General features: G+C 38.3%; 1 protein-coding gene across 2 annotated transcripts; it reads left to right on the top strand.

Annotated features, from left to right (window-relative positions):
• The first annotated feature begins 20,724 nt into the window (after positions 1 to 20,724).
• On the top strand, positions 20,725 to 70,013 carry SERPINB7 (serpin family B member 7). Of its 2 annotated transcripts, none has more exons than XM_003926011.3 (8): positions 20,725 to 20,810; positions 51,717 to 51,902; positions 57,849 to 57,899; positions 58,620 to 58,736; positions 61,457 to 61,574; positions 63,692 to 63,834; positions 65,963 to 66,109; positions 69,306 to 70,013. In XM_003926011.3, exons 2-8 carry the CDS (start codon positions 51,735 to 51,737, stop codon positions 69,702 to 69,704), a joined length of 1,143 nt encoding a protein of 380 aa, XP_003926060.1. In that variant the 5' UTR covers positions 20,725 to 20,810; positions 51,717 to 51,734; the 3' UTR covers positions 69,705 to 70,013. The 2 variants fall into 2 exon arrangements, with proteins under 2 accessions (XP_003926060.1, XP_003926059.1); XM_003926010.3 differs by lacking the exon at positions 20,725 to 20,810 and adding an exon at positions 47,173 to 47,217.
• The last annotated feature ends 2,076 nt before the right edge of the window (positions 70,014 to 72,089 follow it).

The raw sequence follows: 72,089 nt of genomic DNA, 5'->3' as shown, positions 1-72,089 counted from the left end.
GAAAATATTAACCAACAATGGCAAGAAATTCAGTAAACCTCAAGCAAGAGGAAGAGACCCTGCCAAAAAGGAAAGGGAACGTAATCATTAGGGTTGCGGGGTGTGTTACTGGGGCCAGCAGCTCAACAGCAGGAAGAGCACTGCCCATAGGTGGGAGCGGAGGGGCCCTCTGTCCAGGGAACCCACAACAGCTCCTACAGGCAAAATATCAGGTCCGTTCATGGAAGTTTCTCCACTCTAGCTGATCTCTCTGCTCTGTTAAAGGTCCACTCATGGAGGTCTCTCCACTTCAGCTGGTCAGAATCCCAAAGTCATTTCCCAGATCTTTGCAACATTTGGAACCTCCATTTGTCTCACAATCTCTCAGTGGCTGCCAGGTCTGGTGGAGCTTAACCCTGGATATGCAACTTAATATTTGGACAAAGACTCCAGGAAACCCACCCATGTGCAGCTTCCCAGCTCCTTCTTCATGCAGCTCCCTCCTTTCTAGTATCCTGCCTCAAAACTCCAGGTCACAGCCTTGAACTCTGACTTCCGGCCCTCTGCCCAAAGACCACAGCTGTTAGTGTGGGTTTCACTTCTAGAGAGCCAGGGGGATATAGAGCTTCCTGGGGTCTCCCAAAGATCATAGCATAGCTTTGTGCCGTCTGTCATCCAAAGGCTGAAACAATTGTCTCCTGCACTCTGTCCAGTTTTATATTTGTTTACCATAAGAGGGGATGTCTAAGATTTGTTACTCCATGAAGGCCAGGATCAGAAGTCCAGGGTCCCTTTATAGTGACCCCAGGCCAATATTCCTGCCAGATTCTGCATCTGGTCCTGAGGAGCCTTACCCCTTCGATGGCCCATAGAGATAAGTGCTGTTACTTCCAAGATAGAATAGCCCTCTGCTCTACTTTAGTTTCCTAAGCCAGAGTCTCCCAATAGTGGGCAACACACACCATGCCATTTTGGCAATCCTACTGAAGAGGCTCTAAAGACTTGGTGTAGGGGGGTCCTCACCAAGAAGAATGGGTATGCCTCTGGACATATCTCTCTTCTAATAAATATCCTCAAATCCCTCTTCTAATCTCCATTTCTTTGATCTTTTATATCTGAAATGTAAATAAGGGCATCCAAGAGCCTCAAAGTCTCAATTTTTTTTTCTTTTTTTTTGCATTACCTACATGTAGTCTAATACCTCATTTGGAAGGCAGCACCTAATTTATTTTGGTGCCTCACTTAGACTTAATTTGGCATCACGTTAGACTTGGCATTAGTTGCATAATGCTGTTTGCTTTTGTTGGCAGACATATCAAAATTGTCAGTAACAATATTATCTCATGCTGATTGGAATCTCTGACCAGAAGTTATAGATATGCTTGAAGAAGCAAATCTGTGAAACAAAGGCAGTTTTGTGGATAACATCTTACAAAATATGTAAGAAAAATGATAGAAACGGGGAAAATTAGGAAATCACTCGTGTATACATGCCACTGGCCTGAGTTCATGACAAGAGGAGTGGAGGACTGATAAAAGACACATCTAAATATCCTCAGTTGCATTATTGAGTTAAAAGGAAGTTGGGAAAAATTCAGAATAGCCCACACAATATTGAAGAAGAAGAATAAAGTCAGAGGGTGGCTACTTCCTGATTTCCAGACTTATATAAAGCCACAGTAATCGAGACAGTGTCATACTGTTGAAAAAATAAAAAATAAGTCAGTGGAATGAAGAAAGTGCCCAGAAAGAGACCCAAACAAATAAAATCAACTGGTCTTTGGTAAAGGTGTAAAGCCAATTCAATGGCGAAGGAATAAACTTTTCAACAAATGGTGGTAGAACAACTGGATATCCACATGTCAAAAAAAAATCTATAATCCAATTTTACATGCTTCACGAAAATTATCTCAAAATTGATCATTCACCTAGATGACATGGGAGAAAATCTAGGTGACCTTTGGTTTAGCAATGTCATTTTAGATACAACACCAAAGGTATAATCCGTGGAAAAAAAAACCCCGGATAATTTGGACTTAATTAAAATTAAAGACTTCTGCTCTGCAAAACACATGGTTAGAATAAAAACGCAAGCGACAGAGTGGAAAAAAATATTTACAAAACATATGTCTGATTAAAAAGACAAGCTAGTACCTAAGATATACAAAGAATTCTTAAAATTCAACAATAAGAGACCAGGTATTGTGGCTTATTTCTATAATCTCGGCACTTTGGGAGGCTAATGCAGGCAAATCGCTTGAGCCCAGAAATTTGAGACCAGCCAGGGCAAATGGTGAAACACTGTCTCCCATCCCTTGTTCCTCTCCAACAAAAAAATTAACCAGGCATGGTGGCACTTGCCTTAGTCCTAGCTACTTGGGGGCCTAAGGTGGGAGGCTAAGTTGAGCCTAGGAGGTGGGGGCTGCAATGAACTGTGATCACAGCACTGCACTCCAGCCCAGGAGACAAAGACTCTGCCCCACCACCACCAAACAAAAACAAAAATAACATTAAGAAAACAGCCTGTTAAAAATGGGCAAAATATATGGACACCATACCAGAGAAGATACACAGATGGCAAATAAACAAATGAAAATATGCTTGACATTATCTGTTGTTAGAAAATTGCAAATTAAAACCTATTAGGATGGCTAAAATCCAAAGCACTGACAGCATCAAATGCTGGTGAAGATGTGGAGCAACAGAAACTCTGTGGTTCATTGCTTACGGGAATAAAAAAATGGTATTTTGGAAGACAGCTTGTCAGTATCTTATAAAACTAAACATGTTGTTGCCATGCAATCCAATAGTTGCATCCATTGGTATTTACCCAAATGAGCTGAAAATTTATGGGTACACAAAAACCTGTACACAAATGTTTATAGCAGCTCTATTCATTATTGCCAAAAAATCGGAAGCAACCAAATGTCCTTCAATACATGAATGGATTAAAAACAGTGGTACATTTATGCAATGGAATATTATTCAGCAGTAAAAATAAATGGACTACCTAGCCATGAAAAGACATGGAGGAATTTAAATGCATATTACTAAGTAAAAGAAGCCAGTTGGAAAACTACATACTATATGATTCCAAATTAGAACATTCTGGGAAGGACAAAACTGTGGAGACAATATAAAGACTGGTGGTTGTGAGTGAACTGGGAAGAGGAAGGGAGGGATGAATAGGTGAGCACAGAGGATTTCTAGGGCAGTGAAACTATTTTCTATGATATTGTAATGGAAGATGCATGCCACTGTACATTTGTTAAAACCCATAGGATATACAACAGAAAGACTGAACTCTAATTTAAACTACAGAATTTAGTCAATAATACTATATTTAGTTAATAACTAAATTAATAATATTAGATCCATTATAACAAATGTATAACAATAATGCAAAATATTAAGTGTAGGAAAAATTGGGAAGGAGATACTAAGAGAGTATATAGGAACCTTATGCTTTCTGCTCTATTTTTCTGTAAACCTAAAACTTCTTCAAAAAAATTAAGAATATTAATTAATTTATTTTTGAGACAGAGACTCACTCTGTTGCCCAGGCCTGAGGCTTGATCTTGGCTTACTGCAATTTCTACCTCCTGGGTTCAAATAATTCTCATGCTTCAGCCTCCGAGCAGCTAGGATTACAGGCGTGTGCCACCATGCCTGGTTAATTTCTTTGTATTTTTAGTAGAGATGGGGTTTGACCATATTGGTCAGGCTGGTCCCAAACTCCTGACCTCAAATGATTCACCCACCTTGGCCTCCCAAAGAGCTGGGATTACAGGTGTGAGCAACTGTGCCTTGCCAAGAATATTAATTTTTAAAGAAGGAAATTGGTAGTTTGGGGTGAGCAGAGCAAGATGGCAGAATAGAAGCCTACCCCACTCATTTGCCCTGCTGAAACACCAAATTTTAGTAACTGTCTGCACATAGAAAAGCACAGTCACGGCTGGGCATGGTTGCTTATGCCTGTAATCCCAGCACTTTGGGAACCCGAGGCAGGTGGATCACCTGAGGTCAGGTGTTTGAGACCAGCCTGACCAACATGGTGAAACCCCATCTCTACTAAATATACACAAAATTATCTGGGTGTAGTGGTGGGCGCCTGTAATCCTAGCTACTCAGGAGGCTAAGGCAAGATAATTGCTTGAACCTGGGAGGTGGGGGTTGCAGTGAGCCAAGATCGTGCCATTGTACTCCAGCCTGGGTGACAAAAGCCAAACTTCATCTAAAAAAAAAAAAAAAAAAAAAGAAAAAAGAAAAGAAAAGAAAAGAAAAACACTGTCACAAGAACCACAAATCAGGTGAGCAATCATAGTACCTGGTTGTAACTTCATATCCTGGAAAGAGGAATTGAGAGGGGCAGGAGAGACAGTCTTGAATCACCAATGCCACCCTTTCCCCATCTCTTCTGCAGCAGCCATGCGACATGGAGAAAGAGTCCATGCCCTTGAGGGAAGGAGAGTGCAGTGACTTGGGGACTTTATATTGAAGTCAGTGATGCTCGTCACAGTAGAGAAGAAAGCTTAGCAGACTTAGCAGAGAACAAAGCTGTGCGGAGCTCAGCCAGCTCACCCTTGCAAGAAGGGAGAATTTGAACCAGTCCTAATCAGAGGAGACTCACCCATCCCAGTGACTGGAACTTGAGTTTCTTGGCAAAGCATTGCCATCACAGGCTAAAGCACTTTGGGGTTTTAAGTAAGCTTGAAAGACAGTCTAGGACACAACGACTGCAATTGCTAGGAAACTCCTAGTGCTAGGCTGGACTCAGATCCAGAGGACTAGGGTGGCATGTGACCTAGGGAAACACTCACTTCTAAGGGAATGCTTGTGTCACCCCTTCTCCAACACCAGGCAGTGCAGCTTACAACAATAAAAGTGACTCCTTCCTTCTATTTAACAAGAGAACAAAGAATAAAGAGGACTTTGTCTTGCATCTTAGATACCAGCTCAGTCATAGTAAGGTAGGGCACCAGGTGGAGTTGTGAGGCCTCCATATCCAGACTTGGCTCCTGGACATTTCTAGACAAAACCTGAGCCAAAAGGAAGTGTGTTACCTTGAAGGGAAGGACCCACTCCTGGCAGAATTAATCATCTGTTGACTCAAGAGTCCTTGGTTCCTGAATAACCAGCAGCAACACTCAGGTAGTACACTGTGGGCCTTGGGCTCTGAGATGTGCTGACTTCAGGTGAGACCCAGTACGTTCCCAACTATGGTGGCTATAGTGAAAGACTCCATCTGTTTGAGAAGCAGAGGGAAAAGGAAAGAGGACTTTGTCTTGCACCTTAGGTACCAGCTTGGCCACAGTAGAATAGAGCAACAAGTAGACTCTTGGGGTCCCCACGTCCAGGCCTAAGCTCTTGGTTACCATTTCTGGATCTACCCTAGGACAGAAGGGAGCTGACTGCCCTGAAAGGTGAGTCCCAGGTTTGGCAGTATTTATCATAATGAACAAATAAGCCCTTGGACTTTAAATGAGCATCAGCAGTGGCCTGGCAGAACCTGTGTGGATCAGTGCTGGTGGTGACCACAGGAAAAGCCTCCACTGCCTATGAGAAGGGGAGGGAAGAGTAAGAAAGTCCTTGTATTGCGATTTGAATGACAGCTTAGCTGCAGTAGAATATAACATCAAATAAATTGTTTTTTTATTCCAATCCCTGGCTCCTAGACAGCATCCATAGACATGCCTGGAGCTTGGAGAAACTTGTTGTCATGGAGGAAAGGGCCTTGGGCAATACCCAGTACTGTGTTGGCTTCAGGTGCTGACTCAGCACACTCCCAGTGGTGGTGGCCACAGGGATGTTTGCATCACCACACCCTCAGTTTAAGATGGCTCATTACAGAGAGAGAGAGAGAGAGACAGAGAGAGAGAGAGAGAGAGAGAGAGAGAGAGAGAGAGAGAGAGAGAGACTCTGCTTGTAAGAGAATGTAAGGCAAAAGGACAAGAGTCTCTGTCTGGTAATTCAGAGAATTCTGCCAGATCTTATCCAAGACCACCAGAGTGGCACCTCTATGAATCTGCAAAACTGACAGCATCATGGAGCTTCAGGTCCAATCCCTTTGAATACCTTGAAAGCCTTCCCAAAAAGGATAGCCACTAATAAGCTCAGACTGTAAAGACTACAATAAATACCTAGCTTTTCATTGCTTAGACACTGACAAATATCTATAAGCATCAAGAGCATCCAGGAAAGCATAACCTCACTAAATGAACTAAATAATGATTCAGGGACCAATTATGGAGAAAGAGACATATGCAAATTTTCAGAGAGGTAATTCAAAATAGTTGTTTTGAAGAAGCTCAAAGAAATTCAAGATAACCTAGAAAAGTAATTCAGAATTATCTCAAATAAATTTAACAAAGAGATTGAAATAATGAAAAATAAACAGAAATTCTAGAGTTGAAAAATGCAATTAACATCATGAAAAATGCATCAGAGTCTTTTAATTGATCAAACAGAAGAAAGAATTAGTGAGCTTGAAGACAGCTGCTTGAAAATACACAGTCAGAGGAGACCCTCCCCCCAAAAAAAGAATAAAAAGCAATGAAACATGCCAACAAAATCTAGAAAATAGCCTCAAGTGGGCAAATCTAAGAGTTATTGACTTTAAAGAAGAGGTAGAGAGAAAGAGATAGGGGTTTATTCAAAATGATAATATCAGAGAACTTCTCAAACCTACAGAAAGATGTCGACATTCAGCTACAAGGTTGTATAACACTAAGCAGATTTAACCCAAAAGAGACTACCTCAAGGCATTTAAAAATCAAACATCCATATGCCAAGGATAAAGGAAGAATCTTAAAAGCAGCAATTGAAAAGAAATAAATAACATACAATGACGTTCCAAATGTCTTATGGCAGCAGACTTTTCAATAAAAATGCTACAGGCCAGGAGAGAGTGGCATAACATATTTAAAGTGCTAAAGGAAAACAATCTTTTACCTTAGAATAATATACCCAATGAAAATGTCCTTCAAGCATGAAGGAAAAATAAAGACTTACCCAGACAAACAAAAGCTGAGGGATTTTATCAAGACTCAACCTGTCCTACAAGAAATACTAAAGGGAGTTCTTCATTCTGAAAGAAACAGATGTTAATGAGCAAGAAGAAATCATCTGAAGGCACAAAATTCACCGGCAATAGTAAGAACAAAGAAAAATAGAATAGTGCCAGGTGTGGTGGCTCATGACTGTAATCCCAGCACTTTTTGAGGCTGAGGCAGGTGGATTATGAGGTCAGGAGATTCAGATGATCCTGGTTAACATGATGAAAACCCATCTCTACTAAAAACACACACAAAAAAATAGCTGAATGTGGTGACACACACCTGTAGTCTCAGCTATTCAGGAGGCTGAGGCAGGAGAATCGCTTGAACCTGTGAGGTGGATGTTGCAGGGAGGTGAGATCGTGCCACTGCACTTCAACCTGGGTGACAGAGCAAGACTCTGTCTCAAAAAAAAAAAAAAAAAAGAAAGAAAGAAAAGGAAAAGAAAAACAGAGTAGGAAAGCACTGTAATTGTGGTGTGTATACCACTCTTGCCTTAAGTAGAAAGATCAAATGATTAACCAATAAAAAATAATAACTTTTCAAGACACAGCTGGTACAATAAGACATAAATAGATACAACAAAAAGCAAGAGGACAAAGTGAAGGTGTAGAGTTTTATTAGTTTTCTTTTTGGGCATTAGTTTAGGCAAGCCAGTGTTAACTTGTCATCAATTTAAAATAATGAGTTATAAGATAGTATTTGCAAGCCTCATGGTAATGTCAAAAAAAAAAAAAAAAAAAAAAGAAAAGAAAAAGAAAAGGAAAGAAAACCATACAACAAATACACAAAAAATAAAAACCAAGAAATTAAAGTACACCAAAAGAGAAAATCATCTTCACTAAAAGAAGACAGGAACAAAGGAAAGAAGGAAGAGAAGACCACAAAACAATGAGAAAACAAGTAACAAAATGGTGAGAATAAATCCCTACTTATCAATAATAACACTGAATGTAAATAAACCAAACTCGTCAATCAAAAGATATAGAGTGGATAAATGGATGCAAAACAAGACCCAATGATCTGTCACCTACAAGAAACACACTTCAAATATAAAGATATTTATAGACAAAATAAAGGGATGGATAAAGATATTCCATGCCAGTGAAAACCAAGAAACAGCAGGAGTAGCTGTACTTGTATCAGGCAAAATAGATTTCAAGGCAAAAACTGTAAGAAGAGATAAAGAAGCTTATTATATAATGGTAAAGGGGTCAATTCAGCAAGAAGATATAACAATTGTAAATATACATATTTTTTACATATATATTTTACATATATATGAATGCATATATGTTATATATATCCAACACTGGAATACCCAAATATATAAAGCTGAATAGAAAGATAGACTCCAATACAATAATAGCTGGAGATTTCAACACCCCACTTTCAGCAATGGATGGACTATCAGACAGAAAATCAACAAAGAAACATCAGACTTAATCTGCGCTACAGACCAAATGGACCTCATAAATATTTAGAGAACACTTTATCCAATGGCTTCAGGATGCACATGGATATTTTCAAGGACAGACCATACGTTATGTCACAAAACAAGTCATAAAACATTCAAAAAAGTTGAAATAATATCAACATCTTCTCTGACTACAATGGAATAAAACTAGAAATCAATAATAAGAGGAATTTTGGAAAAAACTCAAACACATGAAAATTAAACAACTTGTTCCTATGAAACTACTTCAAAAAACTTAAGGAAAATGTTCCAGGATTTTTGTCTAGGCAAAAATTTCTTGAGTAATACCCCACAACTACAGGCAACCAAAGCAAAAGTGGATAAATGGGATCATCTCAACTTAAAAAAAAGCTACTACACAGCAAGGGAAACAATCAACAAAGTGAAGAGATAACCCACAGAATGGGAGAAAATGTTTGCAAACTACCCACTTGGCAAAGGATTAGTGACCAGAATATATAAGAAGCTCCAACAGCTCTATAGGAAAAAAATATAATACCCTGTTTAAAAATGGGTAACAGAATTGACAGATATTTCTCAAAAGAAGACATACAAATGGCAAACAGGAGTATAAAAATGTGCTCAACATCACCGATCATCAGGGAATTGCAAATCAAATCTCATCCCAGTTAAAATTGCTTTTATTCAAAATTCAGGCAATAACAAATGCTGGCAAGGATATGGAGAAAAGGGAATCTTCATACATTGTTGGTGGGAATTAAATTAGTACTACAATGGAGAATAATTTGGAGGTTCCTCAAAAAAATAAAAATTGAGCTACCATATGACATGACAATTTCACTACTGGGTATTTACCCAAAAGAAATCAACATATCTCAGAGATATCTGCCCTCTCATGTTTGTTGCAGTACTATTTACAATAGCCAAGATTTGGAATCCACTTAAGCATTCACCAAGAGATGAACGGATAAAGAAAATGTGATACTTATACCCAATGGAGTACCATTCAGCTATAAAAAAGAATGAGATTCTGTCACTTGCAACAACATGAATGGAACTGGAGGTTACTACATTAAGTGAAGTAAGCCAGGCACAGAAAGACAAACATTGCATGTTCTCAATTATCTGTGAAATCTAAAGGCCAAAACAATTGTTCTTATGGAGACAGAGAATAGAAGGATGGTGACCCAAGGCTAGGAAGAGTAGTGAGGGGTTGGGGAGGAGGGGGAATGGTTAATACGTACAAAAATATATAGTTAGAAGGAACAAATAGGACCTAGTATTTGATAGCACAACAGGGAGCTGTAGTTAATAATAATTAAATTATACATTTTATAATAACTGGAAGAGTATAACTGGATTTTTTTTTTGTAATGCAAAGGATAATGTTTGAGGGGATAGATACCCAATTTTTCATGATGTGATTTTTTTTATGCATTGCATGCCTGTACCAAAATATCACATGTACACTGTAAATAATATGCCTACGGTGTGTCCACGTTTTTTTTCTAAGGAAAAAAAAGAATTTGGAGAAAAAGTGGAGAGAAGGTCTTCTTGACGTGGATTTCAAAAAACAAGAGACGAGTCTTTATTTTTTTTCCTCAGTTGTTTATGAATAGTATTTGTTTTTTATCTCTATTGCTCCTATTTCTTCTGATACCTAAAGCTTTTCTGAGTTTATTAATATGAATATGTTTTTTCCTTCTTATTGGACAAACACTGAGTCCCCAAATCCATGTTCGGTACCTATGATATCATAGTGACTCAGGAACATTGCTGCTTCCCTGTGACAGCACTCACACCCACACCTGTGATGGACAGGAAGCATGGTGTTACCCCACAGGAGTCAGCAGCATCAAACCGGATCCTTAGTCACAGGGCAGCAGTGGGGCATGGAAAGGGCAGAGTGCACACAAAAGGCAACTTTAGTGGGTGTCTCTGCTCTGTGGGTTCTCCAGGGTAACTTGATGTAAGTTTAAAAGACAAAGTGAAAAGAAGCCACCATTTGGGCAGTGACACAGGAAGAGATTTGTCCGTGTACTTACTGCTTGTGCTTTCCCTCTACTTCTTCTAGATTTGTCAACTTTGATTTTTCTCAGAAATTTTTAGGTGCAGAATGGGGGGAGAAGTGGGGACTTCATGGAGACCACTTTCTGGGGAAAAAAAAACCTCAGAAACTCCTACCTTTGAAAAATCTAGTTCTTTCCCCACATGCTGTTCCTTGAAATATCTGAATTAACAGGTGACTGCTTGCCTGGGATCCTTGCCTTGGTCCTGGTCTACTCCTGTTGTCATGGTGTAATGATCAATAGCTTCCCATTTTATTCTCAGAAGTGTCCTGATTTGGAGGATAAATGATATGGTCGCCTTTCCTAAATACCACTGGATATTATGCCACAGTCAGAGCCTGTTTTGTCTATTGGCCATTGATTATGAAAGGCAGCAAGGAAAAGGGCTGCTAGTATGAAGCCCTAGTTTTCTTGGCAAAAGCAATCCGCTGACACTCTGCTAGTCACCCCGCTCTGCACCAGTGTTTATAAGTAAGCTTTATAGTAAGTTTTGAAATCAGGTTGTGGGATCCTCTGACTTTGTTCTTCTTCAATATTGTTTTGGCTATTCTGAGTCTTTTCCAACTTCTTTTTAACTCAGTAACACAAGTGAGGATATTTAGGGTCTTTATTTTCCGTTTTCTACTTCATTTTGTCATAAGCTCAGGCTAGTGGCATATATACACATGAATGATTTTCTAATTTTTCTCCACTTCTATTATTTTATTCCATGTTTTTAAACACTTCATGTAAAAACTGATGTAGTTTTACAGATTTGCTGCCCATCACACTCTCTTGCCCTCTGTCTTCTTCCCGTGGTACCTTAGTTTTGTAGAGGAAGCTTCCCCTTTTATCCTACCCACTGATGGCACGTGTTCCTTCTTTGTGTCAACAGAGACAGCAGAGATCCATGAAGTACTCAGGTTGGCCTCAACAAGACCCAAAAAGGAACATATACCTCTAGCCAACAATAGATGTAATGCCCAAGAGTAAATGATTTTAAGAGTCTCATTTCAAAAATTCATTGACACCCTTATTCAATTTTATTTATTTTTTGAGACAAGATCTCACTATTTTGCCAAGGTGAGTCTTAAACCACTGGGCTCAAACTATCCTCCTGCTCCATTCTCCCAAGTAGCTGGGATTACAGGTATGCACCAGTGTACTCAGCAGATTAATTTCTTCAACAAACATTTCTTGAGCACCAATTATGGCCCAGATACCATGTTAAGTGACAGAGATATACAGTGAATAAAACAAAGCCTCAGTCCTTGTCTTCATGAGCATATATTTTGGCAGAGAAGACAGCTTTAGGATAGCAATGACAATTGTGTAATTGGTGTCATGAGAAAACTGTTATAGGCAGGGTCCTTTTAGTGGACTTAATTTCCAAGTGTGAGGGCTCTCTTCCTAAGATAGGAACTTGGTCAGATGTGTATTCTAGAAAGGTCATTTGGGCTTCCAGGTGGTCATACTTATAAAGAGAAAGGTGCATTATAAACTGCATGAAATAAATCAGAGGAGCATTTTCCATGCTAGTTCAGTCTGGCAGAACTAGAACATTTTGAAGGTGGGGATAAAATATCTGTTCACGGTTTATTTTGGTTATATATAGATAGCATCTCTGACAATTTGGGTGTCACAGTGACAGGCACTATTAGGTGTTTAACTGGATGATGGAATTGTCCAGTAATTTGGACATGAGTCATAGTAATTCACAATAACCATGACATGACCATGCCAAGAATTCCCCAGCACAGTCTCCAAGCGTCTTTGATCATCAATGTTGAAAAGTCTGTTTGTTAAGAGGTAATACGACTGTTGGGTGGGAATTTACCAGACTGGAATTTGGCAGGGTTTCCAGGTTCTTTCATTTTTAAAAATTTATTTTAGACTCAGGGTTTACAACAGTATATTGCAAATTGTTTGGAATTGGGCTTCTGGTGTACCCGTGACCCATATGGTGAACATTGTACCTGATAGGCAATTTTTCAATCCTTGCCCCCATACCCTACCCTCTTTCTGGAGTCCCCAGTGTCTATTATTTCCATCTTTACATTTATGTGGACCCATTGTCTAGCTCCCACTTATAAGAGAGAACATGCAGTATTTAGAGACTCCAGGTTCTATGTCTATATCTGAGTCACAGATTTGTTTTTGTAAATTTTGCTTTTATTAAATCTTTGTATCACTCTTATAGCTTGTGTCTTCCAGATGACAACAAGCTAATAGTCTGTTTCTGATTAGATCCCACTGTTAACTGTGTGTTCTGCTGAATCCTACTCCTCCTTCTCCTGGTTCCCTCAAACCTTCTCTGAGATTCACCATTCTTCCTGAACTCCTCATGCTTTACTCAGTTTTTAAAGTCTGCTCTCGTGTCCTGAGCTCACAGAACGATGGTGAAGCCTATGACTTAGCTGACAGGTACATGAAGGTCCGACCCCGCTGCTGTTGCCATGTCTAGAACTGCTTATGGTCAGGTGTCCCTGAGTTTCTGGAGCTGCGACTCCTGCTGACAGGGCTTAAGAATTTGATGTTGACAGGTATTTCTGTGCTCATTGTAGAAGCTGGAGTGAGAAGACTCTCACCACCTGTTGGCTGTATTCCCATTCTGTCATTCCAACCAGGGCTGCCTTGACCTCCCAGTCTTGTTCAGATGGTGCAGAAGCTCTTTGAACTGTTCCATGGTGCCTTTTCTTTCTGAAATTCAGACTGTGGTGGAGGTAGGAACATGACCTGAGCAGACTGGTGGGCTGCTTGCATAATCACCCTTCATCTTCCAGCCTCAGCCACTGTCCTTTGGTCATGGACATCATGACTCTGACTCTTCACGAGCATAAATTCTTTCCAGGATGTTTCTTGCTTCCTCATGCAAATAATCTCCATCAGGATCCCTCCTGAATTCCTGCGTAATCACAGCACACACTCAGTACACACTCTTAAGTTCCTCTTTGCTGTTTGACTTTTCTCATTAGCATTTACTTTCATCTCGACATACACTTTACTTATTTATCTTGTTTACCGACAATCTCTCCCCACTAGAATATAAGTTTCATGAGGGGAGGGGCTTTATCTTTTGTATTGTCTCAGCAACAATTCCAAAAGCATGGTAGATCTTCAATAAATATCAGTTGAATGAATGAGAGAATTCGTTCTTTAACTGTTTAATGCTTTTAGTGCCCATCGTGTTGTAGAGTTGCAAAGTGAAGAGCAATGGCCTGAGTGAGATATTCTGGGTGGGGTTAGTGCACTGAACTTGGCTTGTATTAGAGCTCCACTGACAATTCTAACAAGATTGTTCTATAAGCAAGTTAAGGCAGCTTCAGGCTGCAGTGTAGAGAAAAATGTTTTATTTCTACATACATGGTCTCTTCATAAAAAGGAGATGAAAAAGCTTGTGTACTACATATATCAGATGGTTTAAAACACAACTTGTGTTGAGCTGGGTTCCCAGAACATCTAAGCTACAGTTTAGAAAGGGGAAGTCCAGACTGTCTAACTGAATTCAAGGTGTTGAAAACAGAGAGCTTATCTGTTTAGTGGTTGCTGATTTGTTGGGATACGATTCAAATTACGTAAAATTATTAGGGATGATTGGCTGGGCGCGGTGGCTCACTCCTGTAATCTCAGCACTTTGGGAGGCTGAGGTGGGCAGATCATGAGGTCAGGAGATTGAGACCATCCTGGCCAAGATGGTGAAACTCGGTCTCTACTAAAAATGCAAATATTAGCCAGGTGTGGTTGCACATAACTGTAATCCCAGCTATTTGGGAGGCTGAGCAGGAGAATTGCTTGAACCCGGGAGGCAGAGGTTACATTGAGCCGAGCTCACGCCACTGCACGCCAGCCTGGGCAACGGAGTGAGACTCCTCCTCCTTCTCAAACAAAAATTGTTAGGAATGATCAAGAATCTTCTAACATTTCCAAAACAAAGTTTCCTAACATTAAATAAGGTAACCAGTTTTGCCAATTATTCAGTGAAATTTATTCAGCATTTACATTAAAGTTATAATCCTTTGCCACTAGTGTGTATTGAGCTCCTCCTTGTGGATGAGACTATAACATGGGATGAAGATAAGATACAATCTGTCCTTGTGGAATCTCACGATGACAACAGAAACAAGAGCTAACATTTATTGCAGCATTATAACTTCATGCCAGGCACCATTTTACATATTTTACCAATTTGGCCCCATAACTGTATGTGGCATGTATTATTGCTATTTCCAGTGCAAGATGAGAAGACAGAGACTTGGAGAATGTCAGTGGTTTGCCTAGATCACAGTGTGAGCTGTAGAGCCAAGATTTGAGCCTAGAAAGCCCTGGCTTCAGAATCCGTGTTCTGTCCTCTGTGCTATTGCTAAAGTAACACCCAGTACGTTTTGGGTGGGGTTAAATTTGCAGTTTAGAGACCTGAGTTCTAATTCTGATTTTCCATAGCTTCTCTTTCAAAACCATAACAAAGCCTTTGAGATGAACCACACTAGTTTAGATGGAGCGCTGCACTGCTCACTGAAGAAATCGGCTCCTCCCTGTGGCTAAGATTTTTCCTGTCTCGGGTCCTAGAACCTTTGACTTTTACAGACTTTCTCACCTACCATGAAGATGCATCTTCTCTCGTTGTTTCAGCTTTTGTGTCTGATAGTACTCCCCTAGCCTTTGTGCTGGGAGATCATCGTTGACTTAGTGCTGATCTCCTTTTTATTATTTTATTTTATTTTTGAGATGAAGTTTTGCTCATTGCCCAGGCTAGACTGTGGTGGTAAGATCTTGGATCACTGTAATATTTGCCTCCCACATTCAAGGAAGTCTCTCGTGCCTCAGTCTCTTGAATAGCTGGGATTACAGGCACCCACCACCAGGCCTGGCTAATTTTTGTATTTTTAGTAGAGATGGAGTTTCACCACGTTGGCCAGGCTGCTTTTAAGCTCCTGACCTCAAGTGATCCTCCTGCCCCGGCCTCCTAAAGTGCTGGGATTACAGGTATGAGCCACCGTGCCTTGTCCTGATCTCCTTATTTCACAAAGTTCACGGTCTGCATCCCAGCAAACATCCAGTTGCCTGTTGGATGTCAGTTTCTCCTAGTGGCAAGTACCTCCCTCTCTATGTGTGTTTTTCTTTCTCCTAAATCCAGCTTCCCTGCCTGTGGTATAAAGTATGGGGAATTTATCTCCTCTCCTTCACATGGAGAGAAGCAGCATCCCTTCCCCCTTTTCCTCCAATAAAACCCCCATTCTCTAATCTCCAGGGGAACATCTTTAGCATCCTCTCCAGTAACTTGAACGTGAGCCTTGAGATCAGGATCATCAGACCAGGCCCATGGCATCTTGGCCTATCTTGAGTGGCTGCTCTGGTGGCTCTGTTTACAGCATAATGCATGCTTATTACCTGCTAATATCTGCCTTGGGCCATGAGATACACTCAGAAATGAGAAAAGTCCCATTTAACATTATTACATCTGTATTTCATTATAGGATAAAGTTGGAACTGGAGTTTTCTGGGGTGGATCCGGGGAGGACTTAGTCTACAAGCAAGCCATGAATGGGATAGTGTTTAAATAGTCTCTGAGAAGGTGAGGAGCCTACAATGCACCCCAAAACCTGTTTGCTTAGCTATACCAAGACCTTCGAAGATTTTTATTTCCTCATTATGCAGACAGCTCCAGGGGAAAGGGGCCCAGGAGAGAGGACAGGCAAGGACACCATTGGTTGTGGCTTGGGCTGAGGAGAACAGCTATACCTCAGCTCCAGGGACAGCCTTCCTTAAAGAAATTCAGCCGCTCTGGCCCTTTTGTGCAGGCAGCTTCAGAGGTAGATACCTTGGAAATAAGCTCGCCAGAAGCAGGATAGAAAAGGTACAGTGAGATGCATCATGCTTAAGATTCCATTGCAACCATGCCAGGGATTCTCTCTAATGTAATCAAGGGAAGGTTGAATGAAACAAAGTGATTGATCATCCATAACTTGAAACCTATTTGTGTTTTGACATCAATTCTGTTAACCTTATTATGTCCTCATTTCTTAGAATCTTTGATATACAAATAAAATTTTCTTTGTATCTAAAAATAAAAGTTACAGTGAGGAAGTAATAGCAATTGCCAAAGACATGCACCTATTGCTCAGTAGCAGATCATAGCTGTATAATTTATAGTTGTCACTCAAGTTTTTGATTATTCCCTAGGCCAAATAAAGCAAGGAAAACATGGGTTCTCAAATATACTCAGGGCTACATTGAGAATCATAAAAAAATTATTATTAATAATAGTTGATCTTTATTGAGGTCTTACTCTGTGCTTTGCTTGTGTTTTATGATTGTTTGTCATTTGTTCTGCAACAGCAACCAACAAGATAGGTGATACAATCAACTGTATTTTCGAGTTTAGAAAATTCAGGCTCAGAGAGATCAAGCAGTTTACCTGAGGACACACAGTAAGTGGAAGATCCAGAATCTAAACTCGGATTTTGTTTCAGTTACTACTGCTCCATATTAAACTACCCCAAACCTTAGTGGTTTAAGAGAGTGGTAATCATTTCAGTATCTCTCATGTTTTTTTGTGAAGGACTTGATAGGGTTGTTCTGGCTAGGGATATTTTATGCAATGCAGCTAGATGGTTCTGAGCTGGAAGAGCGAGGACAGAGGGATCGAACAGTTGGGGGCTGTATATATATATATGTATATATATATATACACACACACACACACACACATATATGTATTCTCATATATATATTCCCATATATGTATGGGAAATGTGTCATATGTATATATATATATATAATGCAGCAGCTCCAATTCTACAATATTCTATTGGTTGTAAATAAATCCCAAACCTACTCAGATTCAAGGGGAGGATAATTAGACTCTAACTCTTAAGGGCAGGAGGCAGAATTCTAGAAAACCATGTAGGATGGGAACTTCTGTTGTGAATATCTTTGAAAAATAAATCTACTACAGATCTTTTGAGTGTAAAGCCTAGGTACATAACCACCAGGCTATATCATTTCCCTGAAGGGGCATCAGGAGCCACACACTGATTTTTCTAGCATTGATGTGTCATAGTATTTTTTAATGAAGTTAAAATAATTGGTTAACTGTATAACCAAAAGTTGTTCTTTCTTAGTCCTTTAAAATATTTTATGTAATAATTTGGTTTAAGCATCTTTGTTTAGACATAAGTCATCTAAAACCCAGCAAGTTTGAAAGATTCGTCCAAGATCACACAAGAAGTCAATAAATAAAATGATGTGGAACTCCAGAGTTCTTCTTTCTTTTTTGCTCTTGTTGCCCAGGCTGGAGTGCAATGGCACAATCTTGGCTCATTGCAACCTCCACCTTATGAGTTCAAGCGATTCTCCTGGTCTGTTTTGGGCCTCCCTCTTCCATTCTGCTGCTCTCTTTTTCTATCCTTGCACAAATACCATCATCTTAATTACCACGACTTTATAGTTGGTGTCTGCTAATGTAAGGCTCCAACTTCATCTTTAAACTTCAAGATTGTCTTCATTGTTCTTGGCCTTCTTTCTTTTCATATAAATTTTAGAATCAGCCTGGCAATTTACAAACACACACACACACACACACACACACACACACACACACACACACAAACCTGCTAGATTTGATTGGAATAGCAGAAAAAGACGGACAATTTGGGAGAATTCACATATATATATATATATAATATTGAGTGTTCCATTCCGTAAACATGATATACCTACCCTGCCATTTAAGTGTTCCTTCACTTCTTCCTATTAATTATATTCCTCAGTCTTCTGTCTGGTCTCTCACATATTTTGACTTTGTTTTTGATCCCTTTATAAATGTCATCAGTACTTAAACTTTGCCAATCCAGTGTTGCAAATGTCAGGACAGAAGAAGAGATTCAAGGTCATGGGCAAGCCTAGTAGGGAGAATTTGGTTCTGTGCAGTCACTTCTCTGTTTTGATTATTTTTGTTTTATTTTCCTTTTTTCCTGTGGCTTTGGTTGTTTTCCAAAGCCTTGATCTAGGTGCAGAGTCCTCTGTATATAGACATCCAGTTCACTTTTGGCTGTAACAACCTACTTTATTCACTAATTTATAATAAACCACGTTGGGAATTCATTCTTCCAAAATCTTGCCAATGATGAATTTCTTTGCACCTCTAGTTTTCAAGGTCACTTTTTGTCACTCAACTTCTCACTATAAAGATATGTCATCTCAGGAAATCCCTCTTCAGGGGCTTTTTGCTCATATATATATATATAAATTTCTAGGATACATTGTCACTCTGCCCTCAAATCCCACCACTTATTAAGCAAAAGAGACTCCATATGAAGCCATTCTTGGTTGGTCTTGCTGCCTGCACCATCTTCCCCCGACATGCATCCTTCCGTTTTCATGTTCAGGTGTGGAGGGCAGGGCTTCCATCACCTGCTCCCTCAAGATTGTTGCTCCTTGTGATGGTGATTTGCAAGTGAACCCTGGTTATCTTTCCATGAAATTTCTGGTACTTACATAACTCCCTTATCAACAGTGATGGAGGTTTCCCTTATTACAAATTTTATGTCATTTCTAATAACATTATCTTGGGAATAGGATGAGGTGAGTGAGAATTATATTTATGCTTCCAAACCTCATCTTCCCCTACAGGTTTGAAATAGTTTTACTAGTGAATATATGAGAGTATAGTGATTCATATCTATGTCTCCACACTCACAGGACCATGACTGTATTCAATACCAAAGTTAAAGTGGCAATATTTTAATGAGACAGATAATACTTGTATTTTCCGTACAGATGATGGAGCAGTACGAAAAATGAAAGGTCTTTTTCTGAAAGCTAATGCAGGATCTGTTAAAGTGTTTACCATAGATATCTATCATCATGCCAATCCAAAATAGTACCTGTAATACAATCATTAAGTAGCTACTTATCAAGTGCTTACCAGGTTTCTAGTAGCATTTTCAACACAACGTACACTTTAAAACAACATGGCTTGGTTTCTGTGCTCAGGAAAAGATTTTGTACTTAGTGACTTATAAGTGATGTAAGTAGTGACTTATAAGTGACAATCTAAAATTATACAGCAGTGGAAATATTTACATATAATAAAAGCATATTATCAAGAAATAAAGAACTCAATATAGGCTCATAATAATATAGAAGATGATGGAAATTGTGGAACTTTGGGTGGCTCTTGAGTAATAGGCAATATGTAGATAGGTGGAGTACTCATACACCCTGGACTTTCCTGTCTCAACCTATTATTACAATAATAGCTACATTTATCAAGTATTTACCATGCACTAATTACTTTACATGCCACCTATAATCCTCTTAACCACGAAGTTATAAAAAATTTCCCCATTTTTCAAATAAGTGAAGCAAGACACAAACAGGTTGAACAGTCTCTTGAAGGTCACATGGGTCCAAGCTGGGGAGTTGGAATTGGAACCCAGGTTTGCTTGGCTCTAAAGCCTTAGCTGTGACACCCTACCTCATGTATTTTGCATCCAAGGGCATACTTTCTGGAAGATATATCTTGATGTCTGGCTCAGAATATCTGGTCTGTGCTGTGTATATGGGCTGTCAGTGTTTCTCCAGAGCTATATATTGCCACTTCTTAATGGTAAAAACCATCTGTATGTTGCAAGCTTATCATGAGATCTGTGACTTGCGTCACTTTGTCTTTCAGGGAGACCATTTGAACCCTATTTAATGACTGTCCTGGAAATAGATAAAACCTGGGCATCTAACCTTGGTCGTGGGTGGAGGATTGGACTGCCCAAAGTCTATCCTCCTGGTTCTGGCTCCCTCCTGTGTTCTAATCTGCTGTCTCTGATTCCTGACTCTCAGCCCACAACTTGCTCTATGTCCAGGCACACACAGTTGGAATGGGAATGTGAAAGGACAGTCTTTAGAATATTTGCTTTCCTGGTTTGTTGATCAATGGAAAGATGAGCGACACGACACCATGGGGCACTCCTCTGTGCTTCCTGCAGAGTCAGCAGATACCAGTGCATTTCTGAGCTGGACAGAAAAGCCCGTGTGGAGTCCCTTCCTGATGTTCCCTCTATGATTTTCCTCTTTGTTCAGTCTGGGATGAGGGAGGGACTTTTCATTCATTGCTGTCATCACTGCTGCTGCTGTCATCAACCTCTCCCTTGGGAGTTGAGCCAATGGGAAGTCTGGGCAATTTTCCCTGAATCTTGGTAGAGATGCACTGGGAGGAGTGAGAAGTCTTAGGAGGGAGGAGGCAAGAGAAACTGAAGCCCAGCTGTGAAGGTCGCAGAACTGCAGTGAGAGGAGGTGAGTGGCATTCTTACTCATGCTGGGTTATTCTAGGCTTCCTAGTGGACTTAGATTCCCTAAGATGGATGGACAGCCCCTAGTGCCTGAGGTGCTGCATACCCTGAACATTCACCTGGTATCAAAGTAACAGTTTTACCTCTAGCATCTGGGATTCTGGCAGACACACACCCCTTTCCAGGATAAACATAGCTAATCTCTGTTCTCCTCATGGTTGTTGTGGATTAATCTTGGGGATTAGAATGACAATTGGTGGCAGCGTCTGTAACATTGGCCAACATATCTCATTGAGAAAATTCAGCTTTCTTCCTTACCTTATGAAAAAAGTGCCTAACAACTGCGGAATAAACCCTTAAGCTTATAAAAGATAATTCACACACCGACTATATCTACTACCTGTGTCTGGCCTTTCTATCTCTGGTGTCACAGAACTACTGAATAAATACATGTGAGTGAATGAATTGATATTTACAGGCTAGTTTTACTTTTCTTTTTTAAGCAAATGGTCCAAAACCCAGGTGACAAGTTACATGCCAACTCCCAGGTCGATCACAATACAACCATCATGATAATTCCCTAAAAGGTCTGTTATTTATTGAACATTACTTATTGATTATATTTTAAATTTTATCAACAATATTTGGCAACTTTGGCAACAATTTTGAGAGGTTTGAAGTTTCAGCAATTTTTTTTGGAGGTTCTCCAACAAATCCCAAACTATGTATTGCTGAGGTTTAGCATATCTCTGTCTCATCATCATCTTCTACAATGAATTACAACCTTGACATCTCTGCTAATGTTTTTGCCCTCAATAAAAACAAACTAAAATGTGGGTTGCTCATGGGAAGGGAAAGGATACTAACATCTGTGGCTGTTTAAACAGAAATGGTAACAAAAGGACATCTTGCATTTAATCATAGTTGTATCTAGAAGATTTTGATCCAAAGTCTTTGGCAGGGTTTTTAATGCTAATATATAAGCATAGAAGTTTACTTACATTATTTATTTACTTATGTTAATAAATGAAATAGCATTTATTTCTTGACAGGGTTTAAATAAATCTATTCTGGAAAAAAACTTTTAAAGAGTTATAAAGTCTACCATTTATCTGAAATGTGGTTTAGAGATTGATAGAGGATAGAATTAGGAAGGAATATATTTCACGCCAAGGGAATATGTAGTTTCATTTATGTTGAATGAATGAAGGCTGGGTTTGGGTTTGTTACAAGATAAAAAGAGATTGTCTTCTTTGTTCCTGGAGAACTAATCAGATTACGTTTTCCTGTCTGCACTTGGTCTCATTGCCATAGGTAATGCTGAAGAGAACACTGGTAAAGAGATAATCATAAGAGGCATTTAGCAGGTACGAGCCCTGTAGTCTGAGAATGTTCCCTATAGAAGCAAAGATGCTGGTCAGGGGTGACACTGGTCATTAAGGTGGTCCTGAGATAGACTCAAGTTAGGAGGGTGGCAGAACACACAGGTGTCAGTCTCTCCCCTGGAGCCCCGCCCTCCACCATCGGACCTCACTAGCCTCTCCCCTCCCCTCTGCCAGATGGAGTTTCAGCATCATTTTCATTCCAAAGCCTTCTGTAACTCCTCCACCTCCTCAAAGCACTTTACAAATAATTCCACCATCACTGCTTTCACATTGTAGTCTGATTTTCAAATTTATTTCTAGAGCATGGAATTTGGAGGGACAGGCAGGGAGAAAATCCTAATAATTTTCTAGTGCCCAGCAATGTTTAAACTGTAGTCTTAAGTTGAAGTGGTGTTTTACACTGTAGTTAGAGGCCTTTACTTTTCTTTCTTCTATTTTTTTCCGAAATGGATTTTGAGATACGGTGAAGTTTCTCTTTAAATAGTTTGCTTAATCTTTTATTCTTTAATTTTTAGTACTTTTATCTTTTTCTTCTTTCTGACTTTACTACATGCCTAGGCATGCCACAGCACCAGTGGCATTATCAGCACCAGCTGACATTCTTTTCCTTATTTAAAGAAAGACTATCTAGTTCACTGCAGAAGATTCCTTCCTCCGCCCATCCATCACACATCCACCTTATCTAAGAAAGTTTAAATGTTTAGCCAATCAAGTCTAGTTTAAATTGTGCAGCCCGATCCCAGCCACGGAACAAAGGACACAGAGTGGAGTCGCATTAGAAATAAAAACTTCTACTCTCCTTTGTTCTGTATGCTCTCGTAGCAACCAGTCATATGGGAGGCACTCTTCCGCGCAGGAGTAAATTGGCTTCGCTGAAATTTCTGTGGCTAAGTGCTCGTTTTTCCTTACAACTCCAAGCCTTGTTTCTAACATGCATGAAAAATCCTTTGGCTGCTTCTTTTCATTTCATGTCCTCCTTTTCAATTTTTGTTTTTATGAGAAGTTAAGAGCAAGTTTTGGATTGCAGGAGGTATGAGCAGGGACAAAAATAAAGACAAAAATGAGAATGAGCTTAGTTTCTTTCTACTGACTTTTTGTTTCATAACTAGCTTGTTTCAGCAGCAGACACTGAAGATTGAGGTTTAGCTGAGCAAAGTTCTCTTGAAAAAGTATTATTTTAAAAGGTGAATTCGTGAGGCAGGCTATGCTTAACAGATATGCAATTTGAAGAATCTTTTAAGTCCCTATTTAGGCCAGCTAAATGGCTCATGCCTGTAACGACAACACTTTGGGAGACTGAGGTGGGAGGATTGCTTGAGCCCAGGAATTGGACACCAGCCTGGGCAACATAGTAAGACCCTGTCTCTACGAAGAATTTTTAAAAAATAGCTAGATGTGATGGTGTATACTTGTAGTCCCAGCTACTTGGGAGGCTGAGGTGTGAGGATTGCTTGAACCCAGGAGTTCTGAGGTAGCAGTGAGCTATGATGATGCCACTGCACCCCAGCCTAGGTGACAGAAAGAGATCCTGTCTCTAAAACAAAAACTTCTATTCAACTATTTACATTAATTGAATCATTTCATGAATAAAAGGTATAAAATTCTTATATAAGATCATTATAGTGAGTCAAGAAAGGTAGAAACAAATAGTAATAATGTTCATTGATATGTAGATGTATATACATCATTTACTAATATAAATATATATATAGGGTTTACACACACACTCATATTTTTAATATATTTAGTGTTTACACATGAACTTTTTGAGGTTTAAAAGTAGGTGCTTTTCCTCAGTGTACACAGGTGTTAACTAATAAGAACATGCCTTAGCAGATACAAATCCAAGGCCAGAAATGTTTTCTTCCACATGTTTTTACCTGTTTCAATCACAAATTGCAAACTCTACCACGTACTGGATACCAGAAAATCATTAGACTGTGTGGGTGTGTAAACTGTTTGGGCAAACTGGTTTGGAATGGATTTTCCTGCACATTATAGAGTAACTTGTCTTTCTGTCCATAAAACACAGAGCACCAGTTTGTGAGCGGTTTAGTTCCAAACTCACATGCAGGACTTAGCAGAGGGATCCAGTGAGGACACAGCAATGCAGTAATAAGCCCAACCCAGTCTCTTATTAAAGGTCTTTTAAAGCCATACAACCATTCACTCTTACCCAATAGCCAACAGAGTGGGTCCAGGTTTCTACTCCATCCTGGTAGAGATCAGGATGGGGGATAAATGAACCTTCCCACCTTCATGCCCGTCATTTTTTGAGGAGCTTGAGAAGAATATTCTGTGAGATTAGAAGGCATTAATAAGCATCTAGGATCATTTAGGATGAAAGGCCTGCCACTTTGTTTTCCTTCCAGATTTCTGTCCTATATTTTAGGTTTTGCCAATTGTTTCCAGGGTCCTGGTGTAGCGTGTGTGTGTGTGTGTGTGTGTGTGTGTGTGTGTGTGTGTGTGTGTCTGTCTGTCTGTCTGTCTGTCTGTTTTGTGAATAGAAATTGAAAAAGTTATAAAGACTCTAATTTATTTGTAGTTGGCAATAAAGTCAATTAAAAGCCTTCCTTCACTCAAATTCTATACATTTTCCTGTATCAATTGCTATCACCATTTGTGAAAGTTTCTATTCCATGTTAAAAGTTAGTAATACATGAATGTCTTCTTTTGAGAAGTGTCTGTTCATGTGCTTTGCCCACTTTTTAATAGGGTTGTTTTTTTGTTTTGTTTTGTTTTGTTTTGTTTTGTTTTGTTTGTTTTTTGTTTTTGTTTTTTGTAAATTTGTTAAAGTTCCTTGTGATATCTGGATATTAGACCTTTGCCAGATGGATAGATTGCAAAAATTTCCTCCCACTCTGAGTTTCACCTTCTTTGTCTAGGAAGTTCAACCTGCAACAAAGTGAAAACATAGCTTCTGGGTTTTCTGATTCTTATAAAGCCAACACTAGTGTGTAAATTCTCTCTCATTTATTACAACATGTGTAGTCTTGGAAAAGCAATTGAATAGCTTGAAATTCTCAGCTGCAAAATGGGAATCAAAAACTAAATAGTACTAATAACATCATGGCTTGTGAAAGTCAAGGGAGATGCTAATTGGCTATTATCTGTTGCTGGATTTAGCTGGTGCAATAAAGTTGTAAAGTCAGTTACAGATCTGTGAAGATTTAACTGTGCTGTTTGCCAAAGACCTTAGTTATCAGAGTTGGCAAACTCTGGCTGGTCCAAAACTGTCTGGACACCTGATTTTATAAATAAAATTTTATCAAAACACAGCCATGTCCATTTGTTTACCTATTTCTTATGTCTGCTTTAATGCCACTATTGAAAAATTGAGTTGTGACAGATGACTATATGGCCCACAAAGTCAAAACTATTTACTATCTGGCTCCTTGGAGAAAAAGTTGGCTAATCTCTACTCTTGGGAGTTCCTAATGAAACATATTCTGTAAGCTTCTACAATGCATTGCTTAATCTTTCATTTAACTGTAAGCCCTGGGCACTATGCTAAGCAAAATAATAGCAGAGTACCCCTTCAAGTCCAGAATCTAGTTTATTTTCCTAAGTTTTGCCAAGGGTTCATTTCTTGATTGCTTGTGAATCCCGGATCTGCTCCCTCAAGTACAAGTAGCTTCATCAGGAGGATCAGAAGGGTGTGTTGTCCTTCTGTTTTAAGCATTTCTTCATACTTGGTGTTACTGTCACATTGCCACATTCTCATGGCACTTAGCTTCTCTGACTCTCTGTGTCTGTCTGCCTCTCCCTCTCCCCCTCTTTCTCTCTCTAAAGCACATGCATGCGTGCACAAACACACATGCTGTATCACCGCCGTTGCCAACTTTCGCTTATATGGCAGGTAACAAAGGCATGATCAATGTGATTTTAAAGTGTTCAAAGATATAAAGCCCCAGAAATTTTTAGTGGCATTGTTACCATGATTTATCTCAATAACCAACTACATTCAGAAGGAGACACCACCAACAGCAATGGAACAAGTATTTTTTCCCTCAGATACTTGTTCAGTTCTTGCCCGATAGGACTTCAATTTTATAGTGACCACATTTTTTACTGTCTAGAATAGATCAGATAATATAAAGTGAAGCAAAAATTCATGAACTCTTTTCTTTTTTTTTTTTTTTTTTTTTTTTTTTTTTTTTTTTTTTTTGAGACGGAGTTTTGCTCTTGTTACCCAGGCTGGAGTGCCATGGCGCGATCTCGGCTCACCGCAACCTCCGCCTCCTGGGTTCAGGCAATCCTCCTGCCTCAGCCTCCTGAGTAGCTGGGATTACAGGCACGTGCCACCATGCCCAGCTATTTTTTTGTATTTTTAGTAGAGACGGGGTTTCACCATTTTGACCAGGATGGTCTCGATCTCTCGACCTCGTGATCCACCCGCCTCGGCCTCCCAAAGTGCTGGGATTACAGGCTTGAGCCACTGCGCCCGGCCCGAACTCTTTTCTTAAAGATGCTCCCTGATTCACTGAAGCACTGGGAAATCTACCCATGTGTAGAAACTGGTTCTAAGTCAGAATAATGTGTCTGTTATCAGCCATTCTCAAATCCTCTATATCTGGCCCCTGAAGAGGTAGCAGTTGACTGTAAAAAGATGTTTCAGGGACAATTATAAGAAAAGAATTCTTTAGGGCCCGCTCCCTCCAATGACAGAAGATCATATTGTCTGGGTCTCTGCTATAAAGCTTAAAAAGGAAATCGTCACGACAATCTTGGTGACAGCAGGTGATGGGCCTGCCTCCTTCTAGCTCTCCACCCTCTCACCAAGAAGAATGAACACTATGAGGCTTATACTCTCTGCTTCAGCAGAAAGCCCAGCTCACTGCAGGCATCCTCACAGAGTCCAAGTATACTAAAGCATAAAGAGCAAGAACTGAGCTGTGTGGTGGGGTCCAAGGGTTGTTGTAGTAAGCCATACATATTTAAGAAGAATTTTAAAAGGATGTCAAGCCTTGAATTGAATCGTCACTAAATATGAACCCACTTCTTGGTGGAGTGGTTGTCAAGTAATTTTGATAATGACCCCCTAATAACTTTCTACTTGATCATATGCATGGGTGCCTAGACACAAAACAATTTTTGCCCCTACTATGAATATGCTTCATGATCTTTCCTATTCTACTCTTCTGATTTATCCTATCTTATCTTATATTTTAATGCATCTCATTTTTGTTTTTTAAAGCTGGTATCCAACTACTAAATATATTATGTTTCCCCAAGTGATTTGTAATCTAAATATATATATATATATATATATATATATATATATATAATATATATATATTTTTTTCCTTCCAAAACTAATTTTTAAGAATCCTTCTTTTCTTTTTTATTGTAGTATCAGGTGTTCCTCTTTGTTACTTTTTTATTTCTATTTGTTTTTCCCTTCTCTGTCTTTTACCAGTAGCTACTCTGATAACTGAAGGGCTGCCATGCTCTCTCCTGCCCCTGACCTAGTGATATGGTTCAGCTGTGTCCCCACCCAAATCTCACCTTGAATTGTATCTCCAGAATTCCCATGCATTGTGGGAGGACCCAGGGGAAGGTAATTGAATCAAGGGGGCTGGTCTTTCCAATGCTATTCTTGTGATAGGGAATAAGTCTCACCTGATGAGTTTATCAGGTGTTTCCACTTTTGCTTCTTCCTCATTTTCTCTTGCTACCACCAAGTAAGAAGTGCCTTTCACCTCTCACCATGATTCTGAGACCGACGCAGCCATGTGGAACTGTAAGTCCAATTAAACCTCTTTTTCTTCCCAGTCTCAGGTATGTCTTTATCAGCAGTGTAAAAATAAGCTAATACAGTAAATTGGTACCAGAGATGAGGTATTGCTGAAAACATACCCCAAAATGTGGAAGCGACTTTGGAACTGGGTAACAGGCAGAGGTTGGAACAGTTTGGAGGGCTCAGAAGACAGGAAACTGTGGGAAAGTTTGGAACTTCCTAGAGACTGGATGATTGGCCTTGCCCAAAATGCTGATAGTGATATGGACAATAAGGTCCAGGCTGAGGTGATCTTGGGTGAAGATGAGGAACTTGTTGGGAATTGGAGCAAAGGTGCCCTAGAGATTTGTGAAACTTTGAACTTGAGAATAATGATTTAAGGATCATTCTCAATAATCCCAGTGAAAGGATCATTTCTAAACAGCGAAATAAATTTCTAATGAAAGAAATTTCTAAACAGCAAAGCATTCAGGAGGTGACTTGCGTATTGTTAAAGGCATTCAGTTTTATAAGGGAAGTGGAGCATAAAAGTTTGGAAAATTTGCAACCTGACTATGCAGTAGAAAAGAAAAACCCATTTTCTGGGAAGAAACTCAAGCTGGCTGCAGATTTCTAACATTAATCCCTAAGACCATAGGGAAAATGTTTCCAGGCCATGTCAGAAACCTTCATGGCAGCCCCTCTCATCCAAGGCCTGGAGGCCCAGGAGGAAAAAGTGGTTTTGTGGGCTGGACCCAGAGTCCCTGTGCTGTGTGCAGACTAGGGACTTGGTGCCCTGTGTTCCAGCTGCTCCAGCAGTGGCTGAAAGGGGCCAACGTACAGCTCAGGCTGTGGCTTCAGAGGGTGGAAGCACCAAGCCTTGGTAGTTACCATGTGATGTTGAGCCTCTGGTGCACAGAGGTCAAGAATTGAGGTTTAAGAACCTCCACCTAGATTTTGGAAGATATATAGAAATGCCTGGATGCCCAGGCAAAAGTTTGCTGCAGGAGTGGTCTCATGGAGAACCTTTGCTAGGGCAGTTCAGAAGGGAAATGTGGGGTCGGAGCCCCCACACAGAGTCCCTACTGCGGCACTGCCTGGTGGGGCTGTGAGAAGAGGGCCATCGTCCTCCAGACCCCAGAGTGGTAGAACCCCTGACAGCTTGCACTGTGCACCTGGAAAAGCCACAGACACTCAACACCAGCCCGTAAAAGCAGCTGGGAGGGAGGCTGTACCTTGCAAAGCCACAGAAGCAGAGCTGCCCAAGACCATGGGAACCCAACTCTTGCATCAGTATAACCTTGATGTGAGACTTGGAGTCAAAAAAGATTATTTTGAAGCTTTAAATTTTGACTGCCTGCTGGATTTCAGATTTGTATGGTCCCTGTAATGCCCTTGTTTTGGCCAATTTTTCCCCTTTGGAGTGGCTGTATTTACCCAATTCCTGTACCCCCATTGTATCTAGGAAATAACTAGCTTGCTTTTGATTTAACAGGCTCATAGACAAAGGGACTTGCCTCAGATGAGACTTTGGACTGTGAACTTTTGGGTTAATGCTGAAATGAGTTAAGACTTTCAGGGACTGTTGGGAAAGCATGATTGGTTCTGAAACGTGAGGACATGAGATTTGAAGGGGTCAGGGGCAGAAAGACATGGTTTGACTGTGTCTCCATTCAAATCTCAACTCAAATTTTATCTCCCAGAATTCCCACATGTTGTGGGAGGGACCCAGGAAGAGGTAATTGAACCCTGGAGGCCAATCTTTCCTGTGCTATTCTCGTGATAGTGAATAAGTCTCACACAATCTGATGGGTTTATCAGGAGTTTCTGCTTTTGATTCTTCCTCATTTTCTCTTGCTGCCACCATGTAAGAAGTGCCTTTCACCTCCCACCATGATTCTGAGGCCTCCCCAGCCCTGTGGAACTGTAAGTCCGATTAAATCCTTTTTTCTTTTTCTTCCAAGTCTCGGGTATGTATGTCTTTATCAGCAGCATGAAAACAGACTAATGCACCTGGCATGTCCTGCTGTGGCCACCTCTCCATCTCCTGGTCCTGATGCAATCTCTCTTATCTTTCAAGTCTACATTTCTGTGGGAAATAGTTCCTAATCCCTCTAGTACTCAGTGACATCTATTTCCAGGTTGTCCAAATAGCATCATTTAGAGTACTTTCCATGCCACCTCATAATTGTTTGTGAGTTGTCTCCCTTAGTGAACTGTGGGCCCACGGAGGGCAAGGAATGGGTCTTCTGCGCCACAGTATCCCCACACTGTGGTGCCAGGCCCAGCACCCACCAGACCTGTGATAAAAATTGGTTCAGTCAGTGAGTGGATGAATGAATCTACTGATTGGAAGGAGAAAAGACCACTAGATGAAGGATTTGAATGGGCAAATTAGTTAAAATTAATTCTACTATAGTTAACTCCTTTGGCTTCATGGGCAGGCTAGTCTCTAAAATAAGATAGTAATAATTTTTCTTATCTCTGGAAAGATAGTCTTTGTAGGCTGATTCAGAACTCACTTGCCCAAAACATTCCACTATTGTTGAGTCTGATTTACAGAGTATGTGCATTGGTATGCATTATCAGGTGCTTGAAGACACCAAGTCCTTCTGGATATTCTTATGGGATAAAAGGAAATGGGAAGGGATTATATATGTTGAGGATTCTAGCTGCAGGCACAGTCAGGAGAACTGCATGTGCCAGTGATCCGATTTACCTTATTTTTCCTGGCATGGTTTTGAGTTATGTGTCTTGGATGGCTCAGCCAGTCCATGTGACAGTTGATGGGTACAAGTAAGCAATTAGCCTTGATTCTCTGCTAGATGAGTTATTAGTGAGAATAGCCTTTTTTCCCCCCGATGATATCTCTGGGGCAGTGATGACAGCAGAAAACTAATAAGAGTTAGAAGGCCTGATCTTTGTCAACACATTTGATATTCACTTGTTCTGTGGTTTTGAGCAGTTTTTTAATCTTTGATTTTTCATATACAAATGTTTGTAAAAAGAGTTATTTAATGTGATGGCACCTTCATGAGATTAGCAATGCCTTCTGGATTCATTTCTATTTCTCAATCACCACTATTTGATCATAAAACAGGAGTTATATAAATATAACAAGATAATATTTTAAAGTAAACATTAAATTTAATTACCTTCATGATCATAATATTAGCGGATAATTGTGGATTAAGGCATAGATGACATTTGCCTTTAGGTTAGGTCATATTCCTATTTTTAGATTATATCAGAAAAGGGAGGTTTCAGTTACAGTAGTCTAGTGTAAAACATATTCCTTTACTGAGAAATTTGGGTGAATTAGGGTTAGACTACAAGGTAGATGAAAATCTTGCTCTGGACTGAGACTGGGCACCATCATTAATATCATATGAGCCCCTGTTTTTCATAATCAAAATGCTGACATAACTTTTCTGAATTGTTATAGGGAATTGTTGAAAATTCTATATCTCTGCTGTGCAGTTTTGTGCTTCAACTTTCCTGCTACCATTTTTTTTTAACAAGCAGAAATAGTATGATAATAAATGGAAACAACTCATACATCTTCCAGAAAGTAATTTAATTACTAGAATAAACTATTATTAGAATTTCTGCTATTAGTATGTAAGTATTTGATAATTTCCAATGTAAGATGGTTTTATGTTGGAGCTGGTCTAAATATTGTAATATTTAAAAAATATTGGTAAGTAATCCACTTTTCATTTATGATAGGATCTAAAAATAAGTTTATCTTCTTTTAAAATAATTGTGATGAACTCATAGCCAGAAACTAAATTTGGTAGTGGTCAAATTCATCTCGTGCTGCCTAAAGGATGATACTAATCCAAAATTTAAGTATCTGATGTTAAGGTGTTATGGAAATATGATGCACTTATGAAGAGTACCTTTAACAAAAAGTCAGAGAAGGAAGCTAAAGGTTAAAGAATGAGTTGCAGCTTTCATTGATGCCTTTGACTTGAGTTTAATGAGGCAGAAATTATTGGCCATTGGGTAAAAAATATCATAGCTTCTTTTCTTTATTAAAGATCATGTCCTGTGAACAGGTACTAATTACTTTATAAATCAAGGAAATTTCTGGTATCTTAAATCCTAACACTTCATCATGCTGTTCTTTGAGAATTCCATGACTTGGGAATGCATTTCAGGCCAAGGAACCCAGAAAAGAACAAGTTTGACCTGTGTTACTAAATGGGTCATTGTAAAGAATTGCATTACGATACAATTGTGTAGTGTTTCCCAAGTTATGAAAACAGAAACTCTGCATACTATTTCTATGGTATGAACTAAATTAGAGGCAGGCCCTAGAGTGAAGCTTACTCAACCTTAAGGGAAAAGAAACAATTTTCCCAAGAGTTGAATTCTTATGAATGACGATTAACCTGATAGGCTTGGAAGAATTTTTCTCAGTCACTAACAGGCTTGGTTCCCAATATCTGGGGTGGAATAACGTGAGAGCTGTGGGATTTGGTTTGCTAAATGAAGAAGGCGTTACCGTTTTACTGTTCTGTGGGCCTTAGCCCAATTACGATGTCTGGGGATTTCAAAAACAAATTATTTTCTGACTAATTCATATTTAAATAAACATTGAGTGACAAAGTGGTTTGACCTTTTCTTAAATTCCGTTTTCTGCTTATTTAAGCTCTGGCTGTCCCCATCCATGTGGCTGCTGAGTGGAGTGTCAAGAGGAAACTTCTCACTGGTCTCCCAGGAGGGGCTATTCCCAAGCACCCAGGCTATTCTTAAGTAGAATGTAACTCCATGTGTTTTTAAAATCATAGAACAATGAGAACACATGGACACAGGGAGGGGAGCACTACACACTGGGGTCCATTGGGGGGAAATGGGGGAGATATGGGGGGGTGGGGAGGTGGGAAGAGAGAGCATGGGGAGAAATGACAGATACAGGTGAGGGGACGGAAGGCAGAAAACCACACTGCCATGTGTGAACCTATGCAACAATCTTGCATGTTCTTCATATGTACCCCCAAACCTAAAATGCAATAAAAAAATCATAGAAATCAATAATTCCACTAGACTCTCTAGTCAGATATTTCTCTTGAAAAATAAATCTAAAATTTCTTTGGAAAAATTAAATGACTAAAAATGGTCAAAATATTTTGAAATTGATGAGTAATTATGCAGGACTTGTCCTACTAAACATTGAAATATATTCTTATTAAATAATTTTAATTGGCAAAACAAATAAATGGACAGATAAATAGAGCAGAGTGTAAAGCTCAGAAATAGACCTTTAGTTAAAACAGCTTATGATGAATTGGTATCACACATCTTTTGGGAAAAGAAAGCTTACAGAAATAATAGTGGTATATTTGTTTAACTACTATTATTATTATTACATATGTATATCATTACCTCATCTCTAAAAATTACAGAAGGAAAAATAAAACAAAATAAACTATCAGAAGGGGTGAGTAATTAAGCATTGGATCACAGAGTAGGGAAAGAGTCTCAAAACATGAATCACAGAAGAAATGATGTATTTTTCACTATACAAACATATAAATTATACCTAGGTAAAAATTATCACCAGAAATTTAAATGGCCATCAATGAATTGCAGAATTTATTTATGACAAGTAAAATCGAGCTCTCTGTGATTCCCTTGTTCTTTCCTTCATAGTTGCCTCCCACAACTGTAGATTCAACTATATGTCAATAGCTGATGAGCACCTCAAACTTAAATCCCCAAATCTCATTCTCTACAGTATTTCACGTCTCAGAAAATGTTACAAACTCTTGTTCAATTACCAAAGCCATAAGTCCAAATGTTTTATATATATATATTTTTTTCATTTTCTTCCCTTTCCATATAAAATTTGTCAGTGTAGCCTGAATATTCTACCTCCTAAATTTATCTGGAGTACATTTTCTCCATCCTTAATGGCACTTCCTGGTCCACATCACTATTATTTCTGGCCTGGTCTTTTCAAATAATCTCTTTTTTGATTATTTTGTTTCTACTCTTGGCCCTCTCTGATTTGTTTTGCAGAACAGCTAGAGTGTTATTTTTTAAAAAAGTAAAATAAGAACAAGTCATCTCTTGCTTAAAATCTTTCACTAGCTTCCCTTCCCATTTAGGATAAAATTCAAACTCCTTCTGACTATGAGCCTCTACACAGTCCCTGGTTTTCCTCATCCCATGCCACTCTTCCTGCTGTTCTTTCTTTCTACAATATTATCTTCCTTTCCCCTCCTGCTTATACAGTCCAGCTCTATTCTTATATCTTAGATCCCGACTTAGATTTATTTCCTTAAAAATGCCTCCGTTGACATTACAATCTAAATAAGTGATTCCCATCCCATTTCTGTTTCTAGAAACCCATTTTTTCCTTCATAGCACTTATTATTTATAGTGTGTGTGTTTAATATATTAAAATTAATTTGACAGATTTCAAGCAGCTGAAAAACAGCATTTTCTCATGTAATTAGAAGTTTATAGAGTTAGGTGAGTGGTTGCTGGTCTTGCTGTTAGTGGCTCAAGGCTATTAGGACAGATGTCTCTGTAATTCCTTTGTTCTTTCCTTCAATGTTGACTCCCCAGTCACAAGCAGACAGCTCTCTCTACCTCATGTATCCTACATTCCAGTGAAGAGCAGTGAAGAGCCATTGGATAAAATTGGCCCCTAACAACTGAGTAACTCCTCTCTTGGAAAAGTTTCCTGGAAGCCATAGACAGCAGCTTCTGCTTGCATGACTATTGGCCAGAATCTAGATACATGTTCCTCCCCATCTGCAAGGGAAAAGGGATTTTTTTTTTTTTAAATTGGGCAATATGGCTTCTCCCATTTTCCATTAGTTTTCTTTCAACTAAACAAAATTTAGTGTCTTTTATAAGAAAAAGAGGGAGAATGAATCTTGGGTCTTAACATTCTTGGCTACAGTGTGTATTTTTTTTTTTTTTACTGAATGCCTGTTTTTCCCAACTTTTAAAAGAAGGAGTCATGTTTTATTTTTCAAAACATGTGTACCAGTTGGCCTACGTTTGGGTAAGCATTCAATAAATTGTTGAACAAATCAAACTTACTGAGAATCATGTCATAGCACTTCCTGAACTTTCCAGGTCAGGGATGTTATGTTAAACAGGTGGTTCTGTTTGCACTGAAGGCTAAACCTTTGCTCATACCCTAGGGGATCATACTATAGCCCACCTTTTGGAGGAATTTTCTTCTGAAATTTTCTTCTTGTTTCTCCTTCACCATCTATTATTCTTCTGCTTGATGATTCCCAAAGCAGACAAGAAGACTTATTATCTCCCAACTTAAAAAGATAACTATATATGCTGACTGCTACCTTCCCAACCCCAGCTCTGACCTCTTTCTTGAACTGGATAAAAGTATCTGTCATTACTATCTGGAGGCTGCTCAAATGTAACATTATCAAAACTACTTTCAATTGAGTATTGTGGGGCAGACAGAGTGAGATCCAGGAGAAATTCCCTAATTCTGGCTTGAGTAGCACAAAAGAGAGCTCTAAAAAGTTCGGTGAACTGGAGGGAAATTCCTGCATATTTTTTTCTCTCTATTGCCTCTATTCTCTCACATCACAGTCCCCAGCTGGACCTGTATATGTTTATCCAGCCAGAGTGGCCAGGAAAGAGTAGCCTTTCAGAAGCAAGGCATCTACCTAGTTATATAAACTAAAGAACCTTGAAGTGATTCTTTCTTCTACTACTTTCATTACCTTCCACATCCAGTCATCAAGTTCTGCTAAATATAATTCCAACTTTGCGTAAACCCATAACTTTTCTCCCTCTCTACTGTTACATCTCTGTTCACAACCTTCTCCTGTCTTATGCTGAGTAAGGATAGAGGTTCTGGTTCCTGGCCACTTTTTCTGGATAAACTGAGCTTTTTAGAGCTTTCGTTTCTGCTACTCAAGCCAGAATTAGGGAATTTCTCCTGGATTTCACTCTGCCCCACAATACTCAGTTCAGAATTTTGGTCTGGGCTGAGTTAAATAAATAAATGTATTTATTCAGGAAGGGAATGAGATCGTTCTTCATTTTATTTTTTAGTATGTAGATCATTCCAACCTTCTTTTCTTGCTTATCTGCATCTACTCCAACAGTGAGAAAACCTGACTTGCACTATCTTTCATCTATTTATTTAACCATTCGATTCCACTGGACATTTTGAGTATTATATAATGAGACTCTGACTCCTGTTTACACCTACTTTTTAAGTAGACAGCAATGGTTTTAATGGTAATTGGTGGCGTCTGGTTTAAATGGCAATTTGATTGTCAAAGTCTTTGTAGTACTCTTCTCATCTGCCCTGTTTTTACAGTACCCAGCAGTCAATCTGAAATGATCTCATAACTTGGTCAATAAAGCTTTTGGTCTATTGATTCTATTCATTTTCACAGATTAATGGAACAGTGGTGAACCCAGGACTTCATATATGAATTTAAAGCATTCTTTTCTCCATTTCCCACTTCTTTGTGATTGTCCTCAAGCCCTCTACCTGGGAGGGGAAGGAGTGCTACACTTTCGCTGGTGTCCGTTTTCTGCAGGGTGGTAGGTGACAGGATCCCACCTCACGACTTTGTGCACAAGTGTGAGTGGGAGGGGAAGGGCTCTGTTATCTGTGTCTGCAGCCACCATCAAAGGATTAAGGCAGGACACCGCTACTTCTGCTTGTGTTTACTTCGTGTGGAGTGGGGAATGTCATTATGGTTCTACCCTACAGTTTTTACAGCAATCAGGCCAGCAGAGAGGATAGAGGGTGTTCCTTCTCTTGTGGCATCTGCTTGTAGTGGGGTGATTATCATCCAAAGGATTCTTCCTCTTCCTGGACCTCCGGTTAGAGAGATTTTTATCCCTGCCTCTATTAGTATTATAGTTTCAGGGTGTGGTTAGCAATAGCACCTAGGCTGGAATGTAAAGGAAGAAGAAAAAAAACAACAACAAATTTAACACTAGGTGGCCCTTCAAGTCCTGAGATTCCTAGCCAGTCTTCCTTCTTTTCTTCCCCTCTAGCGTTTTCTCGTAGTTGCTCTATGGATTTTGTCTAGAAGTTTAAGTTGTAATTAGCAGGAAAGAATATGGTGGAGTGTGTTTTTTACATCTTGACCAGAACTGGAAGCTACTGTAATTATTACTAAATTATTAAATTGTTATAATTTCAGTTTCTATTTTACCTTTTACTCAAGAGTTAATGGGAGGATTTTTACTATCCATGTGAAGGATCATGTTGTGAGTTTTTCTGTTGTTGTTGATAGTAAACTCTAGTTTTATTGAATGCAATCAGAAAATATTGTTGTAATAGTCTTCCTTTATTAAAGTTACTGATATTTTCTTTGTGATTTACATATGGTCAATTTTTATGCATGAACCATGGGCATTTGAGATGAATGTGTTCTCTACTATTAGGGTATGGAATTCAATACATTCATATTTAACGTAATGACTATGTTGTTTAAATCTTTTACAACCTTACCTTGTTTTATTTCCATTCTGCACATCACACACACACACACACACACACACACACACACTCTCACACTCTCACAGAGATTCCATAGAATTTTATTCACCTTCATCAGAACAAAGGAGGCTGATAGTCTGGAAAGATGTTGCCAGAGTGGGAGAAAAACTGAACTTCCAAAAGATGTGCACGCATTTTGCATGGTGGGGGGGGGGGTGAGTGTGTCACATGTCACTGGTGCTCTAGGAATGGCGACAGTGCGAACATGTACGAGAAAGGAAGAGACAAAAGAGAAAGGGAGGCATAATTGTGGTGAGGAAACGGTGCATTTGAAGGAACGTAAAAGGCAATTTAGTTGCTGATATGAGTGAAAGTTTGGGCGGAAGAAATATTTTAAAAGAATGTAGGAAGTATTTTTGATGTTGGTGTGCTTTGTGAAATCCTTAAGGTGGTCTGTTTAAGAAGCCTAAGTGAATGAAATGGAATTTGTGTTTTCTTTGAATATTATTTCCTGCACAGACTGGATCCTGGTGTTCCCAGTTTTTATTCTCAGTTTTACTTTTATTTTCTATCTCATTTATAATGAAATTGATAGAATTGGAAATGAAATGACCATAATAAGATAAACTCTTAATAGTTTCTTAATTGTATTAGACTTCCCATTCGTTTATACTTATTTCATGTGTTATTATGTGTTTCACATGTACTGAACATATTATTTTTTCTTAAAGATAGAATTGCTACATGCTATTGCAACCTTGCCCATACATTAAAGGCATCCTTCTAAGGGTTCACATGAGTTGGAAATTTATTATTCCAAAAATAGTAAGGAAACTACTCTGAGTTGAAAGGGTTCATTTTTGTTTTTGATAAGGTTACATATGGGATTCTCTGTTTCTCATAGACCATTATGAGATCAGATGGACTGTGATTTTTTTAAGCAGATTTTCTGGGGATATTTATGAACAAGTCAAGATAGCAGCCATGTTGTCTTCTGACTTCTAAGGATAAGTTTAAGGGGACATAGTGGGAGACAAGTTAAGAAATGATGAAGAAGGCTTCATAGTTCAAAAAGAAAAAAAAATCATAGGCACCCTGGGATCTATTTCAACTGCTTCTCTTTTTTTAACTCTTATTTTGGGAGTACTTGCGCAGGTTTGTTATATAGGTCAACTGCATGTCTCGGGGAGGTTTGTATAGAGATTATTTCCTCTCTCAGGTAATAAGCGTATATTGAAGGTGGAGGACTGGAGAAGGGAGAGGATCAACTGCTTCTTGTTTTAGAAACACACAAGCTTATTGAACCCTACTTTTCTCATGTTGTAAAATGAGAGACTTTGACTTAAATGATAGCTAAAGTTTCCTTTAGCTTACTATCTATTAATAAAGAAAAGATTGGATTTATATTTACTTTCAAGACCATTGAATTAGCATATTAAATTAAAGTTAAAGTAGGGATTTAAGCCTTACTCTGCAAATGGAAAAAAATAGGTAGTGGTTTTAAAGGTTTCATTTATAAATAGAAAAATAATTTTAAAGGATAAGAAAATAGAAGTTTGTAGAAAAGTTAAATACATGGTTTATATTTAACTTTGCCACTGAAACTGGTCAAGGTAAAGCTGAATGAATTTGGATATTTGGAATGTTTACTTTTTCATGACAAATAATGACATTCAAAATGTGGTGATAAAATAATTCAGGAGATGAAATGAGACCAATGGTTGCATTTCTTTGTGAAGTTGAAATCCTGAGGTAGAAAGTGAACTTTAATTTGCTTTCGAAATTAGAATTGGATTTTGTTTAGGAAATTTCCCTGTGTTTGTTCGTGAATCTCATAGAACTAAGGAGTTCAAACAGAAAAAGTAGCACTAATAACAATAGTGATGACTTGATTCTTTACTGCTTATTATTCTGTTGGTTGGGACTGGGACAATGTGATGAAATGATGTGGCACAAAGTGGAAATCAACAAGACCTCCAGAATTTGGAATTCTGATCAGAGAGATTATAGGAGGTTCCAGTGATTGCATTCATTTAAATGCATGAGGAGAATACTATACCATGTTATTTATTGCTACGTGAAAGCTGAGATTATTTATTTCAAAAGTAAAAGAGAAACAGAAGAAGGTGGAGGAAATCAGGCAAAAAAAGAAGAAGGGGTAAATATTTACATGTAAACAAGAGATGCAGAGTAATTGATTTTTTTTTATGCCCTGCCCACAGTAAAACAACAAAGAATACATCAAGAAGTAAAAATAGACCTAACAAGCAATCACTTAGAATGAATTAACATGGTAGAATGTGCAATTAAGCCATGGAAATTGCTACTACAAAATTTCATTCAAATAAATAGATAGATTAGAAAGATTAGAGTTGGTAAACACAGTTTATATAAAAATTTCAATGTCTGGAATTTGGAACCAACAAACAAAATATTGAGCAAACAAATGAAACACAAATGACATCAGTTTCCAGGGAATAGGCTTATATATTTTAGGATGTGCAAAGAATATCCCTTAATTTGGAACTTTTAGTATACCCAAGTTATTTTCATTTTCTGGGAACTACTCTAAATCCAGCACCCCTTACCATGCCCTTGCCATTAGTATTTGGTCACCAAATAATTCTTAAATCCTCAGCCTGACTACAGAGCTCTATCTAACCAGAGCGACAGTCTCCTCTACTGACACCCTCATGTAATCCTGAATTAATCCCTCATAGTTTCCTTAAACACCTCTCACGTGGAAGTTGTTCATTTCCCATGTGCACCTCAATTTAGGCCAGGAAGAGAAAAAGAGCTGTCTTTTGGCTCTTTACCATCATTTTCAAGGCATTTTTCTATAGTTTTCTTTTACTACTCTTCCTCCTTTGAAGCCCTATACATCTACATCTACACCTTCTTTCCAAGCTTGGTCACGACCACCTGCCAAGCTCCAAGTTCTTCCTACAGAACCCTTGAGGATTTTGGCATCTGTACCTTAGCTTTTTTCTTCCAGTTTGTCCCTGGACTGAAGGTACACACTGGATACCATCTACTACCCAGCCTTTTAACCAGCTCAGCTCTCCATTTTCTTGGACACTTCTGGACATTGTTACCTTCTGAAAATTCTGAGTTCTTTACCTTCAATCACAGCCTTTGCGTACTCCACACTCCCATTAAACATGCTTAATAACACCTTGTCTTCCAGTGTAATGATGTCTGCAATCTTATCGTCCATCAAGCCTTCTTAGTTGTTCTTGCATTCAGCCTGTAAAGGCCCAGTTACAAGAGTTGGGGGGTGAGAACCTGATGTGTTGATGTCCATGGTCCTGAAACAATCTCTGAAAGATTGTGAAGAGTGTCATGCCACCTCTTTACTATGCAGTGTCCAGGAGAGTCTTCATGGTCTATTATTTCAACTGCATTCTCATTAACGCTAAATTCTAACCCATCACATCTGCTTTCATAATTCTCAAGCTAACCATTGATTTTCTCTACCTTGCTCTTGGACTTCCAATTATGACTATAGAAAAAATCACATAACCTTGCTACTAGCTCTCCTACAAATATTGAATTTCTGGCCACAGCTGGTTGTCTGGCCTTTCTAAATCTCTTTAGAAACTTGGATTATTGTTATGCCTATCCTTTAAGTGTCAAAATTTTCCAAGGGATCTTCCCAATGTTTTTCCTTCTTTTTCTTTGGACTTTTTGTCTGGAAGTCACATCAAAGATTTTAGCTGCCATGTAGATGTCAGAGACCCCCAAATAAGCATATATATCATCAGCCACTTCTTTCATATACAGACTTAAATATTTAACTACGTTTTCCAAATGAATGTTCAATGGGCATTTCAATTTCTGTATATTCAAAACCAAATTTATTATTTCCTCTTTCCCCTTCATTCATACTCCTCCTGCTGAATTGTCTGTCTCTTAATGACATCATCATCAGACAGCAGAGCCTGAAGTGCCCCCACCACTCCACGCAAGGTTATTAGATATCTGCTATTCTCAGAATACGTCCTGGACACTAATTCCATGGGTTTTTGCTCATATTGTTCTCTCTTTCCTGGATGCTTCTCATCTTCATTTTCCCAACCAAGATCAAATGCTAGCTTATTTGTGAGGCCCTCTTAACACTACCACTTCCAATGATTTCTTCCTGAAAACTTCCATTTGCTTGCTTTTCTGTCCTATCATTTGTTTTACTTTACACTAGGTCATTTCACTAATTCAATAACGTTTATTAAGACCCAAGTATCTTAACAGACACTATAATATACAAGGAGAAAGAAATAGAAATAAGTATTGGCTTTTGGCCTGAAGGAGTTTATATCTCCTAGTATCTAGAATATAGCCTTATAATTGTGGGTACTCATGTACTGAATTTGAGTTAGCGTTTTAAAGAATCTTGAAAAAATAGCAAAAGTTGTTTAGGTAGCTGGAGGACTACCGTGAATAAAACCTTTTTGAGATTGGCAGTTGTGACATCAAATCTATGTGGAAAAAAATCACTTTTCTTTTCAATTTAGCATGAGGATGACTTGTGGAAAGGCAGTGCTTTCCCCTAATTATTATTATTTTTATTTTTAGAGAGATGGGTCTGGCTATGTTGCTCAGGTCAGTCATCCCCTAATTACTTAAAAAGAATCACTCCCTAGTTTTATAGGACACCCAAGTTTTGGAGAAGAGTATAACTTCGGTTCCAGATGGACCACTTTGTTTTATTTTCAAGGCTTTTGGTGGGAAAGGTGGTCATTTTAAATTTATTTTATATCATGTCTTTAGAAGATATGGCTAGCAGTTCACTTATGGAAAATGATGGGAGAAATATTTCAGATAAAGCTTTCAAATAAAAATTTACAGATAGAATATTCAGTGGTAATAGTAGAGAGGACTGAAACATATTTGGGTCATATGATGGTTTGGTAGCCTCATGAAGTGTCTTCTTATACTTGTTTATTTTAATTGAGTCAAGGAACCTACAAAAAGGATGTATGGGTAAAGATGGATACAGTGGGTGAATAAGGAAACACAAGAGTCTCTGTTATTCAACTGGTCCCAAGAATAAGCATCTGCCACAGGAACTGATTAGATGTCAAACTCTAGAAGATGCAGGGACAATTAGCATCCTGCGAGGTGCCTGGTGGCAAAGTATGGTAAGAGTGAGGAAGGGCTCTTCTCACTTCTTCACGGCACCAAGTAATGCTAACCCTATGGCTTGGCATCTATGAGGGCATTGGGAAATAGTATTTTTGGTGGGGACACTGGTGCTCTCTGAGGACTGAGAACATTGATGAGGGTCCAGAGCAGGAGAAGAGAAGCACAGAAAGTCCGTGTGGTGGCTGCAGCTGATGAGCAAATCTGTTTCCTTGGGAACACTTAAACTTCTCAGCAAGCTTCTGCCCTTGGTGAGGACAAGAGACAGTAAAACGCAGATTATTACAATTCATGTTTCATCATCTGTATGCATGAAGTGGCAAGGCCAATGGAAATTGGGATTATCACTGTATGTCAAGGGAGAAGAATTAATGTAACACACCAGTCCCATGACTGTTTCCTTCTCAGACTTATGTCATTTTGGGATTGGTTAATTGTAAATCAACTGTTGCAAACAGTAGTGGGAGGGATGTCTGAGTTAATCTGAAAAGAAAACAATGGTGAGTAGATCCTTAATTATGAGTGACTCTCGGTAATTCCAAGAAGATCATCCAGTATGTGTGTTGCTTGGGTCCCTTGCCTTTTACTTACTGACCATTTCACCACTTGAAAGTACTTTACCTCCTCAGTCAGTAAGAAATAGAAAGGATGTGGGATTAAAAATATTTCAGTTCACTCTAGTCCATGAACACTGCAATTAGAATATGGAGAGCAGGGAATTCATTTGTAGGCTTATTTTTTCAAATTGACAGCAACCTTCTCTTTCAGAAAGTTCACCACAACTGCTAAATCAAACTTAAATTTCAGGGATTATCTGCAACTTTGCTTTTCTCTGTGATTATACTACTCGTAAACAATCATGGAGGTGAGCAACAACTATTTGATTTTGGATAAGTTCACAGGACTCCCTTCTTCCTGGGAAAGAGGCAAAACTGCACAAAATTGAGAGGCAAGTAGCTGTAAGATGACGATATCTTCTAATTCCAACACTTTTTACATTAGAGGACCCAGTTGCTTGGATAAATGTTGGCTGTAGTTTCGAAAACACTCAGGCAGAAGGACCAGGCTTGCAGTCACTTCCGTGGATAGTAGGTGAAGGTAGATGCAAATACAGCTCAAACTTGTGATGCTAGAGCCAGAAACTGAAATGTATTTTTGCCCCTGTGTGGCATGTTCTGATGGCAAAGGTAAAAGCAACCAACTGGACCCAATCTACCTTTCCCTACACCTGACCACTTTTCAAGGTGCAAACCCACTTGAACAAACTCTAGCCTGTGTTATAGGAGGAAGGATCTGGGTGGTGCAGACGTGGCTTTCCATTGCCAGATCAGAAGGGTGGAGGAGAGGCTGGCAGGATGACAAGAATGGGTGAACACACCAAGTTTCAGCTCCTGTCTGAAGCTGCTTAGTTCAGGTAAGCATTTAGAGACTCCAGGTGCAATAACTAACAGAGCAAGTGTATCTCTGGAAAATTCCAAGCCAGAGAAAACTGGGAAAAAGAAGGAAAGGATGGAAAGCAGTATAAAGAGAGCCAGCCAAACAAGTTAAGAGGTACAGATGAATATCTGAGATTGGACAATGATAAAAAACATTGCGTCAGATTCTATATTAGGTCATTATGCCAGGCAAATTTACACAGGATAGGATTGAAAGAAATCAAGCTATAAGATGAGTGGCCCTGTAATCCCAGCGCTTTGGAGGCCAAGGCAGGCAGATCACAAGGTCAGGAGATCAAGACCATCCTGGCTAACATGGTGAAACCCCATCTTTAACAAAAATACAAAAAAATTAGCCAGCCATGCATCTGTAGTCCCAGCTACTAGAGAGGCTGAGGCAGGAGAATTGCTTGAACCCAGGAGGTGGAGATTGCAGTGAGCCAAGATCAAGTCACTGCACTCCAGCCTGGGTGACAGAGTGAGACTCTGTCTGAAAAAAAGAAAAAAAAAAAGTTGAGCGGCAAATTGCAATAAAATTGCACACCAAACTCACCAAGTCACTGTTGTCACTGTTATCTTGCCTTAGCTGATTTGGTGTCTGTTTAGTCTACTGGTCCATTTCTCACAGAAGGGTATGTTTTGACCCAAGCTGACAAATGCTATTGATTCCAAAAACCATTGTCATTATAAAAAACAGAGATGGAAATATTGCCTCCCTAAATCTGATTCACATACAAACTGAATGAACCACATAACAACCACCTTAGTCAGATACTATTTTGAAATCTGGTTCAAAAGCTAAATGCTTACAAGATTCTTGAGAGATGGTGCTGTGCTCTGAGTCACAGGGCAGCCATCCCAGAAGCCAGGTCTGCACATCTATAAGCAGCTGCCTGTGCAGGGTGAAGGCTGCACCTATCACAGCCTTTACAACTGAATTATGAGGATTTTAGAATGGATTTTTGTCTAGAAACGCTGACTTTGGTTCATTAGGTAGTGGTGAACAGGCTCCATTTGAAGCTCTCCATCACCTTCCTAAGTGCCTGGGGGAAAACAGCTAGGGCTGAACAGTCTTGAGAAGTATGGGAACATTTTCTTTGTGAGTGAGAACCGATCAACTAGAGAAAGGAAATCAGAATCTCATCACTGCTTCTGGGTATCAGATGCTAGCTTGAGTACCTTGTTGATTTGCATATCCAATTATCGACTTGCATTATTGCTCGTCTGTTGTAGGTGAGAGGTAAGTTCGCTAATGAATCTCCAGGAAGATGTAAATGGCCAATGGCCATGCTCAGAGGCCTGAAATCTCTCCAGGTCGCACACTTCGAGGGATGCTTTTCTGGTGAGGCAGCTTGTATCACCACACACAAATGTGCTTGGGCTTGGATTCTGCTGGAGAGAGCACTGTGACCCTTGGTCTCTTCCTTGAGCCATGTCAGTCAGTCTTGGTCTTATTTTGCATCCTGTTCTTTACCTCACTGACACCTGTGTATCCTTGGCTTGGGAGTCCCAGGCCACTGTGTATCAAAACCTGCTATCAGGAATAGATCAATTATCAGTTAAACACAACGTGCCATGGCCCTATCTCAGAGACATTTTGTCATTTGGTTTCTTTACGTTTTTTTCTTTGTAGATGTTGAGTTTAAAAATAATGAAATATAATGTGGCTACATAAAGGTGCATTTAATAGATGCATGCAAGTTAATAACAGAACATCGAAAGAGCCTCTAAAACCTCCCTCCCCATTCTTTTACCAACAAAACCTCATCTCCCACGAGAGGTAACTAAAGCAGTCATATTCTTGGCTTCATCTATCCACCCATGTAAGCATCCTTAAAAATACAGTTTCTCTGGTTTGATCTTTCCACGAAGGGCATATTACTTTGTGTATTCTTTCATGTCTGATTTATTTGCCCTCTAAACCTTACTTCTATCAGTGGCATGGGAGATGATGGTTACTGCCATGATGATTTCAGACAGCCTTAAGAAGATGAGGGCATAGTGTTGTGGTCAGAAACCTTCCGGTGTGCCTTAAGATAGTGAGAATTGAACAACCATATCCTGTGTGAAGCACAGTTTATTTTTGGATATGCTAGATAAACGAAGGTCTTGTGAGCAGCTCTGGTAGACAAAGGGAAGAAATGAGTCCCAGTGGACGTCTAACCAGGACTGCGGGATTTAAATCATTACGACGATGACAATTTTGTCCACAGTTGATCTTTAAAGTGTACTACAAAATACTTTTTGCTTTGTTTCCTCTGGAGTTAAGAATGATCAAATTTGCTCATTTTTTGGGATATTCGTTTGGTTTCTAAGTTCCTATCACTTACGTATTTCTTTTCCGATGGGGTAGATATCCCTTCTCATGTGTTCAATATATTCTAATGCATCTCTCTCTCTCTGATAGCATGTTCACTTTAGAAAGCTTCCAACAGTCAGCATACTCAGTTTTAGCATTAATCATTCAATGAAGATAAAGGCAGTATGGGCAAACACTTGTGGGAGAGTCAGCTCACCTATCTCCCTTAAATACAGTGTTCCCCAAATATAGCATAAATATAATGGTGGTGATTATACACACACACACACACACACACACACACACACACACACACACATATGTAGTTTACTTATTGATAAGAATAAAAGTGTGTGTGTGTGTGTGTGTATTAACGAAAATGTAAGTGATGTGAATTTTTATTTTATGAATGAGAAAAGACCCACTCTATTCTATAGCCACTTTGCTTTCTTCACCTCTCTGGGACTGCAGTGCTACTCTATGACAGTTGAATTTATAGATGCCAAAATATGAGTTCTTGCAGGTGGGGCTTGGTCATGCTCATCAAATACCAAAATCTGAGTGGGGAGGATTCAAACAAACAACAACAAAATCAGTAATTGAATTTCCATAGGTAAGACGTGTCAGTTGTGCCTTAATGTAGGGATATCTACATTTACTACATAAACATACTGTGTGATAGTAATATCAAATGAAATAACATTTCATGCTAAAATTTGATTCATTAAAAAATATGTATTTGACTTTTTGGAATTAGAGCTGTAGCTAATACTCTACAGACTTCTTTTAGTTTGCTTTATAAAGCACCTAAACATATTTCATTTTAATGACATTATTTAAAACTATCATGGCCATCAAAAAAAAAAAAGTAGGGAGTGTCTGAGTCAGAGGCTTTATATTTCAGAGTAATGCAAGGAACTCATTCAGACTCACCCAACCAGCGGCCAACTTCCTCTATGAAGAGAGTAAGGTAAATATTTCTCAGGTCCATAATTTAAAGTCTGGCCAGATTCTTTGAAAAAAGACACACACATACACATACATGCATGCATGCACGTGCATGCACACACACACACACACAAGCAGAGAGAGAGAAATCTGGGTTACTTTGTGTCTGAGACATTAAACTCATCAAACAATATCCAGATTGGATATTGGTCCTCTTGTCTGCTTCTCCACCTTACAGCCTGTCTATGACTGATTTAGGTGGTGTCATGGGAGAACGGCATGGGAATCGGATACCAGTTGAAAACTTTATGTTCCATCTTTGAACAGATAAGTAGGGATTATGTGCAAATCTAGATTCTACATTTCCTGTGTTCTTATTTAAGGCATTATAGGTTGAAATATACTAAATTTTGAGATTAAAATCGAACTCTTTTAAGTGCATAATATATTAATTTATTTAGAGGTTTATCAAAGTTGGAAACCATGTGTTAAAAGAAATGAAAGGATTTTAAAATATTTCTCTAGAGTGGTCTGGATAGCATTGTATTTGACTTATTGGTAAGAATAACAATCACATTCAAGTGATTGTTCATTTCTTTCCTATACGTATGTATATATTAATTCAGTAAATATGAAAGTTTTTTTTAAAAATAATGTCCCATGAACTATAAATAATTTTCTATGTACAGGCAAAAGTATCCTAAGACTAGGTAATATTTTTATCAAGCATTTAAGGTACATAATTTATCAGTTAGATGTAATAAATTTAGATCCATTAAATAGTATCACAATTTCATGTTTTATTGAATGTGTTTTGTGCCTGAATTTTCCCATGCTTTGTTTAAAAATTACTTTTCGCTTTGTATTACACTTTTAAAAGAAGCTTTAGTGAGAAAATATCTATTTTTATTGTGGTTTGATGCAAATAGTATACTGACTGAAGGATGGAAGGGATAAAGAAGTTCTCAAATTAAAATAGACTATAAGAAATCAAATAGGCTTCAGGCTGCCATGGACTTTTAGACCCTCACTGGGATGTGAAACCATCCATGAGCACTTGCTAATTTGTGTTAACTTTAAAATTATAAATTATAATTGCATGTTTGTATGTTAAGCTAAAATATTTATGCAAGAAACATAAGAATATGGTATATTTTTAGCAAAATGAAAAATTAGACTATAAAATGACAAGTTCTTTTACGATTTGAAAGGAATTTTCCTGTATTTTCATGTCCAATGAGAAACAGGTGATGTCACACTGACTTCTTCTTTGGGTTGCTTTAAAGTAATTTGTTTTCCTTGTCAACTTCCTTAGCTGTTTAACTGAGACTCAAGTCAATTGGTAGCTCTTGGCGGCTTGTCTGAACTTAGTTCATTTTTGTTGATGTTTTATTTATTTAAGTTGCTGTGAAAGTATTTATAGGTGAAAGGAAAAATCACAGCTTTGGTCTCATGCTAATTTTTATTTATGTGTTACCTAATGAAAACTTTGGGGTGCAAAACAATCAGTTCAGCCTTAAATATAATTGTTTACTTGCCAATGAGGATCAGACTTTATATCAGATGAGGAGAAACAAATCTTACTTTCATTCCTGGAACTTACCATGTACCTGCATAGAGAAAGATAATACAAATAATTATGTGAAATGGAACATACTTTTTGATATTTATTTTAAACATACATGAACATGTCTATACAGGAATGTTTAAGTATATACTATTTAGCATCACCCATCATTTTAAGAGTTATGACTTGAGAATTTATAATTATCTAGGAATGTCTTGGCTCATGCTTCTCTAAGTGATTTTTTTTTTCTAGTATGGTTTCTCTGCCATAAAATTTACCTAAGCTAAACATTTATGTACTCTGTATCCTGAATGAATACATTCTTGTGTAGCTTCCCTTTTCTTCAGTAGGATGGTAGTTTTATCAATAGTTTACCATAGAAATAGGATGTCTGAAAGTTTAGAAAATGAAAATTTGTCATTGGTGCTTAGAAACTAATTAAAGGATACTATTCAAAAATATAATTTTTTTTTGCCCTAAAGGATAAAATAGTAAGATATAATTTGTAACACAAGAAGAAGAACGGGAACTTGAACAAAGAGCAATGTTCTTAAAGTATATTTTTGCGCTTTGGGAAATTATAGCTTCCAACCCCCATTAGACAGTGAAAAGAGGTTTCTAAACAGGGTCATTTAAAAATCTTTCAGGCCTTATTTTAAAAGTTCTAGCTTACATTTTATCAAAACATTAAAATGCACCCAGTCTTCTATTAAATATAATCTTTACTGTAAATACTTTGAAAGAATTAATGTGACTTTACTTCTGAAGTTTCTTTCCTAAGAGCAATTCATTTACTACTGTCTGGTTTTCAGCAACCAGCATGAAGTCTTGGAAATTCTTTAGGATGGAGAGAATCTAGTACACAATTTCCTTCTAAAATTAATGAAATTCTTATGAATACTAAATTAAATAGAATAATCAACATAAATTTTGTTTTCTATTTAATTGTAAAGTTGTTACTATCGATCTTATTTTTTTCATACGTTAGAAGCAATAATTATTTTTAGGTTTAAAATATGATTTGAATCCCTTAAAAGTTTGAGGGCCTTTGGCACTGCCAATATCACTCACTGTATAAAGTTGCCCTTTTCCTGCCAACTCCCATCCAGTGTACCCAGCCCTGACTTTCATTGTTTCTTGTCTTCATGGCTGCAAGGGGTTTCTCCTGTAGCCTTAATCACAGCTACCACTGCTTTTTACCCTGGATTGCTTGGATTAGACATAAAATCAACATACTTTTTTTCCAGGTAACTTTTGAAATAACATAGGTGTTCTTTCTTAAAAATAAGTGGCACATGAATGATTTTCTCACCTCATGTTCCTGGGGTGTAACTGAGAAATATGACTTATAATAAATTGCATATAGCTAAATTTGACCCTGAGAAACAGCATCATGTAGGGTGTCAGGCCTCAATGGTGTTCTTTGTGCTTGAAATTCCAAAGTGCAGAGTATAGGTCCCTCAGGGACATTCTTACTGGAAATGTTTGCTGTGTTTTAGGACAGAACAGGCTATTAGCATTTTACAGAGAATAATAAATGTTAACAGCTTCAATTTATTGAATGGTTTGAATGTCTACTCTAGATCATGCATTGTACTAGAAAAGTATTTTTTTTATGTTTTTAATTCAAACTCCCATTTGACAAAGTAAAAATTTAAAAACTTCTTTTAATTTCATTTGAAATTTTGAAAGGCATTAAGTATTTGCAACTGTGACAAAGCCAACACGACGGCAATTTTAGAATGCTCTTGTTTCAGACGGCATGGATCTCCGTCCTCAGGACCCCCTTCCCCACCCACAACGTGCCAGCCCCCAGATGCCTATGTGTGCTCTTCTTATGAGGTGAAAGGTACAAGGAAGCATAATTTTCTGTTGAGAATTACCATGCTAGATCCTGCACATAGATATCTCACTTGAACAAGATGAAACTTAGAAATTCAGAGAAATTAAAGACTTGACCCAGGTCATACAACTATTAGCAACAGAGTTGAGACTTGAATGAAGTCTCCTAAGGGTTTGTGACTCCTGACGCCTGCAACACCTGGCACCTGCCACACCATGAGATATAATATCATTGAATATTCATGAGGAATAATTTGGAGAATTCAGGTAAGTTTATTTAGTCTGAGACAACCCTAACTGTGGTTTTGAGATCAACTGGAGTTGTGGAGAAATTCTGCAACAACAACAAAAAATTACCCAAGTGGATCCCTGAAGAATTCCATGGTGGTGGCAGCCCTCTCTATTTCGGAAACAATAACATGAATTTGAAGATAATCTCCAATGTGTTACTACACCCTGGGTTCTCCAGGAAGAAATAGTCCTGTGTGTTGAAAAGTCTTATACGTGTTCATGATACATACTCTGACAATCACATTTTGCATTCCAAAAAAAAAAATCAGAAAATGGTTTTAAACAAATTAATACGCTTATAGGACAAAAGATGCATATACTTAAAATTAGGACAGTTATGAAAAAAGATAGAATGTATGATTTTTCTAAGAATGTTATAGAGGCCATAATGGAGAGAATGGGTTAAAAATCGTGTGTTCAACCTCAAAAATTTAACATTGCATTGAATTACAGATGGTTTAGAAAGCAAAGGCTATATTGCCTCAAACAGACTATCTAATATTATAATATTTACTTTTTCTCTATTTCAGTTCAGAAATCTGGGATGCTTTGAGAAACAGTGAACCTCATGACTGTGTCTGCTTGAGTATTGGAAGCAGGCCACAGAGGACAGAAATGTCCACTAATGAGAAGAGATACTTTTTGGGTATTAGTGACAGGATACTGGGCCAAGGGAACTTTTCCCTTTTTGTTATAGTTCTTTGATGATTACATTCAAGGCTGAAGAAATGAAGCTTTAAATTATATCTAAAAAAATCTAAAATTATAATATTCCTAGAAAATGTACCAGGAACTAATTTCATTTTCTCATTGTCCTCTAGGCTGCACTCCTTTTCACAATGGCCTCCCTTGCTGCAGCAAATGCTGAGTTTTGCTTCAACCTGTTCAGAGAGATAGATAACAATCAAGGAAATGGAAATGTGTTCTTTTCCTCTCTGAGCCTCTTCACTGCCCTGGCCCTGGTCCGCTTGGGTGCTCGAGGTGACTGTGTCTCTCAGATTGATAAGGTCAGTCTCAGCTTTTGCAGTTAATCATTGGGACAAATTGTTTTACCCATGAGAACATTTCACTGCAATGGTTCCCATGTTAATGGAGGTCATCACGAGGGAGCAGGTGTCACATCTTCACACATTTCCATGGGCCCCTCTTCGGGTGTGAAGGAAGCACACAGCTTGCAGCACTTGTTTTTGAGCCCGAAGGCAGCAGAAATATTCCAAGCACTGCAGCTTTGATGTTTTCGCTTAGTGCAGTGGTTCTCAAAGTGTGTTTCCCAGACCAGGAGCATCAGTACCACCTGGAGAACCTGTTAGAAATGCAAATGCTTGGGATCCACCCCAGAATTACTGAATCAGAAACTCTGGGTGTGGGGCCCAGGACTCTGTGTTCTAATGAGATCTCCAGGTGCATGTGAAAGATTGAGAACCACTGCCTGAGTAGATGTGGTTGAGACAGGAGAGTTAGAAGGAGATTCCAATGACGGCCTAGTTTAAGTACTGGTTACCTGTGCACAGATAACATCATAGTACATTCCAGATAATAGCAGCCTACCTGAATAGTCCTCACATTATCACCACCATCGCCTTCACCACCACCTTCAGGGAGTGCTTATTAACACACCCTTGTACACAGCTTTGGGCTGCACTTTACAGGGAAGTGGAATCGTCTAGGTTTTTCTGCCTTCTCAGAGAATTGCCATTGAAACTCTGTAGCTCAACAGCAGGTGAGACACCAGGTCCAGGCTGAATGCAGAGGCCTTGATATCATCACTTTCTGCCCCCACCTCCCTGTGCCCACCCCTTGCCCCACTATTTCTCCCATTACTTTAGTTCAGAAGGGCTTGCCAGAGGAATCTGGTGCCTGTCGAAACCTGTCATACCTCAGTTCATATAGAAAATCACTTGCATAGATAATTTAAGCTAGAATAATTCCTTCCTTTATCTGGGTAGCTCAGTAAATATTCCTTGCTAGAGAACGATGACAGAGTCTTAGACTACCATTTTTTCAAGCACTAGAGAGGTTTACAACCTAGTACATAGGCTATCTCACTTTGATGAGATGATAGTAACAACTATCTGCTGAGAACTTTATCAGTGTTCAGGATCTGGGATGAGCCCTAAAATATGATCTTATTTGATATTCATGTTGACACACTGAAGTGGTAATATTATCCTGATTTTATGGAGGGGTGACATACTGCTTGCTGGTAGATGGCAGACCTGAGATTCAAACTCAGGATGAACTTCTACAGCAGGTCTTGTCAACTTTGGAACTACCGACATTTTGGGCTGGATCAATCTTTGTTGTGAGGCACTGGCCTATGCATCATTTAGCAGCATCCCTGGCCTCTCATCAGTATATACCAGCAGCACACCCCTCCCCAGTCATAACAACCAAAAACATTTCCAGGTATTTCCAAAGAAAACCCTCAATGGTAAAATCAGTCTGCAGTTGAGAACTGCTTTGAAGCCACCAAACTGAAATATAGGTCAAAGTAACCTCATTGCGAAGCGTCAGTATTTTGATAAATAAATACAAAGCCTTTGAAACCCATTCAACAAATTAAAAGGCATTCATTCATAAAAATACAAAATGATTCAGAACCAGGTGCGATGATTTGGTATCATGGAGACACACAGCCTTAGTTTGGGAGTTAGACGTTTGGGTCCAAGTTCTGACCTTGGGAAAATCATTTCATCTCTGTGGGCATTAGTGTCCTCACCTGCGCATGGAGGATGTTGATTTGATGACATCCAACAAAAAAAGAAACAACCTTGCAATTGTCACTGTTCGGTGTGTTAGACAATGATGTGCAGGCTCCATGCCTATGACTAAAGCTTGATTTTAATGCAATGGAAGACACAGCTCTTACCTACTGCATGCTTTCATGTCGGGGCAATCCTTTGGCTCCTGTCTGGTACAACTTCTGAGGTCTCCTTGCCCTGCATCTCATGCCTGGTGGACTAGGGTCAATAGCTCATGAGTCATGGAGAACTGAGAGAGCTGCTGTCCTGCTGGAGTTTGCTCTGTACTCTACTGTCTCATCAATTACTCTCATGTGTGACTTTTTATAACTCTTGCTATTATAATCTTGCATAAAAATATGTAAGAGGAGAAAAGGCAATAGAGACACAAAAGCATTTACATAATTTATCTGTACACATTTTTAGTCCTCTGTAACTGTCTTCTAGGAAATTAATTTTCAGCTTCTCCCCTGCCTCAGCTGGTGTCTCATTACAACACTCAACCCTTGTCACCATGAAGCACACATTTCTATTTTAAATGAATCCAGACTCAATCAATTTATGGCTTCCATCTGTGTGTCTTTTTAAAGCATTCCCAGAGATCTATGTTTAGTTTTCTTTTTGATGCTTAAATTGTCATAGCTGGGCCAGTAGAAATCTCTTTAACTCAATCCTTCTAAACAAGCCTTCCCAATAACTTTAAAATATTTTTGCTTTCTGACAAGATGCTTTGGGCTTGTCTTGAGTTATCTTGGCCCCAAAACGAGCTCAACTACTCCTCATGAAGCTCTGGCTCATTTACTCTATTAAAATATATTGTAGAGTAAATATATATATTTACTCAATTAAAGTCAAGAACCATGTGCTTGAGGTTCAATGCAGTTGAAGTGCCATGAAGGCTGCTCACCATTTGAATGAAAGAGCTGGAAAAGTGTATTTTTTTTTTATAAAGTCATGGGTTCATATTTTTTTTTTCATTTAGCTCTAATATTACTGTTCTTTCTTACAGTGTCTGAATATAAATGTTTTAAAAAGTGGTTTTCCTATTTCATAAGCTACCTGCTCCTCTCTTCTCTCTCACATTTCCATTGAAATGCATCATATATATATATATATATATATGTGTATATATATATATATATATATATATATATATATATATATAATTCATGCTTTTATTTCTTTTCTTGTCATAGCAAAAATAAATAATTCCATGGAGTAGAAGTTCCCTGTTGAACCTTCCTCTCCTGATGACAAATGACCAACCCCAAATTTCACCAGTGAAATCGCAGCCACAGTAAAATCGACTGAAAACAGAGGCAGGATTGTTTAAGGATAGAGTACCCAGCATATTCTCCTTATGAATTCTTTCTCTCATTTGGGAAGAGATAACTGCCTTATTTTTAAAGGCATTGAAAATCCATGTTTGGCCAAGGGCTTATTTTATTTTCAAGTAGAGATGTTGCAAAGATGCAAGATTCTCATAGTGAAAGGTTGAAGATTAAAAGACATCTTATGTTTTCCTCATCTTTTCTTTATCATAACATGCATAAATGCTCTTGTAGACTGATATGACAGGCCCTTCAGTACCATATGCTCACAGTGACAGTTGATCAAATCTACAGATCTGAAGCCTAAGTAAACTCCTTCATAAAGCAAATGCTGATGTTCCTATGGGCTGTTGAACCAGAATTGTTCAAGGCTCTCTGTCATACAGTGTCACGGCAGGTCCTAGGTCAAAATTTTGAATTTTGAATTTTTCCATAGGTGAAAACATGCCATATATAGTCATAAAATTCACTCATAAATAATTAGGGTGATCAAAACCACAAATTGATGACAGCAACAAATTTTTGAACTTTATTATAAGTGTGGAAGTTTCTAAGCTGGAAATATTAAGCATTCCAGTTCTATTGTATTATAAATTCAACAAATGTTTCTTTAAATTAAACCCACTTAATATAAAAAATCTCTAAATTCAACACATTTTAAATTTTATAAACCTCAGTAAAATAATTTTGAATTAAAGGAACATAGGGGCAAGTGCGGAAAAGTTATCTTCTTTTGTCAGAAGCCACCATGGTGAGGTTGATGATAGCAATGATGGTGGGATTAGTTAAAAACAGTCAGCTTTGGGGAGGAAGTATTTGATAACTGTTATTTTGTATATACTTTGCTGTGAGAAAATCCTCTATCAGACTAATAAGGTCAAAATTATGCCTGATACACAAAATATGTTTTTAAATTTGGTTAGTACAAATAACTACCTTAACTAAATTTGTATAGTGCCTCCTTTGTATGAGACAACGTGTAGTTATAAACAATAAGACAGAAATATGAGGGATAATAGCAAATATTAGAGATAGTACAAATTCTGAGTTTGTATTCTCAATAAGCTGAAAGTTAGGGGAAGCTCTACATGTTGAAAACTCTGTAAGACATGGTGTAGGGAGGAAAGAGGAGAAAGACTTTTAATTGTTCAAATGGATTTGACCCAGTAATCCCATTACTGGATATACACCCAAAGGATTATAAATCATTCTACTATAAAGACACATGCACACATGTTTATTGCAGCACTGTTCACAATAATAAAGACTTGGAACCAACCAAAATGCCCATCAATGACAGACTGGATAAAGAAAATGTGGGACATATATACTGTGGGATACTATGCAGCCATAAAAATGAATGAGTTCATGTCCTTTGCAGGGACATGGATGAAGCTGGAAACCATCATTCTCAGCAAAGTAACACAGGAACAGAAAACAAAACACCACATGTTCTCACTCATAAATGGGTGTTGAACAATGAGAACACATGGACACAGGAAGGGGAGGAAGGGGAACATCACACACTGGGGCCTGTCAAGGGGTTGGAGAGTAAGGGAGGGTTAGCATTAGGAGAAATACCTAATGTAGATGATGGGTGTTTGATGGGTGCAGCAAACCACCATGGCATGTGTATACCTATGTAACAAACCTCGAAGTTCTGCACATGTGTCCCAGAACTTAAAGTATAATTTAAAAATAAATACATAAAAATTTTTAAAAATGGTGATGATATAGAGCTTTTGGGCCTATTTAAGTAAAACAGTGCTTTCTACATAAAATGACATTTCAAAAAATTTAGGAATAATCATTGGTAGGAAATATTGATAGGTTCCATGATTCCAAAATTACAAAAAAAAAAAAAAAAGGAAAATCTGGTACATAAAACTTAATAAATATTAAATGAACACATGAATTGATGACCTAATTTTTATTGGCCCAAATATTAAAATTATAACTGCCGTGTCTCTTCGAAAAGAGGCTTATTCATTCCATAAATCACAAAATAGTCCACAGGTAGATTCTGAGTTACACCATTGTAATCGTGAAGATGGTGGTCATGTTTCATTGACTGTATTGAAAACTGTAGAGTTCTGCTGCCGAAGTATGCTTTTCATTCATTGTTAAATTGGGAGAGCTGTGCACTGAGGCATTAACATCTGTGTGTGGACCTACTACCAGACAGGCATGGTTTAGTTGGAAGCAATGCCACTATAGCATTTATGTAAATTGACACAAATTCCAAAATACTAGTAAACCTAAGCAAAAATCAGGTTGGGTAAAGAAAGAAAATGCAATAAAAATTAAAACCAGCTGGGCATGGTGGCGCATGCCTATAATCTCAGCACTTTAGGAGGCCAAGGCAGGCGGATCATGAGGTCAGGAAATCGAGACCATCTTGGCTAACATGGTGAAACTGCGTCTCTAATAAAACTACAAAAAATTAGCCGGGTGTGGTGGTAGCACACCCCTGTAGTCCCAGCTGCTCGGGAGGCAGAGGCAGGAGAATCACTTGAACCTAGGAGGCAGAGGTTGCAGTGAGGTGAGATCATGCCAGTACACTCCAGCCTAGTGACAGGGCCAGACTCCGTCTCAAAAACAAAACAAAACAAAACAAAACAAACAAAACAATAACCACAAACAAACCAACCAAACAAACAAACAAAAAACCCACAAAAATTAAAACCAAATATGCCTGTTAATGTGCATTCAGAGCCATGGGGAGAATTGAGGAGAATGAGCTCTAAGACAATAATGAACTTGGAATGGCAATTAGACACATTTATTGGGAAAGAATATTTTTATTCTTAAAACCTCTTGCAAACTGTTCTCCTGGTAACCTCTGGTTCTAATAATTGCTTTCCTCGTGTCCTGTTTACAGGTGCTTCACTTTAACGCTGCCTCAGGACACGGAAACTCTTCTAATAGTCAGGTAAAGACAATATGCTTTTTTAGAAAAAGAGAATGTGAGCCAGGTGCAGGGGCTCATGCCTGTAGTCCTAGAACTTTGGGAGGTTGAGGCGGTTGGATCACTTGAGCCCAGGAGTTCGAGACCAGCCTGGGCAACATGGCAAAACCCCATCTCTGCAAAATATACCAAAATTAGCTTGTAGTCCCAGCTACTTGGGGGGCTGAGGTGGGAGGTTTGCTTGAGTCCAAGAGATGAAGGCTGAAGAATGTGGAGCTGTCCTTTCAAAGCAAAGAAACATGCTTTATTCAGATTTCCAGATTGTAGATTTTTTCAAGTAGAATTTTTGATGATTTGCTTGTTATTTATTAATTTACTAATATTTTATTTGTATATTGGCCATATTTGGGCAAGATAGCATGAAACTAAATGTTTTGCCTTTTTATTTGAATATTTATAGACAACATACATTGGTAAAATTATTTAATATATCTATTATGCAAAATCATTATCTTCTGTTAACAATTTTATTTTAAAGCTAAGTGTTTAGTAAAATCTTTCACTTGATCAGACACTATTTTGAGAAAGGGTAAGACATAGATGTATATGGCCTTGTTTGCTGTTTTTATAGCCTTTAAAAAATTCTTTTTTGGTATAATATGCATGTTATATTTTACATGAAAATGAGATTATGCATACCTTTGCAGTCCAAAAATAAATCTTTATGCATTTTTAAAATAACAGCCAGGGCTCCAGTCTCAACTGAAAAGAGTTCTTTCTGATATAAGCGCATCCCGCAATGATTACGATGTCAGCATTGCCAATGGTCTTTTTGTGGAAAAAGTGTATGGCTTTCATAAGGTAAGTGAAACTGCCTGTGTTAGAAGGTTATTTCCACTCTGGACCTGAATTTTGCTAAATCCATTTTTTGAACAAAGGCCTCTGTTTTTCTACTGTGCTATACAAAGGTGATTTTGTTTCTCATTGCCGCTTACTATGTTCCCAGATGTCTTGAAAATATCATCACCATCTCCAAAGTTCAACTTTTTACCCAATTACTCCACATATTCAGGTTCACTAGACTGATAGGCTTCAAAACAGACAAGAATTTATTCATCAGCAGGGATGTCATGCTTTAAATGGTATAGAGGAACAGTCAGCCCATGGCAGGAGAGGAAAATGTTTATCAGTGCTTCTTCTGAATTTTAGGTCTGCTGAGACAGTTTGGAATCTCCAGTGTGAGTTCTCCCTTTTCTCTACTTTTTATTTCAGCCATACTTTTTATCTCTCCTTTCAGCAGTTACTTGCTTATTTTTTCAGTGAGAATACTTATAAAAAAGTTCCTGGTAGGAGACTTGGCCAGAGAAGAACAGCCATTGGCAGAGGAGAAGCTCAGACTCAGAGGTGGGAAATAGGTTCATTTGAGTTCAGCAGACGATTTAAAAAAATATTTCTGAATGGTGTGTACGTTGTTGATGCAGTCATCATAGAATCCCTCCTACCTAAATAGCAATTAGGAACAGAATGCAGGCTATATGCTGCTATGCTCAACTCATACTTTGAAACCATCCATTACCCAGGCTGAAGTGAAGTGGCACAATTGATCATAATTCACTGCATCCTTGACCTCCCAGGTTGAAGCAATCCCCTGATGTCAGCCTACTGAGTAGCTGGGACCACAGGTGCATGTAGCTATTTTTTTTAGTTTTTTTCTTAAGAAGGAGTCTCTCTATGTTGCCCATGTTGGTCTTGAACTCCTAGGCTCAAGTGATCTTGCCTCAGCCTCCCAAATTGCTGGAACCACAGGCACGAGCCACCTTACCTGGCCAAATTTTATTTTTTATGTCACTTAAGTTTCATGTATTTTTTTAAGGACATGAAAAAGAGTCTTTGAAGGAGATCAACATGACATACTAGCTGGACTTTTTAAAAAAGTAAAAGTACTTAGTGGCTTATAGCTCTTCTCGCCTTTCTTTCTTTCTTTCTTTCTTTCTTTCTCTCTCTTTTCCTTCCTTCCTTCCTTCTCTCTCTCTCTCTCTCTCTCTCTCTTTCTTGACAGAGTCTGGCCCTGTTGCCTAGGCTGGAGTGCGGTGGCACAATCTTGGCTCACTGCAACCTCTGCCTCCTGGTTTCAAACGATTCCTCTGTCTCAGCCTCCCAAGTAGCTGGGATTACAGGCACCACGTGCCACCACACCGTGCTAATTTTTTTGTACAGATGGAATTTCACCCTGCTGGCCAGGCTGATCTCAAACTCTTCACCTCAGGTGATCCCTCCACCTTGGCTGCCCAAAGTGCTGGGATTACAGGCAGAAGCCACCACGCCTGGCCCGAGTTTCTTAGAAGTGGTAGAAAATAGCAACATCTATGTAATTCTCCTGTCCCTTGCCACTGCTATCTTTATTCCTTGCTGACATCTTGCACGTATCAACCTTTCTGGGCCATGGACTACTTAAAACTACTCTTTGTAATTAGTGTCATAGTGGATGGATGAACGGATGTGTGGATGGAAGGATGAATTAATCAGTAGATGAAAAGAGCCACATCCAAGTAAATCACACACAAAGCTTGAGTCAGAGAGTTAATCTTATCCTGCAGATAGGCAAAGGACAACTAGTCAATCTTCATTATTAGCATAAAAATTCTATAAATTTTAACAGGAAATTCACTAAAAACACATGGTTCGTAAAACATCTTTCTCTTCTAATTCTGAACATCTTTCCACAAAGAGATGTGTGTATTCATTGAATTATTAATGTATTGATAAATTAGATCATTATGACTTATTTTTTTATTAAAAATAGCAAGTATTTCTTAGGCAACTGTTATGTGCAAGGCAATGTGCTGTGTACCGAGAATAAAATAATAAGCAAAGCATATGTAGTCTTGACTTCACAGAATTTGCTGTTTTGTGAAGGGCTCAGACAATCTCAAAGGTAAACATGATGCATTATGATAACAGCTGTTAAGAAAAAACTGAAAGTAAACAGACTGTTAGAAAATGTAGGTCGAACCCAGGAAAGATATCTATCAAGTAGAGGCAGCCATACTTGGAACTAGAAAATGCATAAGACATAATCGTGAGATATGTGGGACATTTCGGACAGTAGGAATTTTGTTCAAACACCTCTAGTGAGAGAGGACACATGATATTTTTGAGAAACTGTCAGGAATGTGGTATGGTGGGAGAGCAGGGTAAGGTCTTGGGCATTGTCTTGAGTGCAATAATGTAGCCTTGAAGGATCTGGAGCAGGAAGGGGTGACACAAGAAAGGGAGACTAGTTAGGAGGCTATTGATTTACTCGATATGAGAAAAAGGGTGGGCTTTATCCATTCTCTATTAGCCTCCTCAAATCCATTTCAGATAAGTTTAAATAGAATATTTACTGTACAAATTCAACTTCAAGTTCACTACATCCCCTTCCAGCCTCATTTCCATATATCCCTATATTTACATACTCATCTTTGAGGCAAAGTTGAGCCTTTGGATAAAGCAGTGGAAATAAAAAGTTCAAAAATCCATGTCTTATATGCTTAGTTGGTGGTGACTTATACATACAAGATGTGTATTCTTCTTTGTAGGAATACATTGAGTGTGCTGAAAAATTATACAATGCCAAAGTGGAGCGAGTTGACTTTACAAATCATTTAGAAGACACTAGACATAAAATTAATAAGTGGGTTGAAAAAGAAACACACGGTGAGTATTGAAATACTCTATTTTTCTACAAGATTTGTCAGCTATAGGTGAATACTGAGAACAAAAGCTGAACGTCTTTTGTACATACAAGGAACAGCTCCTCCGAATTCACTTGATCTTAGCCAAAAGGCCAAGAAGCGATCGCTCCTCCTAATTCAAAGTAATGTTTGCAGCTACTTAAAATTGCTTTAGTATTTGTTTGCAATGTGGTTTTGAATAATTTTAATAACTTGAATGCTTTGTACCTTTCAGAAGTTCAATCTTTTAAATTATCTCATTTGATTGGCGAAAACCCTGCAAGACAAACATATTATTGTGATCATTTCGTAAATGAACAAGCTGAGTTAATTTGGTAAATTAACCTCAAAATCTCACCCTAATTAGTGAACAAAAACTAAGAGTTACTATTTACATTGCTTTTTCAAAGATGTATAGTATCTCTTTTATTTTTAAAATGTTCTTTATTTATCAAAATAATTCATGTAACTAAGGCAGTACCTTCCAGTAAAAGTACATCTGTTTATTGGAAAGTCTCTGTCACAACTAAAAACTGAATTTCAGCTTATGTTCTTGTTTAGTGCAAAGCAAATAAAGAAATCTATTAATTCTTGTTTTGTTCATCAACCAATTCCAAAGTTAGTATTGTTCCATTACCTAAGGGTTGGCTTTGATTTGTACTCTAAACATTGTACCTGTATTTACTGAGCCTAGCCCTGCCTCAGAAATATGAGACATATTACTTGCACTTTTAAATGGAAACTTTCAGCAGCATACACTTAGTCCTGGGATTAACAATACAGTGTATAAATTTTCTTTTTATTCATTCTTTCCTCTTTGTATTAATATTGGGTTACTTTGATGTTTAGCCATCACATGTTTCAAATATTGCCCTTATAAATCAAGAGAAACTACATAATTATTACTTTTCTAAAAACTAGACGGGATTCTTTTTAGCATTTAATATAAGGGCATCAGATTGTTGATAACTTTTTCTATTTAGATTAGTTATTTCTCTTTCTTCCTTTCTCATGCAAATTTATATATAACTACTCTAATTTTTCATAAGCATATGCACTCAATATTTATTTGAGAAAACACTTCAGAATGTTCCCATGTTCTAAACAATCCTACCCAGGTCTCAAAGCCTGCATCCTCTACACAATACCAGCGTCACCCTTTTGAAAGGCAAATTAGATCCATTATGACCATGACCTTCCCTGTCTTTCAACAAATTCTGAGCAATTATTTTCCATCACCTCCAAAATAATCTAAAATTCTTACCAGACATTCAAACCTCTTCATTATCAGGCCCTTGCTTCCAATCTTACCAACCTTTGTTCTCCCTGACACATAGGAATGACTTAGGGTTTCCCCAAATAACACCTTGCTGTTCTAGGCTTCTGTGCCTTTGAATAAATAGTCTGTGCTTTATGGAAGTTCTTCCTGCTCCCCAACTGTCCTTCAGCTAAAGCAGAAAGCCACAGCAAAAGTTGGGTGCCTTTAATCAGTGCTGCCACAGTGCACTGAGATCAGACCTCTGTGCTACTGCTGGGTTACAACTGCTTTTCAGATGTTGAGTCTTCTGTGCTGGACTGGGAGTTCAGTGCTGGTACAGGCTATGTTTTTCACATTTGTAATTCAAGGGTGCAGAATAGTGCATAGCACCCAGCAAAAATTTTATTAACATGGAATGAGGGAGGGCATTACCCTTTCGATGGATTGAAGTATTGTAGCAGAAAAGATGGTCTAGTCAATGGAGTAAAGGCACTTTGGTACCTGTGAGCAGGGACTCTGGGGGTTGTCTTCCCGGGTTGGAATCCTATTGCCATCACTTTCTTGTTGTGTGTCTTAATCTCTTTGTGCCTTAGCTTCCTCAACAGGAAATGGAAACAATAATAGTGCCTACTTCACAGGGATTATGTGAGGATTAAACCAAAGATTGCGCCGATAGGGCTCAGGAAGTGCTGGGCACGTTAACTGCTCATAGGTTATTCTTAATATTCTTATAGGTGTTAAGTGGTTAGAAGAAAAACTTCATACCAAATCAATGGTCTTTTAATCATTTAAAATTATATTAAAATAAACCTTTTTTTCCCCCTCCATTTCTTTTTGAAAAGGTAAAATCAAGAACATGATTGATGAAGGGAGCGTCAGCTCATCTGCTGTGATGCTGCTGGTGAATGCTGTGTACTTCAAAGGCAAGTGGCAGTCAGCCTTCGCCAAGAGTGAAACCATAAATTGCCGTTTCAAATCTCCCAAGGTATGTTCAATCTCCTATTTATCTTAGAACTTTTCCCCAATACTATTATTTCACAGGACTGTGATATTTACATAGAAAATGCTGGGTTCGCTGTTTCTGAACCCATTTCTTCTTTGACATCACTAATATAGTATGGTCAGTTGCTTTATAAAGCAAGTTTCTATTTTCCCTGTCATGCAGACTATGAAACACCACCAAAGGTATCTTGTAAATTGATATTCTTTAAAATATGTTCATAATTGAAAGAAGTGGTAAGTATGAATGTATCTTAAGATATTTTACTTGGAGGCCTTAAGAAAAAAAATGACAAAAGTTTATCTTTCATTTTTCATTATTTTAACTGTGGGGTTAAAATCATTTACTATTTAAAATCATTTACCATTAATGATTTTCCTGAGTCACAGCAGGGAATGTGTTTTCTTCTACAAGGGGAAATATTGTATTTTGTAAAGTTATGCATTTCCAGGTATAAGCTATATGTATTTCTTCACTTAGCTCTGTTATTGATCTAAAACATCTTACTACCAACCTTCATAAGACATATATTCTTGGGTTTTTAAAATCAATTTGTACACAGTAATCTTAGTACAGCAGAAACAACAAAGCCCTTGGAGTCAGGAATATTACGTTGGGGCCCCTGCCTTGCTTCACAGAAGCTGCATTCCTGTTTCCTGTGTTATTCCTTTTTCCGAATTTCTTTTTATTTTAAAAAGCATTACTATATAACGTTGTTTTAAACACTCTTCCTGCGGATCCACACACCCAATATAATGTAGCTATAACAGACAGCTTGTAATGTAATATTCTAAGAAATCTAGATCGCTGATGGCAGTGTTTGTTATATCATGTTAAAAATTGGTGACATTACCTCTCCAACATAACCCAGATATGTGATTCTTTCCCTGCCCCACACGGAAGCGAGACATCCTGTCTATCACATCCTAGTCTCCCTGTGTATCAGGCTCAATTTTGTGTATCTGTCTCACTAAGCAAGTGGATTCCATGTGTGTTCTTTCTGAGGACTGGACTCTAAGTCAAAAAGGGAAACCTTTGCAGAGAGAGAAAGACCTTTGGTTCAAGGACAGAGAATTCTCTATCCTTCCCATGTAGAATGTTTTATCCTAAAAGCAAATATTATAGAAATGTTGATGAGTTTGCAGATCATAATATCACTATGAGATAGTTAATTGAACCTCAGCAGTGTTTGTAAATCTTTAAACGATATTCTCAAGATAAAAATTACTTTTTTTTGCCTTAGTTAATTTGAGGGACATTGTCAAATGTCTTGCAGAACTTTCTATTTTTCCAAGACCTCATTCTTAAATTGTGTAATTTTTTTTTTTTTTTTTGAGACAGGGGCTCACTCTGTTGCCCAGGCTGGAGTTCAGTGGTGGGATCACTACTCCCTGAAGCTTTGACCTCTTGAGCTCAGGTGATCCTCCCACCTCAGCCTCCAATGTAGCTGAGACTACAGGCATGTTCCACTACACCTAGCTATTTATTTTTGTTTTTAGTAGAGATGAGGTCTCACTGTGTTGCTCAGGCTGGTCTTGAGATCCTGGGCTCAAGTAATTCTCTTGCCTGGACCTCCCAAAGTGCTGGGGTTACAAGCATGAGCCACTGTACCTGATCTTAAATTGTGTGATTTTGTTAGTACTAGCCTATATTTTACATCTGAGAAGAGAAAAAGCATTCATGTTTCATTTCAATGTTATTTAGTAATTTTTCATTACTTAATATGTAGATTTTTTCAGTTAAAATACTAAGTACAAGGCAATATTCCAAGTGCTAGCTGTATCAATTCACAATATCCTCCGAACAATCATGTACTAATCATGATTATATTCATCCCTGCTGCACATGGGAAAATGGAAACACAGACAGGCAAAGTAACTTACCTAAGGTCACACAGTTAGGAAATTTTAAACTCAAGGAATCAAACTTGAAGTCTTTGCTTTACCACTAAGATTTGCACCAATGCAACTACTATTGGTAACATGTCAGGAAAAAAATCCACAGGATCAACTGAGCAAAAATTTATTGACCAAGTACAATATTCTTAAAAGGATTTGGTCAGTAAGTAAAATGAGGTGGGATTATAAACAATTTTTTGTGACTTGACTTTCAGTGTTCTGGGAAAGCAGTGGCCATGATGCATCAGGAGCGGAAGTTCAATTTGTCTGTTATTAACGATCCATCTATGAAGGTTCTTGAGCTCAGATATAATGGTGGCATAAACATGTACGTTCTACTGCCTGAGAACGACCTCTCTGAAGTAAGTTACGACTGTTATTTTCACTACTGGGAAATAAGACTTTTAGGATACTGTTGATTCAGTTTTCATTGATAAACTGTAAGATTTCAGGGTGTTGAGATATTAGAGACTTACCTACTTATTAATTTATTTGACAAATATTTAAGGAGTAACTACTATGAGCCAGACACTATTATAGTAGCTGAGATTGACTTGATACAGTTTAGCATAATTTTAGTTGAATAGTGGTCAAGTTGGAACCCTCTCAAATGTCAGCTATGGAATTAAAAAGACATAAGTTAAGTTCTTTTCAGTGTTTGGCCATGAATACAGTCTTTAATGTGTTATTGAAATTTTGCTAGACTAAGCATCTTTAGGCAGGTGTGATATGACAGTCCTGAGCCTTTGAGAATTAAAATGTATGTTCTCCCTGTAATTGCACAGGAGGGTCTCCCTGCCTGCTGCACAGACAAAATCAGTTCACTGAAGGCATAGCATTGTAGTAAAGAGAGTTTAATTGATGCAAGGCTGATCATACCACATGGGAGACAAGGCTACTACTGTTCAAATCAATCTCCTGGATGATTTGGAGGTTAGGAGTTTTCAAGGATAGTTTGGTGGGCAGGAGTCCAGGAAATAAGTGCTGTTGATTGGATGGGGATGCAATCACAGGGGTGTGTAAAACTGTCCTCAGGCTCTGAGTTCACCTCTGGACTCTGTGGGGGCCACAGGACCAGTTGAGTCATGAGTCATGATTCCAAGTGAAGTTGGTGTCAGAAATGTAAAAGTCTGAAAAGGCATCTCAAAAGACTAGTCTTAGGTTCTACAATAATGATATTATCTACAAGAGTCATTGAGGGAGTTACACATTTTATGGCCTCCATGACATTGATTGGTTATCATTTACTATGCCTACATCTTGGCAGAATTCAGGCTTTTCTCATAGTCATAACCATGTGGTCTTTCATTAGTTTTACAAAGGTGGTTTAGTTTTGGGAAGGGTTATTGTGATCCTTGCTCTAAGTTTAAGCTATAAACTAAATTTTTTCCAAAGTTAGCTTGGCCTATGCCAAAGAATGACAAATGACAGCTTGGAAAATAGCAGCAAGATGGAATCAACTGTGTCAGATTTTTTACTGTTACAATTTTGCAAAGGCAGTTTCGTCACTCCATGCTGTTGTGTCTTACATGAAAAGCAGAGTTAAGGGACTGCCTTGTAACTGATGTGGCAGGAGAAATGGACCAACACAGTGCAATGGGAAGATGGCAGGGGCCATGCAATCCAGACACCACCACTGTATCTCAGAGCTTGATCTATTTCCAGCCTCTTTTCTGCTTTTCCTCCTCCTGAACTTGGCTCTTTGAGTTTGATCTGCAATCTGAGAGTCCTGGACTCATCTTCCTTCTCTGTTCTCTCAATAAAAAGGAAAAATAGGCACAATTTATTGAGCACCTACTACATCCCAGGCCATGTGCTCTGAGCTTCATTTGTATTATCTTGTTTGATGTTTACAGCAAGCAAGTGAGATGGTAAAGGGAGGCTGTTGGAATTTCGTAAATTTTTCTGATAGATATGTACAGATATGTGTATTAGTGCGTATGTACGTGCACACACATATATGTATGTCAGCTACCCTGAAAAGTTACAACTGCATTTAAAAGCATTTGTTTTGTTTTGACTTGGAAAACAATGAATGTTTGCTGTGGAATAATGGGACAGTAGAACGAATATAAACAAATAGACATGTCTACCATCCCAGGGGCGTTATTATGATTAAAAGACATGACTTTAAAGCTTTGGAATGGCACTATCTAGATAGACAAAGATTACTGAATTTTAGCAATAGCTTTCATTTATTACTTTTTCATCTTCTTTTTTGACATGAGAAGCAAGAATTGTACTATTAAATCTAAAGTATGATCATATAAAATATTGGTGCTCATATTAAATCTATAATTCATTTGACAACCTTCATAACAATCAGATTTTAGCATATAGCAATTATTTTAACTTGAAATAATCTGCAATAGAAAAGGTAACGCAGATAAAGCAAGCTAACAGTATAGTTTTGTTCTTGCACTTACTGTCTGAATTTTCCTTTTCTGTAATAGATTTACCTAATAATGTTTGAATATGACTATTATAAATCTACATAAAATCAATCTTAAATACCTGCATAATCCTTCATAACCAGTTAATAATGAGACAGTTGGAACTTAGTGCACTAAATGAAAAATATTTCCAACTGGGTAAAAATTTATTACAGGTTAACCACAAAACTGGATAATTAACACAGAAAATTCAAATTAGACTAAATTTGATTTTATAAATATAGGATTCTTGATAAGAATACAAGTTAAATTTAATATTTTAAATTTAGGATTGAAGTTGAGCTTGAATTTGAGGAGAAATGTCTTTATATAAGATTTCTAAACCATGTTTACAAAAAAATATTCTCATTCTAAATCCAGAATTTATGATCAATTCTCAGTATTCAAGAGCTGGTGAATTGGCTTTGTGAATCATTTGTGGGCAGCAATGTTGCTGGAGAGAGAGATATGGACCCTTGTAGCTGCGTAACTAGGGTTGCTTGCTTCACATCTGGGCATATCCAACTACATTCTCCTGTGCTTTGGTTGTCTCCACTGTTGAGAGCAAGAAATTGATTTTAATACAAGCCTCCCAGACAGTATGGGTAACTGTACTGGGAGATATTAATCACCCAAATCTATGAGGCTGGAGCCCTGGGCTTCTTGCCTTAGGCCATGTGGGGTTCCATTGGTTTACTTCAGTAAGCTGTGCACACATTATTTTATCTGTCTTTCCTGATGAGGAGACAGCTAGGAAACACTGATTTAAATGACCACTGGGCTCCTTTCTCCTTCTGATGATTCCAAATTCCCAGGTTCCTTCACTTGTCTATTGCTCCACGTTGGCTGTATCTGCTCATGGTTGAGCAGAGAGTGGAATTGCCTTGAGGTGCAAATAAATCATGCCTTCTCATGGCAGAGCAAATTAAATATGGGATTTGTTAAAGAGTACTTGAACTATTCATTTTAATCATGTTCTGTTTCAGAACTTCCCAAGACCCATTCAGGCACTTGAACACAAATATCCAGGAAGGAATAATTATAGAAAACTATGTATCTTTGTAGCTATTGTTTCATCTATCACTTAACCATACGATTCTGAATTACCTTTGAATTATTTTTACAGATTGAAAACAAACTGACCTTCCAGAGTCTAATGGAATGGACCAATCCAAGGAGAATGACCTCTAAGTATGTTGAGGTATTTTTTCCTCAGTTCAAGATAGAGAAGAATTATGAAATCAAACACCATTTGAGGGCCCTAGGGCTGAAGGATATCTTTGATGAATCCAGAGCAGATTTATCTGGGATTGCTCCAGGGGGTCGTCTGTATATATCAAGACTGATGCACAAATCTTACATCGAGGTCACTGAGGAGGGTACTGAGGCTGCTGCTGCCACAGGAAGTAACATTGTAGAAAAGCAGCTCCCTGAGTCCACGCTGTTTAGAGCTGACCACCCATTCCTATTTGTCATCAGGAAGGATGACATCATCTTATTCAGTGGCAAAGTCTCTTGCCCTTGAAAATCCATTTGGTTTCTATTACAGCAGTCCCCGCAACATCAAAGAACCACCACAAGTCAATAGATTTGAGTTTAATTGGAAAAATGTGGTATTTCCTTTGAGTTGATTTCTTCCTAACATTGGTCAGCAGATGACACTGTTGACTTGACCCTTCCTAGACACCTGGTTGACTATCCTGATCCCTGCTTTTAGCATTCTACTACCGTGTGCTTTGCTCATTTCTAATTTCATTGTCTTTCTTTCCACGCTCATTTCTACCATTCTTCCCCATGGCCCATTTGGAAATTATGGAGAGTGCTCAACTAGTAAGGAGAACGTAGAAGTAGGCCTAGGGATCCTTTTTGAAACTCTACAGTTATGGCAGATATTCCAGCTTCATTGTAAACAATCCAGGAAATAAGCTCAGCTGCTTCCTAGAAATAAGTGTGAAGGATAAATTTTCATTGTTGACCTATGAAGATACTAGTTTACCTTCATACATTGGATTTTAAATCAATGTATAATCTAGATGGTAAAAAATATGGAATTGAGATTGTGTCCCAACCAAAATACTTCATTAATGCTTTCAACGGATATATTTTGGCCTTCATTTGGTAAGACTTAATATGTATATAGTTTTTTTCAAATATTAAAGATCTTTTAACTGTTGGCAGTTGTTATTTACAGTATCATATTTCATATGCTGTGTAGTTTATAAGTTTTTTCTCTATTTATCAGAATAAAAAAATATAAATACCTGTACAGTGTGATTGTTTTCTTTTGACCAACTGTAGGACAACTAGGGCTTTTTTTATTTTCTAGGAGAAGCAAGCATACAGGCAAGTAAGCAAGCAGGCAAAAATTCTTTTTTAATCTGTTTGATTTGATTCAATGTGGTTCATTTATTACACATAAAATTGCTTATACAGATGTGTAGGCTGATGAACTAGTTTTTTTTATTTTTATTTTTAATTTTTTTTTATTGCATTTTAGGTTTTGGGGTACATGTGATGAACATGCAAGATTGTTGCATAGGTACACACTTGGCAGTGTGGTTTGCTGCCTTCTGTCCCCTCACCTGTATCTGTCATTTCTCCCCATGCTATCTCTTCCCACCTCCCCACCCCCTCACCCCTCCCCCATTTCCCCCCAACGGATCCCAGTGTGTAGTGCTCCCCTCCCTGTGTCCATGTGTTCTCATTGTTCAACACCCACCTATGAGTGAGAATATACGGTGTTTGATTTTCTGCTCTTGTGTCAGTTTGCTGAGAATGATGGTTTCCAGGTTCATCCATGTCCCTACAAAGGACGTGAACTCATCGTTTTTGATGGCTGCGTAATATTCCATGGTATATATGTACCACATTTTCCCTATCCAGTCTATCATCGTTGGGCATTTGGGTTGGTTCCAGGTCTTTGCTATTGTAAACAGTGCTGCAATGAACATTCGTGTGCACGTGTCCTTGTAGTAGAATGATTTATAATCCTTTGGATATATACCCAGTAATGGGATTGCTGGGTCAAATGGGATTTCTATTTTTAGGTCCTTGAGGAATCGCCACACTGTCTTCCACAATGGTTGAATTAATTTACATTCCCACCAACAGTGTAAAAGTGTTCCTATTTCTCCACATCCTCTCCAGCATCTGTTGTTTCCCGATTTTTTAACGATCGCCATTCTAACTGGTGTGAGATGGTATCTCAATGTGGTTTTGATTTGCATTTCTCTGATGACCAGTGATGATGAGCATTTTTTCATATGTTTGTTGGCCTCCTGTATGTCCTCTTTTGTAAAGTATCTGTTCATATCCTTCGCCCATTTTTGAATAGGCTTGTTTGTTTTTTTCTTGTAGATCTGCTTTAGTTCTTTGTAAATTCTGGATATCAGCCCCTTGTCAGATGGGTAGGCTGCAAAAATTTTTTCCCATTCTGTTGGTTGTCGATTCACTCTACTAACTGTTTCTTTTGCCGTGCAGAAGCTGTGGAGTTTGATTAGGTCCCATTTGTCTATTTTGGCTTTTGTTGCCATTGCTTTTGGCGTTTTGGTCATGAAGTCCTTGCCTACACCTATGTCCTGAATGGTTTTGCCTAGATTTTCTTCTAAGGTTTTTATGGTATTAGGTCTGATGTTTAAGTCTTTAATCCATCTGGAGTTAATTTTGGTGTAAGGTGTCAGGAAGGGGTCCTGTTTCTGCTTTCTGCACATGGCTAGCCAGTTTTCCCAACACCATTTATTAAACAGGGAGTCCTTTCCCCATTGCTTGTTTTTGTCAGGTTTGTCAAAGATCAGATGGTTGTGGGTATGTTGTATTTCCTCTGAGACCTCTGTTCTGTTCCATTGGTCTATATCTCTGTTTTGGTACCAGTACCATGCTGTTTTGATTACTGTAGCCTTGTAGTATAGTT

The sequence above is a fragment of the Saimiri boliviensis genome, chromosome 13 (assembly GCF_048565385.1).
Source record: "Saimiri boliviensis isolate mSaiBol1 chromosome 13, mSaiBol1.pri, whole genome shotgun sequence".
Lineage (NCBI taxonomy): Eukaryota > Metazoa > Chordata > Mammalia > Primates > Cebidae > Saimiri > Saimiri boliviensis.
Note: the sequence above shows the minus strand (reverse complement) of the source record. Positions and strands in the feature narration are given on the sequence as shown.

What these genes read in the sequence shown, in the direction of transcription:
- SERPINB7 (XM_003926011.3), top strand. Translation starts at nt 51,735, where the DNA reads ATGGCCTCCCTTGCTGCAGCAAATGCTGAGTTTTGCTTCAACCTGTTC. An exon ending in AAGTGTATGGCTTTCATAAG is followed by an intron (nt 58,737 to 61,456) that starts GTAAGTGAAACT and finishes TCTTCTTTGTAG; the next exon opens with GAATACATTGAGTGTGCTGA. An exon ending in GCCGTTTCAAATCTCCCAAG is followed by an intron (nt 63,835 to 65,962) that starts GTATGTTCAATC and finishes CTTGACTTTCAG; the next exon opens with TGTTCTGGGAAAGCAGTGGC.